Below are 71,470 nucleotides of genomic sequence, written 5' to 3' on the forward strand. Positions count from 1 at the left end.
AAGAAGCAAACGTCTTTCATCATCTCCGAGCACTTCAAGTCAAAGTCTCCTAGAAATACACTTCAGATAACAAAAATAACGAAACAGTGTTAATGAAAAACCTCTTACAGATTTATATGTAATACATTTACTAAACATGCATCTACAATGCACAATTCCTAGTGATAAAAGTATTATCGCAGTTCTTGCACGGACTGACTCACTGTAAGCGATTCCATGCAAGCCATTAAGACTTCATCATGTCCAGGATGTGACAGGCAGCCCTATTGACGCTGAACAGATTTCCCTCCCGAATCACTACACAAGCAAGCTCTTCTGTACTGCCCATTAATTGGCTATGACCCATAACCTTTATCCACCAATATGGAAAAGCCAGTTTCCGCTTTCCATGAAATTTTATGTAGTCATCCTTCAGCTTAAAACCAGAACATGGGAAAATGCCCTTCTCTTTGAGAAAAGCAGAACAACAGTAGATATTGTGGCGGCCTCAAAATGAATAAAATTTCCTTCCCTGGGGCAGACAGCTAGCCTGGTAATTAATTATACTTTCTCTAAGAGTCAGACAAAAGACTAAAATAAGGAGCAGCGCTTTCGTAACTGACAGGAAGGACAAGACACACTGTGGTTCATGGTATTTCTGTCCTCCTATATAGCCTCATCACATCAAAAAACCACAAAGCTCAGCAATATTCAGGCTGCTACAGCCAACTCCACAGTTACATGCCACACTTTCTTCTCTTGTACTCTCCCACTAGTTTGTCGGTATTAGTCTGTTTATTGTACAGAAACTACAAAATGGTTTGGGGCAAAAGAAGTGTTTTTTTCCTAGGGCTCCTAGAATACCCTTCCAAACAACACCTCTTTTATTCTGGACATTCCTTTACTTGAACAATCATCATAATCACAACTTCCTAGATAAATAACTTTCAACTTTGCTTAAAGCTACATCAAGAAGCATCAATCACCTCTGTCTCCCAGGGGGCCTAGATTCTTGCATAATTACCAGTGTCTCAGTATTTGTAAGAACAAGGATATTGATAGTTAGTAGCATACCCGGGAGGACTCCAAGGAGTTATTGGCAGAACATATTCTACTAATACTTAAAGGAAAAATAACTTAATGGAATCATTTTTAACCTTGAGCCATATAATATGTTTATAAAATACTTGTTCATAGATTAATCTAGCAGCATTTATTTGCACTTTCTTTTACCCCAGAGCAATGGGAAAAGGCTCAGGGTCTGAAATGTCACAGGTATTTTCAAATGTAGTCAAAGTAATTAAAGTTGTGGATTTTATAAGTCTTCTTGACATGCTCCTCTTGGAAACACAAGAGTTTTCCTGTTTTCCAGGGCATGAATATTCTTGGTGATAATACTGAGAAACAAACCTCAGACTTCAAGAGGTTTGGAAAGCCATACTATCATTTTAAAACACTGATAAACTTCCTTAATGCCTACAAAAAACTCTGAGTAAGGGGTATTGTAGTGAGAGCACTGCAGGGATCCAAATTACTTCAGCCTGCAGTGAATTAAAGTGGAGAAACACTGTGCTCTTGTCAGTGTTTCTGAGGCATTCAGCACACTGATGAAATACAGCATTTATGGATTAAAAATGGATTAAAAAATCCTCAAGCTGAACTGGAAGCACTGGGAATGTAACCCAGATGCCACATAGTGTGAGCAGTAACCTGAAAATCCAGAATGCCAATATCCAGCTCTTCTTGAGAGAGTTCAGCTATAAAAGGGTTTTCTTCTACCCTTGTATTCATGTAAGGCACCTACTTCCTCTGCACAAGTCTGAAGCCGCTAGAAGAAACAATGACAAAATAGGTGATATCACATAATAACCAAGATGAAATGGGAATGACTCTGAGATGACAGTGGCTGGGTAGTGGATGTGCCTAGAATGGTGACAGTGCTGCTCATAAAAAGCTCACTTGCAGTGATGGTAGGGTAAAGACCACCTATATTCATGTTTAGAAATCAGTTTACAGCTGAACACACAGAGTCCTGTACCCCAAAGTTCTGCAGACATAAGCGTTCAGGGAGCTTAATGGTAGACTACTATTGACTTCTGAGTTGCTGAGAGCAGATGAATGCTTTACATACCCATTTGCAGGACATGCAGTTAACCTTTATAAACAGTGTTAACACTTCTTAAGTAGCGGTAACACCTTTAGATGGTAATGCTACTAGAGAAAGCTAAAAATCTTGGCAGAGAAAGAGTCAAAAATAATTCCATTAATGCACTTTAGTCTGTTGTTCTTGAGTCACACTTCTAAAAATCTAAATGAACTGAAGAATTGTCATTATGGAGTCCTTACAGAACAATGCCCAGAATAAGATCTAGTTGCTTGTACAAAATTTAATATTAAGTACTTAAGTATTTACAAGCTTACTGCAAAGCCTTATACAACGTACATGCCAAAAAAATACAGCCATTAATTACTAGTTAGTAGTTCTGTTTCACCTCCCTGACACAGTAGCAAGACAGTTGTTTCTTCTGTTGACTCCTGCTGAAACCCAGAAATCTTATCTGTGTTTACAGTAGATCCAGTTTTTGGTACTCGTAATAGTATCTGGGGAAAAAGTGGTAAGTTAAATACCATCAGTAAAGTGGCACATTCTCAAGTGTAAGAGAAAGCTCATTGATCTGACAAGCTGTTTAGATACCTATAGCTCAATAGATACCTATGCTATCATTCATTTGGAGGAATCTGAATCTTGTAGGTCAATTGCCAGTGAGAAGAGAACAACGTTTTGAGTGTATGTACACTTCTAATGAAAAAGAGCATCATCTGAAAGATGTCTTGGGCATAAAAAAACCCACCATCACCTTTAGGCAGTCTAATTCCGCAATTCCCAGGCTCCTCTAGAAAAGCAGTAACAAACCCAAACTTTTGTTCTGACAACACCACGTGCTGATTCCTGAGATCTACTTGCCTACCAAGTACAACCTATGTGCTGTATTACCACAATTCTCTTGGGCACATGACTTAACATCCTTGTCCTTTGGTCTGTACAGAAACACCACATGACTGTCATTAATACATACATACACACACTTAAAAGCACTTCCCCATATTCTAGATGCTGTATGTAACTCAATCTGTAATAAAGTAGGAGAGTATTTGGACCTAAGAGACTGCAATTCCATTGAGAATTTGTGTATATTCAGTATTTTTGAAAGCTATTATGCTCATGCAGTACCTCTGTATTAAAACAGCATAAATGACAAATATCATTTGCAGAAAACTTGCAGACATTGTCTGTAAAGAACTACTTTAAACTTAGGAAGACATATGCCATCCAGTGGCACACTGAGAAACTCCATGAGAGATCAGAAAGTGAAGGGATTTTACCTCTATGGTAGTGATGAGACAGTTCTGTACACAGTTCTCATTTCTGTTTAACAAAAACCTAGGAAGTGAAGCAAGCTGCTTCCCCTATGGTAAGGGTCTTGGGAGAAATGAACAGAAACCTTTAGAGAGAAACTGATAATCTTTAAAGAAAAACATACCCTATTACTTGAACTACTTTAAGGGGGGAAAAATACTGGATGCTAAAGAACTCAGTTTAGCTGAACAAGATACAAAATACACCAATGGCTGAAAGCTGAAGTCAAACATATTCTCCCTAGAAATAAGGCACAGGATAATAATTTACTAAAGAAGCTAGTATCTTTCCTACGGAGTCTCCATACCAGCAGCGAAGCTCCAAGTTGTGTTTAGCAGTAACTTGAAGAGGTGCAGATATTCCCAGAGGTACCTAGTAGCACCTTCTGGCCTTAATGATCTAGCCTATGAGATGGATAGATTGTATTAATTCCTATGTTAAAGGTCCTTGGAGGAGAAAACGTTAACGTAGTTTGTTAGTGAAGTACTGTTGCGCAAGAACACTACGAAGTCAGAAATTCGAAGTTTTCAGCATCTCTTACTTTTTAGCCTTGTGATTTTTCCAAATATTCAGACTTCAAAAAAAGCCCTTCAAACACTCAAATAGCCAGTTACATCTGCACAGTAAGCCAATTCTATATTCTATTACCTTCAGGCACTCCTTCGGGAAGGCGGAACGCTTTTGGGTTAACTGGGATTTGGTGAAGCCTGGAAGGCCTCTGGCATGGCGAAGTTCGAACAATGGAGCAGATTTCTTGTCTGCCACACAGAGGCTGAAAAGATTAATGACATTTCATTCACACAACTATTTCCACTGAAGAAATATTCTAGCTTTCTTCCAGGGAAATCAGAGATGACATGCAGGTTTCAAGGGATGTCATTAGAAAACATTTAACACTACTTGTTTACACTTAACATGGTATTGGAAAGGGTGATAGAAAGCTTCAAAGCTTAAATATTCTCTTCAGCTGTTTGTAATTCTGTAAGCCTTTAATAAATAGTACATTATATGCTAGCATGCCAAAACTGAATTTAAAGAGTGCAATAAAATTAGAACCTGAAAAATATTCTTTTCTTCTGGACTTTGAGGAATAATTTCTTTTTCTGAGCTCAGAGATGCAGGAACAATTTCTTCTGAATTTACATATGGACCTGTGGTATTCAGGAAGAGGTCTTCCCCAGGTGAGGCTTTGCACACTGGTGACAAGCTAAGCTACAGCTCCGTCAAAATACAAAACACACAGTAGTAACTGCCCAATTAAGTAACAGACAACAGTTCAAATTGGCCAACACTGGTTGGCTTATGCAAAAGATGCTCTATTGCTTAAAAAAAAAATTATTTAGGACTCCAGTGATTCCCATCTTCAGCCTCCAACAAGACCCTGATGTTCTCTATTTTTCAATCTAGCATCTCTAAACTCAAGTATGCTTGCAACAACACTAGGAAAGCCCAGTATGTTTTCCTGCCAAATAATCTGGTGCAAAATTAAGCAGTCTTTCTATTGTAACGGTTTCCCTTTTTCTAAAGTAATTTTACAGTTTGCTGATTTGGTTGGGAGCTGTGGCATGAATGTGACAAGAGACGTTACTTCTGTTCCTGCAGAGAGAAGTGGCAGTACTCTGCTACCTTCACTGACAAAGAATTCAAACTGGCATTTAAATATCGTTCATTTGTATCGAAGGGGTAATGCAAGTAAGGCTACTAGGCGCTCTTTTTACACTAGACGACGTTGTAAAAATACAACACAGATACCTAGGGCTTCTGTTGTAGTTTTTTTAACTGTCCAGCTAATAGAATTTAACATGCAGCTTGCTGTACAACTTGTATTGTAGCGTAACTATAGCCAGAATTGGACTGTGCCATAAGAACGATTTGTTTGGTTTTAATCACTAAAAAAAGTATCAGGATAGACACTTACATCTAGTTCCAAAGGCTGAGCATAACCAAGATTTTTTAGGGATTTATTTTCCTCCGTTATCAGTATGGTGGAACTCATCTGCTAAACAAAAACAGAGAAGAATTCAGTATCGGTTTCAAATTCTTTGCTGTTTCTTATTAGTCCTACAGTACTCCCCTAGCAGACAATACTATTTATAACAACTCCGTTTAGAATTACTAATGGTTCTCAGCAAGTACTGAATTCCTGTCATTCACTGTTTTCTTTGGTCTTACACCCTCCAAAATTAAGACAAAGACTCAGTTTACCGCAGCACAGAACACACACATTTCAGGTCCCCTTCACAACTGGGGGATAAAGCACTTCCTACTACTTCTCATATTTAATTGTAACTCTTGTCATGATTCAAAACTCTCACTTCAATTTTATGCCTTTGCTCATCAGCGGGGCACAATGAGAATACTTACCACCACAGCCTCTGTCCGTTTGGCTGGCAGCACTTCTGCTGTCGACCCCACTGATTTGGCTGAAGCGTCTCCCGCGGCATCAAGCTGACTGCATGATGATGTACCTTCTTCTAACGTATTAGAATTTTCTTCTTTTTTCTTGCACTTCAGCCTTTTGGGTTTAGCAGTTTGACTGTCAGGCTAAAGGGTGAAACAATTACATTTTGTGTTAATAAAGTGAATCTCTATGGTCTGGTAAGCACTAACAAAGAGAGTCCCACAGTCATACTGGACCTCTACACAACTGATTCAGTATCACTGACACAGTCAGGCTGAAAAACACTGCACTTAGTGGGCACCCATGACTATTACTGCTATACAGAGGTAGAGGCAAGCTACATCTTCACTCTCTGCCACCATCTGCAGGCATCCCTTTCAAGGGAACTACTACACTTCTAGGTGGAGTCTTCCACCTATACAAGGAAGGAGCAAGTCATCTATATTACAACCTGGCTGATTTATTAAGGATCTTTCACCTTGCTTTCCGGTCCTACTGGTGAAGAACAGCGCATACCAGTTTTTAGGTTTGGAGTTCTCTCTCTTGCAGCTGTAATTTTACAGACTTTTTTCCCTGTGATAAATTTCCAACAGATTAATTAACTTTGAGACAAAGACCACAGCTATTCTCCAACCCATGTCTTACAGGATGCTTTTCAAAGAGGGACCATTCCAAAGCCACCCACGTAAACAAACTTTCTCCCTCCAGTATAACCCTCATCTCCCTCTCCCCACCAACAGGGCTGCCTTAGTCCTCTCCCTTTCCTTGAGGAAACAAGGTTGCTTATTAATCCCACGTTCACCTGGCTATTTACTGCTCGACACACATACTGTGGGAGCAGAGGAACTGCATAATCACAGCAGTCTTTGCCAGTGGCAACTCCTGTTGCTATTCCAGTCCAAATTAAGCAGGGGAAAATTATGTGGTAGCTGGGCCATAGCCAGAATTGCATCAGTCACAGCTCAGAACTGTAGTTACATGAGTGACTCCTAATAGTATTTGTGAAGCTGATACAATTTCAAGTAAGAAGCATGACACAAAACAGTTCTGTTCCTGGATAAGTTAAATAAGACCTGCTAATTTTCACTGAGTATCACAGGTGATTAAATGGAAAAATGCAGGGTTTGGGGTTTTGAGGTTTTTTGTTCTTCTCATAACACATTAATTAGAACCAAGTCTTATTTACAGGGAAGATTTTCAATTCACATTTTCCCTTCTAGACACAACTGAGCTTAGCCTGTGCCTGGGGAACAAATGACCCAGTGGAAGCCTGGTTCTGAAATTTTGCCATCATTTAAGTTTGGGTAGAATATTCTGTTGTCTCACAGCTAGTATGACTACTTCAGGTCATATTTTACCTGCCAGAGTAGTTGAAACACCTAATGCTGAAGAACTGTAACTGCAATTTGATGTTTTCTTTCTAGGAGAGGAGGGGGGGGAAAAAAAAGTGAACAACTATTCTGAATGAATGTTAACATTCAAAAAAACAATGTATAAGGCAATCAGAGGAAAATACAGACTTAGTGAAAAGGGATAAAGCTAATTTTTAAAAACATTGTTACTGAGTTACTTCAGCTATTTCATAGTTTACCATCAAGTCACACAGCTTATTCTGAAGATACTTGCAATTTAAGACCCACAGAAGACATTCACTAAAGTACTCAGCACTGAAGCATACTAGGACAGAACATAGGATGCAGGGGAAAATTAGGTTCCAAAGAAAATTCAGATTGAATTGTGTAGAGATCTGTAACACTGTAAGATTGGTATAAATTAATTATGAATGGAAATGTCTGCATGTAAGACTGGAAACAACAGCACAAGGGTTAAAAGAAAGGATACTGTTCCTAGAAAAGCACTCATGTTACTCAGATTTTCATGTCAGGACCTGAAGGTGGCACTGTGACAAGGCCAAGTATAGAAGACCCTTCACTGTGATAAAACCACACCACAGACGACTTGGCAACAGAAAACCTGGCACCCTAACAACAGGAGGGTGGCAAGAGGGTTGCAGCCTATCACATCCACCCTTCTGCTTCCTGGTAGACAAGCTATTTCCAATAAGAAAAAACTGACAATGAGCAGCAGCAACTTGTCCAAGATTTATGAAGGCTGAAATCGGCAAGATTCCAAAGCAAAGGAGTGCCCCATGAGCTGATGATTCCTAAAGAACACAGAAGTTCTGCCCAAAACCTAATTTTGTCCTTGGCAAGCACAGAACACCAGAGACTTAATAACAGGTACCCTTCAAACTCTGTACTGCACAGGCAGTCCCGGCCAGGCCACACATATCTTGCTGCTTGTGACTGAAGGAAATCTGTCAGAATAAGTGAAATTGGATAAAAGCAACTTATTTAGGGATTTTGTAAATAAACGTCACCTTCCCCTTCCATAAACTCCTTCACTGAGGTTTTCTTACATTGATTTCCCTACATCCACAAGACTAAAACAAAAGTCTATAAGGCAAGCTCTTAACTGACTTAATGCACCAATTTCAAAGTTAGTGAGGACACAGGTAGCTGAAACTCAACAGAAGTGTTTGCAGGAATTAGAGGCTTATTCATGCTGGCCTTTCCTTTAAATACCACTCAAAAGAGTAAAACCTGAACATTCAGGTGCATCAAAGAGTCTGCTTTGCAGATTACCTTCTAGTGTATTGGTCTTGAAAATCCTCCAGTACAGGTTCTAAAAAACATAAAAGCTAAACGTTAAAAGTTAAGCAGACCAGACAATGTCTTAGTGCACACTAAGTTATAAAGCAAAATATTAGAAGCAAACACAGACCGCTAACAGGGAGCTATTCCCATCATGCAGACATGCCTTAAATGAAATTATGATTAGGTATTATATACAGGTTCTTTGCACTAGAGTGAATTTTTTTAATGGATATATTCTGAAGTATTGCAGAAAAGAATTACCTAATATTGCTGAAAGATTTGAGATCTGCGGTAGCTTATCTATGGTCACTGCTTTGCTGGAGTCCAGGAGAGTAGAGTTCTTGTACTTGCCAGAGTCCTCAGAGTAAAAATTACTTCTTTCTGGACATAAAAGATGTAAGTGCAACCTTTTTATGCTGAAATTCATTGAGTCATCACATTTTTGACCAAACTGAAAGCAATCACATTTGCAAGAGAGGAACTTTAAAGCAAAGTGAAAGCATTTGTCTTAGCTCAAAGAGCCGCAGAAAAGTTTGGGAGGAATTTGACTCAAAGCAGATTTGCTGGTCATCCCTAATAAACAGTTTGTGTCAACAGTGAATATTTTAAGTTTACAGTATGATTCAAATTACACCAGGACCTGATTCACACAATGGATTGGAGGACCAATTATACAGATCCCACATCAAGCACAGGCTGGCTTATAGCAAAGATGTGACCTGGTGAGTCACACCAGGAGAGGCCGCTAGTCCTTCTATTGTAGATAGTCCCCCCACATTTTCTGCATCAAATAAAGCTCAAAAAACCAGAAGTCTCACCTGAACCATCATCTCTGAATGTTTCAGGGGATGGGCAACTGTTCAGGCTGTCACTAGCACCTGTGTTATAATTTGCTGTTGAATCTACATCTAAACACTCGAGGAGAAATGTTGAAACACCTGTGGGAAGAGTCATTCCCGTACCTAGAGAGAGGCAAAAAAGACAGCTACCAAAAAGAAAAGTATCACCTTGTAGAAACCATCAGTTTCATTCCTGTGGTGAGCTAAATATTGTCAAGCCAGTATCTTACACCTATTCATAATACAGTTAAAGAAACAAATGAACAAAGGGCATCCTGAAGCCCAGTTTACCATAAGCTAACAGAAGACACCTTCTTTGCCCAAGGCTCACTAGAAATACCTGAAGAACTTAGCCTCTGATAAGATAATTCTTAGGCAGGTTTGTTTTCAGAAGGACAAACTATTTAGGCACAAGCTTTTAAAAATGCAGGTTTGAGTAAACTGAAGAACTCATGTCCACAACTTGTTCTGTCAATGATAAAACCAAGATCATGTGGTTTTCAACAGCCTGGGCTCAAGACTGGTCAGGTCTTGCAGGTCTCCTATCCTGTTTGTGCTGCCTACAATCAATTCATGTGAACAAAGCCACATGCTGCAGTAAAAGGCAGGACTCCAGCCAGTGGTCTCCAAACCTTCACTTTCTAATATTGTGCAGTCAGAACCAGTACAAGGACAGCACACCAGTTCTTTCACAGAAATATAATTAAAATTATATGATGCATTTTACTTTTAGTTTTATACAGATGTAAAAATACATTTAATAATGTAACGTATTGCCATTATACTCACTTGAAGTCACTTCAGCATTTTTCAAACTTTCTTTACTTTCAAAGTTGATTATGAGGGATTCCTAAAATTAAATGACCAATACAAACAACCTGAGAAAACTGGATGTAGACAAAGAAATGCAATTAAATGTATTCCTACATTAGCAGATGCTCAGAAATTTACTGTCTGGTACTTCACCCCTTAAACCTGCTACTTGCAGTGTAATTTGTACCAGGGTTTTCCACGCATCATCAATAAATCTGCAACCTGACTTATAGTTCTAAAATTCATAATGAATACCCAATCATTTGATCCTACAATCTTTGCTGGATGAGGCTTCCAGTGAAGGCATACTGACATCAACTGATGTTATGCGTAAAATAGCAGTGGAGTAATCAATCTTCCTGTCTTTCGATTTTTTTTTTTAATTTTTTTTTTAGAGGTCCAATTCATGCTGCTCAATTTCAGAATCCTAGACCATTTCTATAAATACAAACAACTGTGTTGTGTATATAGTATAGTCTAGGAAACTAAGCATTTGCAGGAAATATAAATAACTATAAATAACTGGTGGACTCTAAATTTTACATCAATATCACTTGAACCCTTTGCTGTAGCAGAATTCAGTTAAAACACGCCTGGTGAACTATTTTCTTGCCATAACACTCCTGCTCAGTTATCTCAAAGTACTTTGTTCCAGTTTTACTAACATGAGGAAGAGCTTAACAGTGACTTGCCAAAGGTCTGTGTCTCAACTAGAAGTGTGCAATTCTCTGGAATCACACTCTAATGAGGCATCTTTCACACAACACAATTGCTACGGCCTTTCCTCGTTAAGGATAATTAGTACCGATGTTTTCCCATGCTACCAATAGCTCCAACCGCTTTTACTCTGGCCAGAGAGACAGGAAAATGTCACCAAAATACAGGACCAAGTTCAGCGTGGAAAACGTGCATGCACACACACAGAGAACTCACAGGAAATTATACTCGATTAGAAAAAGGATTTAATATGTCACATTTCTTTGATTTATCCTCCATAAACTACTGTCAGATAAAGAGCAAGACAGCATTCCCACCTTCAGCGGTACAGTGCTTTCTTCTATTTTCTCTTCTTTTTCCAAGTCTGTTGTTTCTCCGACATTCACTTGACTGCTGCAGTTGAAGAACAGAGCTAAGCTCAATACACTGAGCTATACTATTCTAGAGGAAGGCAACGAAAACTACAAAATGTCTTTATGAGGTGCCAACAGTCTGACAAACATCAGTTTACAGAGAACTCAGACTGCACATCTCCAAGAGACATCTCATGCAGGCAAGACAATCTAAATGATTAGCTAGTGTTAATAACGGTGTATTTGAATGAGTTCTAACAGACCTTTGGTTGTATGAACGGCTCACTCTTGTGACTTCAAGATTTTCTCTAATTTTTGGTAGGGTTTTCACACGGGACTTTCCCTTCAGTCCTAGAGAAGGTTAAATATTTAGTTCAGTAATTTTAGTTTTAATATTAGAATTTAGATTATTATTTCTAATATGGCACCTTTAGGTGCTCCCCCTCCTCCATGCCCACAGCAATTTTTGACCCTATTATCACAAACACTGTAAAGTCTGAATTTGCTTGCCACAGCAGTGACCTTTACGTTGGTTCAAAGTAGTTTGTGCCTAAATCAGTTTTAAATGGACTTTATAGGAGTATCATAAGAATTTCTATATGAACTGGTCCTCACCATACATAATCCGAAAAACCACGATGACACAATTACTTAGGAACCAGAAAATATCAGAGATGTATTTTCTTATCCTACAACCAGTTATGTAAGTTGTTTAGCTTTGTGGCTTATTTTCGGTGGCCAAAAGCTAGAAACAGCCTCTAGAGTTAGTGTTATGACAGCAAGTCAAAAGAGCGTCCATCCCCACACCAAAAAACAGATCTGAAGTACCGCATCCCCGAGCACTGCACAGAGTCCTTTAGCTGAATCTCCCTGTGAGCTCAGGACAGCACAATGTATGAACAGGACTCATCCCAGACTCATTCCTTCCCCTCTCTCTTCCAACCACACCTAAGCATGAAAAGCAAACAGACCTCAAGGCTCCTAGTTGCACCCAGTCAGATACAGAAGAGTGCTAGACACCTACGAGAGCATGAGCCAGCAGAGCAGGATCAAGACAGAAACTAATGTTCATCATATCCTGTAACAGTAAAGTCTTATCTATAATTTAGCCAGATTAGTGTGGGAACAAGACATCCCACACTGGTCTTCCTAATTTGATTTAGCAAGTTACACTCTTACTGTCAGCCTGTACTGGAATTCCATACCTTCCCCTCAGCGAGTGTTTTTTCTTTAAGGTCTCCAATTTTTAACTCGAGATCTGCTAAACTGCATTCAACGATGAGACTGTTCCTTTCGGGGAACAACTTTAAGCAATTTTTTAAAGCATCCTCTCAAAGGTGGGCAAGGGTTTTGTCTTTCCATTTCTAAAGGACATGATCAGGGGCGGGGGAGGAAATACCTTACAAAAAGAAAAAGCCTTTTTATTACTAACAGCTAAAGCAGAGAAAACGGTCCCGTTTCCAGATCAGCAGCCTGCTTCCTCAAGGCCGTAAGGGGCACGGGTAACAGCAAACCGCCCCCCAACCCCGCAGGGGACCAGCTCTGGACACAAAAGGGGAGATGCTCAGAGGAGCTACACGGCTGCGGGGAGACGCCGAAGCCACACACCACTTCGCACATCACTGCCGACCAGAACCGTCCCCGGAAGGCGACTCAACCTGACGGGCATCCCTACCCGTTCCTCCGGCTGCCGCGACACCACCAGCCCTGGAGCGAGCACGGCGCAGGACCCGCCCCCCCCGCCGCCCGCCCCGGCACCCCCTGGGCCCGGCCCGGCCTCCCCCCGCCGCTGCGGCCTCGGCCTCCCAGCACCGCCCGGCCCTGGCTCTCTCGCGGGGCCGGGGGAACGCCGGCGGCGACAGGAGAAGCGCTTACTGCCGGGCTCCGGCCCGCGGGGGCCCGCGCTCCCGAAGAGGCGCCGCCGGCACGGCTGCGAGACACCGGCCCCGCTGACGGCTTTGCCCGGGGGAGCGACCGCCCCCGGCAGCGGGGACGAGCGGCGCTTCTTCCGCGGTGCCTTTCCGCCGCGGGAAGCGCCCTGACGGCGAGACGGCTCCATGTCGGACCGCGTCCCCGGAGCAGCCCCTGAGAGACGAGCGCGGAGGGCGCGCTGAGGGAGCCACAACCGGCCCCGCCGCACGCGCCGACCACCCGCCCCGCGCCCTTGCGGCGGCGCAGAGGGCGCCCCCACTCCGCATGCGCGGCGCCGCGGCAGTCCCCGGCCGGCGGCAGGGGGCGCCAGCGGCGCGCGGCGCGCGGCGGGCGCGGCAGGCCTGAGGCGGGCGGCGGCGCGCGGGCTGCGGTAGGCCGCGGTAGGCCGCGGTAGGCCGCGGCAGCCAGAGCGCGGCATCTTCACAGGGCTTTGCAGCAATTTCTTCGTAGAAGGTTGCTAAAGTCGGGCTCAGGTTCCAGTACGCCTTTGGTCGTTATTTCGTTTAGTACAGGCACGCATTCTGAATGACTTCATAGCGGTTGTGAGGACAGAGAGCTGGAGTGACAACAGGTTTTATAAAAGAGCGTTTATTGGATGTCAGTCCACGAGAAAATCTTATGAGCAGTTTTGAGAAATATGGCAATTTAATTCTTTACAAAAGTTTCCATAGATGACTTTTTGATACACATGCTAATATACCAAAACTGAAAAATCTTTAATTACAGTTAAGATTTTTTTTTTAACACAAATGTATAGGTTATATTTTAACCCCTTCACTTTCAGTTGAAAATAGAATAGGCAACACTTACAAAAATGCCTCATTTGTTCGCTGCTTGTACTTTGCTAAAATATATAACAAAAAACTGAAGCGAAGGACTTAAAGGGGCTCTAGATGCCTCAGAAAACATTTTGGAACAATTCCAGGGATCTAAAACTGTTTCTACAAGCATCCAGATTTCTTCTCCAAAAAGAACAACCTCAGCTTCATCATTTAACAGGAGCAAAGGTGGCATAAAACCACTGAATGTGCAAAGTACTGAAGAATGTTAATTCCAAGAAAAAACAAAGATCTAAATCTGATAGCCTTTTTTTTTCCACAGACAAAAGCAAAGTGAGCTAAAGATACAAAAAGTACGCAGATAGAATTGCCTCGGAATAAAATGCTTCTCCAAACTTTCTGTAAGGCATCGAGAGGTCTTTAAGTAATCTGTTACCATGCAAAAATAGTATATTCTTTCCCAGTTTACATTCATCTTGTAGCAGTTTATTTACATATAGATCACCAGTTTGTGCTTTTAACACATGGAAAATAAAAAAAAAAATGGTGAATTTGTTTCATTCCAGAAGATTAAGTCAGATTATTTTCTGTTATATGCAAGAATTTCATATTCATGGCAAAAATGACACTGGACTTCACTGCTGCTGATACATACTAGTAACAGTGATGACAGATTGCAAAATAGTATTTTTATCAATAAACAACTCACCGTCTCTCTCGCCTGGTGTGTATCAACCATTTTAGCCTGCAGATGAGCCTTTTGGGACAGAGTAACACTGTGTATTTTCCTGCCAACAAGGGGTTAAGACTGTCTGGCATGGTTTCTGCTCACATTTGTGTTTGTGCCTTTGACCATTTCTGTGGCAGAACAGTATTTTCTCTGTGCAATATATTGAGCAAAGAACATACAAAATACATAAATAAGCAATATTCTCTTCCTGGAAAATGTGTTTTACTCTGGTTTTTATAGATGAGCAGTGGAGACAGCCTTCCAGTGATTTCTGAGGCACAGCACCAGGCCCAGGAAAACCTCCCAGACTGAAAATGTCTGAGAACACAGTACCCCAGCCCGCTGCAGCATAAGCCTCAGGGGGAGAGGGTGCAGAACTGCTTTGCCTCACCTGGCTGCCCAAGGCGAAGGTACTTTTGCGACAGAGAGTAACAGCCCCGTCGCAGGGGCCTGACTCCACCTGCAATGGCAGACCGGAGCTCTGCTTGTTTCAGTGGGGTTCCCGTATTTTTTCTCTAATTGATTGTGGAATGACCCCCCAGATGACAGTGATTAAAACCAGTCATCCTGAAGCCATCAAGAATAGGGCCCTTTATGGGGAAGGGTAACTTGCATTGCCACTTACGCAACGGCACTTGCTCAACTCTTAATAAGATGAACATTAGAAATTAATTTTGTGATTATTTACCTTCAGGAAAAAACCCCCACCTGGTTATTGGACAGCCCTGGGGATTTTTCCTTGGTGGTCACAAGAAGTATTTCAGTTTGAGAAAGCTCAATGTAAAACAAATATTCCTGGAATTTAAAGAGAATCATGTTTGTGCCTAGCACATGCGTTACATGTGTATTCTTTCCAAGTTTTAATCTCTTACAAGGTTGTTTTGATAATGGCCAAAAAGAGTCACCTGCAGAGGAAAATCTGATTACACAAAAAAGTCTTAAAGAGAGCTTTTAGTTTATATATGCAGCGTTTCACAAGTTCTGAAAGTATTCACACTTCTGGTGTGACAACATAATTTCTCCCAAATTTTCCATCACCCTAGTGTGGCCAAGTCCATATTTTTTCTTTCTTATTCTTTTGGTGTTCCTATCTTTGTCTCTAGTGCATCTGACATTTTGCATCAAATACCAAAAGAAGAATACAGATATATTATTCAGCATAATATACGTAAAAATAGCAGCCATCTAAGCCATAAATAAACTCATATTGGGATCTTCTATACTTCTACAAAGTCTGAGTTTAGTTGTCTAGGAAAGTCTGGTAAACTGAAATCATCATAGGAGAAAAGTAAATTAAATTCATGTGGTAGAACAAGGCCAGTTGAAAATAGCTTTTCTGTACTCACTTAGATGACTAGGTTTTTTTTTACTTTATTTTAAAAGTCTGTCACATTAAAACAGACAGGAAATTGTACTGAATCTAATTTTTCGTTGCTTTGAAGCATGCGTATGTAATGACTGTCTTTTGGCTGATACAAAAAGGAGATGAACTAGACTCCGCAGAGATGAAAATCCTTTATGACTTGATCTAAAGAGCCAGATTTTATACAGTAATTCCTATCCTCTGTAGACGTGGCAGACACAAATTCCCCAGGGATGCTGTTGCTGTGTACATTGGTGAAAAATGAATGTACAGTACCATCAGATCACAGCAGCGGTATTTCTTATTTGCTTCGGACTGATATGAGTCATTGCACTGGAATCGAATGAGGAATCATGTGAAATAAAGAACATCGCTATGCTCTTTATATGAGTGATTATGTTAGCTGATACAGTTTCCTTTGTATCATTTTGTTCTGAAGTTACTGCAATAAATCAGTCTTCGTGTAACACTAAGTCATTAATTCAATTTATTTCATTTTGAAGCATGCAATAGAATTTCAGAAGGAAAATAAGAGATCATTTAGATTAAAAATTTAAACTTTTAGCTTCAAAAGTTTACAGTGGATTCCAGTTTAAGAGAGAAAATAAGTGTGCTTTCACTGTCCTAGCAAAGAAGATTTAACAGGCACAGCTCCATGCTAGTATGCACTGGTGCAACAAACAGCAGATATTAAAATACAGAGATATATTTAGGACCCTGTTTAGCAGAAGGAAACTATCGACAAACCCAAGTATTCAAGCGACTTGCTGTTACGGTTTTCTCACTGTTTTGTATCATGCCTTGTATCAGGAGAGAGCTCTGGAGTCTGTTCCCGTTCCACATGGGACTTGGCCCCTTTCTAATGGCTGCAGCTGGTTGTGAACTCCAAGCTTTCATCCGGACGGCTCGCTCTTTACGCCAGAGAGGCCACTGGAAGCGATGCCAGCGGAAGCCAAGGCTTCCAGACATCTGAACGCAGCGATGTTTTCTTAGCAGGCCTTCCTGCCACCACATCTGATGTTTTGCCACACCATGACACCTCACAGCAGCGATGGCTAACACAGCCTTTCACTCGTCCCCATGGGCCTTTGGGAGCAGTATTTCCTCCTCTTCCACAGCCAGCCGAAGGATGCCCTGCGCTGCGCTGCTCCATCTCAGGCTGGCCTTTCTCCCCAACCAATTTGTTTTGCTAAGCCCCATTCAGAATCGCAGCTTATACCTTCTGCTCCATTTCTTTAGCACTGTTTCTGAAAGGGAGTTAGTCCCACTGGACTACGCAGTATTAGCAGCATGGAAAGTAATAACTTAGGGACCAGGAGCACAGGCGTTAACGTGAACTCCCGCAGAAAGCCGCCACAGAGCCAGAGATGCTTTTGCAACCTTCTCAGTTTGAGTAGTTCAGATGTCCTTGAGTGTACTGTGCTGAAGGAGGCCCTAATGCAAAACCAGCATGCCATGTATAAATGGAGTTCGGATGAAGAGGAAATAGAGGGAATTCTATCCTATCGCTTCCTAACCCATTCTTGTAATTTCAAGGTAATATTAACCTCTTAGATGTAATATACTACTAGGTCTATCAAGTCCACATAGCAGGAGAGTCATTCCTATTTCTATTCCGGTTGTTAGTTAGGTCATTCACGATTAAATCAAATCAATGTAAGTTATGTCCTGGAAAATAGAAAAACTATCACTTACTATATAAACCAATATCCAGCTTGAAGTTCCAGATCAGGGAAAACAGGCTTTCACCATCAACCACTGATTGTTTGAGGTAGACCACATTATTGAATTATCCACAATTTTAGTTTCTAATGTATTAGGTTATGTACAGTCAAATATCAACAGACATACCTGAAATTTTCCCTATTTTAATTAGAAATGTTTGTGGTTATTAATAAGGTAAGTTTCCGTAATTTACTTGGTCATAGATTGAAATTTCTGTATCTTTTGTGGCAATTTAGCATAATCCTTAGTAGTACCCTACTGTGTAGATAGAGCGAAAAATGAACTGTATAACACCTGATGGAAAAAAGAAGGAAAATTATGGTTAGTGGTGAAATCCTAGAATAATGCAAGGCTCAAGTGTAACATTCAGATGCTTATCCATTTCACAGCTGTGTCCTTCTGGCTCTGTACTTTTGAGTATTATCCTAATATTGCTACGAAGTCCATTATTCAGAACATTCTTCCCGTGGTTTCAGATGGAGATGCTTGAATATAGCTCTTCTATTTGTTTTTTGAAGTAATCTCTTAGTTCTGGTCTCTTAGCCTTTAACGTTGGTGTCAACAAACCGTTTTGTACTGAGAACATATCAGAGTGAATGTAAATGGCTTTGACCTAAAATAAAAAAGGGATATATTTACAGCCAAAATTATGGGCATCACACTGAATAAACAAATCTTCTCACACCAGCCTTGCTGTGGTTACCTCTGGCTGTGCCTGGAGCTGAGGGGACCCTTCCACCGGGTCCCCGGGATTATCCTCACGTGCCCAAGTTTTCCAAGGTGACACCAAATCCCTCCACCACCCCTCACCTCTCCCTGCTCTCCTGCTTCTTTTCCCGTGTCCGCGCTGACCCGCCAGCCTGCCAGCACAGAAGGGAGCTCTCTGGGAGAACGAGCACGTACACCTCTTTTCCCTGCAAAACCAAGGCTGAAGCAGAGCGAGGCAGCGTGCAAGGGACAGTGTCGCCATGTGTGATACTGGAACCGCGGTGTCACACGGTTGAAAGGCTGTGGGGGAGAGGGGAAGGGAGGGAGGGCAGGGTGTCATGCTAGGAAACATCATCTTAACCGAACTGCAAAGAAAGTAAGCAGCATGAATTCGGTCTTGCAAAATTATCCTGAAGTTTGCAGGCACAAAGAATGCACATGATGATCATCTTTAAAGAAGAATTGATGGTGTTTTACTAGCTAATTAAAATGATATAAAATCATCCATCCTAGGCAAACAGGATTTTACAAGGCTGCCCTTGTTAGCGGCGGTGTCTCTGAGCACAGCAGGGAGCCTGGCAGCGCAGATGGGAGCGAGCTTTTCCTTCCAGTGCATTCACGGGAGTGCTGGTGCGGGGGAAAGCAGAAAACTGCCGTGTGACTGGTCATAGTCCGCTGATTTAAGGCAAAATTCCCCGGCCATCTGCTGCTTTCGTGATTCCCCAAACCAGATTGGTTTGTATTTTGTTAGACTGGCAGTTGCAGGAATATAGACTGAGAATCATTTTTTAAATTCACATTAGGTATGTGATTCATTTTTCCCCTGTAAGCACTGCGGTCCAGTTCCTCCCCCAGTGACGTCCTTCACAAAATCAGCGTTGGTGCTGTTAATGCTTCCCTGGCTTGCTGCGCTGGCTTTCAGAGCCTGCGCCCTGGAAGCCGTTGGTTATAGAAGCCAGAGCTCCCGTTTTCAAGCCCGAGGTCCAAGCTCAGGCCCCTGGCACTGCAGACAAGGACGGGGGTGACAAAAAGTGGCTCTTCTGTATGAAGGGGATCCCATCCCATAAGAGCACCAGCCCTAATACCTGGCTCAGAGTTCGCTTTTAAGATTACGTATTGCAACAGAAGTGTTAATTTTGAAGCCCTTTGGTTTTGAAATGTGAAACACTTCTTAACTTTTAGAAAGAGGGCGAGGCTTTCCTCACTACTTTATAGTTTATTAATTGCAAACTGCTGGTAGACTGGATTACTCAAGGATATATCATACTGTGAAGACTATGGCAAGAGCAAACTAGACTTATTAGCACAGACAATTACGTGCATTACAAACAAACTTTATACTGAATTTCATTTTTAAATTCATTTCTTTTCACTGTCATTTCATTTGCATATGTAAGTGAGAAACGAAGAATAACAAGTTTATGTTTAATGGTGCTTCTGCTGCACTCAGATATGGTGAATTACTCATTAGAATTACCACGCAGAAACAGTCTAAACAAAAGCAAAAAGGCCCTTGATAATTATATGTCATGATTAAGATGTTCATTATTTTAACAGAAATAAGTATTTGACATCTTAAAATGTGGTGGATTTTTTTTTACGGTGTTTTTAATGCTGTGTAATCCATGGTTGATTTCAGATCTCCTTCTGAAGTGTTTGTAGCTCTGTTGCAGAAATATTTACACAAGCATCAGCAAAGAATTAGTGCACAGGCTGAAAATAAATAAACCAGCAGCATTTCCTAGGTCAGTTATAAGAATGGTAATTAGTGACCCAGTTTCTTAGCAGTGCTTTCAGTGGCAGAAGCATCAGAGTCCTACAGTATCTTGACCCCTGGTTGTCAGACTAGAGGTTATCCATGTCCCTGGATTAGATTTTTGCCTCTGCACCCAAAACTTTCACTGAATTTAATTCAGATTTCAAGCATGAGTGGAAGGCAGAATCACAGCATGTATATTTTTCAAAGGAACAAATACAACTTGCGAGCAATAAAGCGCGCTCTCAGAAAACATGGTGTGCAGCTGCAACCAGGAGAGGTAGTAACGTAATAAATGCTGACAAATCCCCATTCAATACAAATGGACAAATTGCCTGTCTGACCACACTGAATAATGTATTAATTGTTTCATTTTACCTGCTCGAAGGAATGAAGTCCACTCTCCTTACCTAACCGTACCATGTCTTCCATTATCGCTTGCTGCAGGCCCTGCGTTAAAACACATAAATTGCTCATGAAATACCAGAGTCAACCTTACATGCAATTTATGTCATTGCTCATCAAGAAAACATGTTTCTGAGTAAAGTTCAAGTGCCTTATTGATAGTTAATACATAATTAGCAAATACTCCATTACAGAAACGTACAAAAATTAAACTTCAGTGCGGTGATGTTAACTCTTTCCTCAGTATGGAAAGTAAGATTCTATTTTCAAAGGTCTATGACATAGATACTTAAATTTGCAATCCTTCAACCATTTACCAGACTTAGATGCGGAATTATTTCCCACAGACACCAGCGGGATGACTCACTGGCATCAGTGTTCATTGATGTGATGCAACTCAGTTACTCAGTATTAGAGACCGTGTATAAGTAGGGCTAGAATCCTTAAATTTAAGACATCTCAACAAACACAACCTGTCCTAGTGCCGTACTGTCGTCCTCTGCAAGACAGACCCTTGGTCCCCGCATGCAAGAGCGTGCAGAGGTCTGGACCCTCAGTCAGCACACATCACTGTATCCAGGGCAGCCCTGCTTAATTTTCAGTGAGGAAGTAATTCTTGTCACTGAGATCATTCATAATAGACGCCTGCTCTAACTAGATTATGCTACAGTGAAAACATATCTGCAGATAGGTACGAAGACAAACCTTATTTTTGCAGAGTTCGGCATATGTTCCATCAAACCCTCTTTTCTTTGCCCAACTTGGCATGACTTCGGAATCAGGCACCACGATTCCCACCAGAAAGGCCTGTAGGTGAAGGAGGAGGAGAGTTGCAGGCAAAGGCCGAACGACATTTAGGGCTTACACTGAAGTGAATCCACCAGCTGGCTGAATTTGCTATCTGTTTGTCGCTTCTTGCTTAATTATGTCAGTAATTTGCTAACATGTCATAGTGAAGTATATTTTCATGCCTCTGCCTTTTCCTCAGATAAAATGGTTCTCTCTGGCTGTTCCTGCATTTGCCAACAACTCGAACACCTTCAGTTGGGTTTGTGTTCCGTTTGGACGTTAATTAAACCACTTAAATTTTTCATAGGCATAAGTCAGAGCCGAACATAGCTTATGTCACACAAACTCCAATGCCAAGGGAAGCCTCATCCTTGTGACCAACGAATGTAGAGGGATGAATTGCAATGGTTTCAGAAGCTGTACACGGTCATATAAATATGCGAATAAACGGGACAAGATTGGTCAAAATGGCTCGGCAGTGGTTGTGGAGCAGCGTGGCTATGCCTTCATCTGGTTTACTGCAGGTAACATGGCAGAGGAGAGTGTTAGAGACCCAAAGGGCGATGCTAAAGCAAATTTAAAGGCTTGATCTTTGGCCACAACGTCCTCCAAGCTGCTTTGGGTCTCAGCAGCAGCTCAGCTCCCGCGTTGCTGCTGGCCAGCCCCAGAACAGGAGGGAGACATCAGGGCAAAAACGTGGCGTGATCCACTCACGCCTTCCCCCCGTTCATGCCCAGCTCTCTGTCCTCTATTTACAAGAATAAAGTAATGTTTTCTGAAAACTTAGTTTTTACCTGCAGACTGTCTCCATGGACATAGATCTGGGCAACAGGGTCACTGCGGATATAGATATTCTCTATCTTCTCTGGTGCAATATATTCTCCCTGAGCAAGTTTAAATATATGCTTTTTCCGATCAATAATTTTAAGAGTCCCGTTCTGTTAAGAGAAAGAAATGAGAGTTCCCAGAGAAGTTATTGAACCACAGAGACTCAGTAAGCAGGCTGCTTTTACCAGAGCTCTTTAAATTGCCAGAAAATGCTTTACTGACATAGCGAGCTTAATCTGCAAAATATAAACTCAGGCCTTTGTAAAGATAGATCTGCTTGGAAATTTAAGTTCAGGACTTGAAAATCTACATGGGATACTACAACTGACACAAGAACTAAGCATCTGATCAGCACGCACAGGTAGCCATTTCCCAATGTCTCCAGTGTGAAGCCAGCCCTCCTGGTCCAGCGCTTCAGTTGTCTTCTCTTCATCTTTCAGATAACCTTTGAAAACATTTGGGCCTTTCACACATATCTGCAAAACAGACAGAGTTGCTGATAAATTATTTTATTATTCTGCTGTAAATACTAACAAGCTAAACAGTAATTCACTAAAATCAAGATATATTAAAGGTTGTCTTAACGACTGTGCTCCGTGAAACTAAAATATATTGTCTTATAAAATTAACTATGGGCTTTTTTTTTTATGAAATAGGGAATGCAAAACTGATTTGTTTGAAGTTGGCTTGCATTCAGCTTGCAGTTAAAAAAGGTTATTTCAGTAAGTTTAACTTCTGTGCAATATAGAAATATCAGCAATGTAGAAATCACAGCAGTTCAGCTCTTCTTAGCTGAACTAATTATTTCAGTCTCAGCTTTTAAAGTAATCGGGCATGGCGTTGGCTGGAAGTACTGCCACAGCCCCTTTTTAATTAATGCTTTGCTGCTCTCTTGCTGAACTGCGTTTTCCTTTCCTGATTGTAATACGTAACGCAGCAGCGACCATGCACCTTACAAAGGTAAAATGCTTCTAGAACTACATAACTACTTAATACAGTGTCAGCTAGTGAGAATTTGATATAAAAATGTGATTTGCTACCTCTCCTTCTCCTTTGGAAGCAAAATAATTCAGCTCTTCCACATCCTTCAATCTGATTAAGTTACAGGGCAAAGGGGCTCCTACATGACCTGGAAATCAAAGTTAAGTCACTTGTCATCTTTCCTACAAAGAACAATTAGCATTTTATTACTAGTTGCTTGCGTTGTTGTAGGTGCACTGGACGTTCTTGCAGGGGCCGTGTCTGTGTGCAGAAATAATTTCCTCATTCCAGGTTTTGCACTAGGAAGACTAAATACACAAACCTCCTATTTGGAGATATATAAACCCTGTTTTCAAATACGTTGGAATACAGACCATGTCTCCCTTCCCTGCGAGAGGCTAAACCCTTTTCTTAGCTTAACTCACTGGAAAAGCACACAAAGCTCTGGACTCCAGCTGTTTTCATCACCCGGGAATACCAACTGATGCCGAGCACCTTTCCCCCCACCCCTCCAGTTTCTCCAAAGGTGAAGCGAGGGCAGCGACTGCTGTCGCCGACAAGCCCTGCTGGAGCTACCGTGTTCCGAACAGGCCTGTTTTCCCCGCAAACAGCCACTGGGAAAAACGGGCCGGAAAGAGGAGTCACAACTCTGCGTCGCAGCGTGGCGCGCGCTGCAGCTCTCGCGGGCCGAGGTCTCGTTTTGCACAGGAGCCAGATCAAAGCGCGCCGAGGGTGAGGGTGCGGCGAGGGCACGCGAGCCGCGCTCCGGCCAGCGCTGGCCACGGCACGGGCAGGGGGCCGGCACGCAGCGAGCCCCAGGACGCACCGGTATCTGCAAGGCGATGGTTGGGGGCTGAAGAAAACCAAAAGGACGGCCAGTTGTGCTGGGAGAAGAAAGCACGCGCTCTTCTCCAGCCACGGAAAAGCTGGGTTGGAAAGAAGGAAATGTTTAACTGGCCAGACCCATTAATATCCAATGTCCAGGTTTCCTGCTAGCGTTCATCTGAATGAGTATGGTACCCATTTCAAAACGTTTTTATAAATACTGATGAATTTTATTGAGAAGAAATTGCGCCACGGTACTTGTATTTATTATCAGAATCTTGCGCAGTGCTAATTTTTATCTGATTTTGTCAAGATTCAAAAGTTTTGAAAGCCTGAAATACGTGAAGTATTGAGTAGTCGTGGATATGTGTTCAAAGCCTGAGTTTACTCACTAATACATGCATGTATTAATCTTTTCTTTGTTCCAGCATTTCATTATAACAAACATTCTTCTAAATTCACCTCCAGTGCTCTGGAGAGGACACACAGGGCCGGGAGTGCACACGTGAGAGTATCACAAATAACAGCTCAAGGAACAATTCCGAATCTCCCCAGGTGAGCGTGCCCATCATCTGATCCCTGTGTAATTTATTCTGGACTAGTGATACTTTCAAGAACATTATATTTGCTGAAGAGTATTCACACGGTGGTGAATGTTGCGTAACACCCTGTGATATTCCAGTCCAGAATTTTCTAAAGAAATGTGCATTTCATTTCTTTCTGGAAATGGCAGAAGAAAATCGTTACCTGACGTCCAGTCACCTGGGGTGGTAAAGGTGCATCCAGCTGTGCATTCTGTTTGGCCATAACCTTCATAAACCTGACAAAGAAACAAGTCTCTTTAAAGCAGTATATATTGCACTATTACAGAATAAAATTGTAAGAATTGCCTTCTGTTGCACTGTCCTGTGAGCTAATCCTGCCAGCTGCCATGCCCGGGCACGCATTTAACACAGGGACACGTTCCCTGGCTCCTACTGTACACAAAATTTAATTTAGATGACTATGAATTACCACGGCACTCTACCGTCGAGCTGAAAACAGAGAGAAGACAAGTTCAGCAAGTAGCTTTTGGGTCAAGAAGCGTGCTACTTCACAAGAGGAATTTATTAGCGGGGGGGAATGTATTTTTGTGGGACATTTTGAAAATACACCTTTTCATTTTTTTTCACCGAATTTTAGGCTCTTGCATGAGGCTTTTGGTTGCCCTGGGCTTCCTAGTCAAAGAGATATAACGCAGTGGACATCTTAAGTGGGTTAAATTGCCACCTGAAGGTTATCTTTCTCCATTAATACGCAGAATAAACCTCGTATAACTAAGTTCCTAGCACGCGCACAAGCACATTTAATCGCACACACTCAGTTAAGTGCGGAGAGGCGGGTGGGATGAGTCTACGCTTTTTTTTTTGGCAGCTGCCCGCAGCGCCTGGACCTTCGCTTCCCAGGACCACCGGTCGCTCCCGTTCCAGCCCCGTGGCTGCGGGAGCAGAGCTCCAGGGACACCAGGACGCTGTGTCTGCCCCAAGCCCTGCAGCCCCTGCTAAGGTTGTCCTAAACGCAGCTCTGAGGCCCTAAGCCACCCCCTTTCTTAAATGCAGCGCGTTTCCTGGCTATCAGTAAAGGAACGCCTCCGAAGAGCCGCGCGAGCCCACCTGGCATCCGAGGGCCGCACGGAGGAAGCCCAGGACGGTCGGAGACGCGGGGGCAGCGCCTGTTACTATCATGCGAACGCACCCGCCGAGACTCGCCTGTTCGATACCAGGAGAAAACAAAAGAAAGCATCGCAGATCGTTACAGATGGCAAAACCAGCAGCGTCCGCGAGTCTGGCGTACACAGAACTCACGCAAAACGCGCTCTCTGGAATAGACGCAGCCGTGCTGTGGAAATACGAACTGGCTCAGAATCTTTCCTTAGGGATAAAAAGCCAGCTAGATCGTAACAGCAATAGCTCTATCCCTCGCGGGCAGAAACAGTGCCCCAAGAAAAAGCCACGCGCCGTACGGGGGCCGGAGCCCCACGTCTCTCGGAGGAGGAGCCGCTCAGCGCCGGGCGCCCGGGCAGGCTGCAGACCTGCGGGGAGGCAGCCCTGGCCCGCGGGAGCACATCTGGCTCCCGGCAGCTGTTGGGTAAAAACCAGACTCTTCCCTCCTCTGGTTTTCTTTGCTTATTTGCACCTCGTCGTTTTTAATGAATTGGCTCCCAAGCCACCTAAGATAAGGCAGTCCCTTTTTTAAGGCAGATGACCTTCACGTATTTCTGGAGGGTATTACAGCAATCCCTGGGTCACGCTTTACTTCTTTTTGGCCCTTCTTCATTTCCTTTTTCTTATTCCAAAAGTAAAAAGAAATCCCAGGACAAAAGAAAACAACTCCTGATTGAGTCTGCCAGTCTCGCCAGATCCTGAATCAATATGCAGCCCGTCTTGCCTCATGTCTGCGCTCCCGTCGGCATCGTGTGAACTCTGCTAGCTTTGCACACTGAGGACAACTAATCCGCAGATGAGAAGTACAGTCAGTTTCTTTAGTTAAAAATAAAGAGTGGCATGTCTCCAGATAAGTTATCCAATTAAAAAAATTAAGAAATCCGAGCCTCCTGGAGTAGTACAGCGCCTGGAAAACCTGGTTTAAAGCCAATTTAATCTTTTTTTTTCCTGAGGAGATGTGTGGCACACAGCAGGGCATTCTGATTTCTTTCCCCTGCTGTTAAGTCGTGATTTACTTGTGCATTTTTCTTTACATACTTATTCTTGTTTTCCTAGGAAAAAAGCCAGTTTTGAATACGCCCAATTGAAACCCGACCCTAAATCCAATCATGTCTGTGGAGAACTTGCAGAAGACTTGGGAGCAACATCTCTTTGATCATACTCCTCTTTTCATGACCACCTTCCTGAGTTTCACCCCTGCTGGGAGGACACAGGAGTGGATTTAATGCAATCCTCTCCCCCGCCTGCTGCTGGGCTTGAGCGAGGAGAAACCATTTATCCGCGGAGCACAGGCAGAGCCCGCGGCGGGTGCCCGGTCCCCGCAAGGCAGAGCACCCAAATAACGAAGCAGCCACAAGCAGCAGGCACAAGCTGCCCCGACAGCAGCCCGGGTGCCGGGCAGGAGGCCTCCTGCATTTCTCCCTTCCCCTCTGGAAAACTATCCCTAATGGAAGTAAAATTATGGGATCTTATGCATGGTGTTTAAAAATAAATACATAAATAAAAATAAATGTAGAAAAAGTTAACGCAAAAGTTAACAACAAACAACAAACTGTGCTCCCTTTCCTTTGTCTATTCAAGTTTTCAGTCTGCTGCTGACCAGTGAGTAGCAATTGCCCGCAGTTCATCATCAGGCAAGCGGATCACGCTGACTTTAAGGAAAACCAGCCATTGCTGGAAGAAATGACACTTCTTTGACTTTAGACTCACCTCTTAAATTCCTTACCTGTATTTTGTTAAAGAAAAGTTTATCCCACAAGCTGTCATTCCTAATGATCCCGTTTCGAACTTCAGCCTTTTTCCGTTTCGCAGCAAATTCCAGAATCCAGCGCTTGAGAGACGTGTCTGCCTGGCTGAAGATCTGCAGGAGTGCGGGGTGGCAGGCAGCACGGCACCCGAGAGAGGGAAAACATCAACAGCTGTTCTTACGATTACAGGTAGGGTATCGTTACATTAGCAGTACAGTTAAATAAGACTACACTATGGCTTTTTTGTTGGGGGAAAAAAAGAAGAAAAAGAGGAGTGGTTTGCGTCACTCCATTTGCTACTGTACATGTTGTTCCTTTGGGAGAAAAAAGAGAGAGGATGACAGTGTAGACTTTGACTAGATTTACTTGACTGCTATTTCTATAAGATTTCTACGATAGGATTCAGTGGAATCATGAAATCTGAGCAACTAGGAATGAGCAACTTGACTACGTGGCAGCTAGAGCAGGTAACAGCGCTGGCTGGTGACGTGATGGGGGCTGCGTTTACCTAAGCTTAATCAGACACCGGGATGAACTACATCCCTACAAATGAGAACCCCCCAGTGCCCATCCCTCTAATGAGGCACCAGAACCCCTGATCCAGCAGTCCTGACCTTGGGGAAAAATGAAATCAGTAGCTTGTGCTTAAACTCATCTTTAGAGGATAAGTCTTCTGAGGAATAAGTATTCCCAGCTGGTCAAACAGATTTAACATGATGACCAGACATGTCTGTCTGAAATACCTTCAAGACCATCTCTTAGTTTTACAGATTTCTAGATCCAAAAGCCAACCTCACATTTACACTGCCTAAACCCTCGTAGTCTTTTTGCAGTTCCTGATTTTGAGCTGTCATTGCCACCAGAAAAAGAGATTCAAGTTCCAAAACTGGTTGAAGGGCACAAAAAGTCCTACTGCATCCAGGTTTGACTGGTGTTTCTCTGATGAAAAAAAGCCCTCGTCTCTGGAAATGTCACTAGTAACCTCGGTGAGAACAGAGCAAGAGGCTAATGCAGAGGGATTTCATATTAACACGCAATAACCATGTCTGCAGTCTGTAAATCGACCTACTAGAGACATACAGATCGGAGCAGCTGTATCAGTTACACAGGATAAGAACGCGTTTGTAGTAAGGCAGAAACCATATAATCTGCTCAGGAAATCACCATGACTAAGGGATGCTTTCACGTATGTACTAAGGGGACATAAACTTTATTATTACAAAAAAAGTAAAATTAAACTCACCTTGTCATACATCCTGTTTAACAGCCGCGGCACGACGGGGAAGATGGTTGGACGCAACGCTTTCATATCTTCAGATAAGAGACGAATATCTCCTTGAAAGAACCCAATTCGCCCTCCGTGGCAGTATACGACAGACTGACGGGAAGGAACAGGAACACGTGTAAGCTCTTTGCTTTGCGGTCCTGCGGCACAGCATCCCTCCCGAGCGCAGAGGTGCCTGTCCTGAAATGCTACTCCCAGTAAGGCGAAAGTGGGGCTTTAGAGATATATGTAAATGTAACCATAAATTTTGCACTGAATAGAAAGATACAGATAGTTCTGGGCACTTATCAGAACTGGCAATTAGGCGTCCACCGAATTTGCCACTGTTTTTGGAAGAAGAAGGAACCAAAGCTTTTAGAAGGGATTTCCCTTAATCCCCTGCGTACGGGGATGGAGAAGCCTGAGTCATGGTCAGGTTCTGGATCTGAACTTCTCCTCCAGAGCCCAGACCTACCATAGCAGCTTACAGCATGAGGACCCATCGTCGATAAAGAAATTATGCATATTAAGAAATATTGTAAAACATACTGAGCGGCAGCCGATTTTTAGATGTTAATACTTTAGTTTCGTTTAAAAACGACGATATAGACTAAGTTAGCAATACAGTGCCTGATCCTGTATCCCAGAAACAGAAGCCCACTTCATAAAAGGTGCTTTACTTGTCTGGCAACTACAGATCCAGAAGTTTCGTGCATGGAAAGAACACAGGCCAGTTGAATCCGATCCGAATAGCGCTGGGTGTGCGGGCAGGGCAGGGCAGGCTGCCTGCGGCGAGCCAACGGGCAGCTGAAGCAGCAGCCCTGGTAGGCAGTTCCACCGCAGAGGACTGGTAAAACTTGGTAAAGGCTTGGTAAAACTGGCATTTATCGCTCATGCTCCTGCTGGAGAGCGTTCGGAGACCAGCATCCCTACCCCGCTTTTAGAGCGCGGGAGGAGGCATCCTCAGCAAAGCACCCGCCACGCCGGCGGCTGAGCCCAGCCTTCCTGAGCCCGGAGCAGTGCACCCATTTTTCTGAGCTCTCCGAGGGGTAAACTGAGCATATCGTCTCCCTTCAGTGTACTAAAAATTTCTTAAGAGACGCCGAAGTCTTTTTGTGCTACTCCTAAAACTCTGTAACGCTAACCAGAGCGCTCTCCCTGCGTTGTCAGCCAGTCTCAGGCTGTCTCCATCGACCGAAACCACCGGGATTTTAAACCTGTGATGATGTGGGTTTAACAAATACCACACTGCCAAATCTGTGCCTGACGCTGCACGTGCACGTGAATTAAAAACCAAGGCAAATATAATCAATGTGCTCATTGGGAATTACAAATACCTACTAGAAATTTTTAGCTTTAAAGAATGCATCTGTATAATTTTAACTGTAAGTTCCAGCAGCTGATAATGTTGGCTAAAACTAGGGAAGCTGAGACAGCACTTGCTGTTCAGAATAATTTTTAAAATTATTTTTTAGCCATTTTAAAAAAATCTTTCTATTAATGAGCTTTTTTAGCAGAGAGGATAAACCTGACCATTCTTTGGAGGCCTGCCCCTTTCAATACGGCAGCATCCTGTGAAATGAGCTTATTACAAATGTTTTGCATTTTTTTCCCCCCCATCAGATGACTTTTTAATAATTATATTCTTGTTTGCTGGCAAAGCAGATTGCCTGAATAGTGGTGCCATACGGAACAACTTGCCTTTTAAAACTAGAGTTACAAGTAAATAGGCTGGGCCGTAATTCCCCAAATCTTTCACGGACTTTCACTTCCAGTTTGTAGGTTTTTGCCTTCTATTTGCCATTATTTCCAGGGGACGCTGGCGTCCAGTCGAGCCCACCGTTTGCTGCCCTGCCAGGAGGATCACGTGCGTCACACCGTGATCTTAGTTGTCTCTTTTTAAGTGTCTGCAAGTTTTTTTGCAGATCTGGTTATTAAGGCATTAAAAGGATTTTAGCTGACGTAGAAAATGGCACGGAATTATTTTTACTCCTGTGATAACTGACCCTAGAGTGCTTTGAAAAGCCATGCCCAAAATTGTGCGGTTTCTGCTTGTTGGCGAAGAGCCTTTTTCCAATCTCGGAGCCACCGGTGCAAGCTGGAGAGCTTGGGAAACTCTCCTGGAATCGCTCTGGACTCCTGGCCGTGTCACTGAGACCAGAGGCCGGGCCCTGGGGTTATGCATCTGGCACTTCTGGAGTACAAGCTTTTTTAGTGCTACAAGATATTGCCGGTTATTTAGCATTTTATTCATTTTATATTTTTTTTGGCGTGGAAAAAGATGGTTTCCACTGACACTAGGACCTTACCTGTACCATTCTCTCAAACATGTGTGCTAAAGGCAAATAGGAAATGTGTACATCCTCACAAGTAGGAGACCACTGACTCTGGAAGAAAACACAAGGAGCCCCACGAGGCCTCGTCAGTTCAGGCAGGTTTCTTACCTGTATAACTCTTTCAAACATGTGAGCCAGAGGCAGGAAGGAGATGAGCACATCGTCCTGTCTCGGAAAGATCACTTTCTGCAAGTGAAGGGCATGGGAGACAGAAAGGAAAGAAACACTGACAGGAAGACAACAAGAAAGTCATAAAACAATAAAAAGAAAAATGGCACCAGAGGAGCAAAAGGGTAAAGATTATCGAGAGAGGAAAGGAGCAGCGTACGAAGTGAAGCGGTAAGCCACAGCGCCGGTGAAGCTCAGTTAGCAGGAGGAGTAAAGAGCTGTAGTTAGCTGTACGGAGATGTACACAGAGGGCAACAGAGAGGTCTCTCCACAGCAGAAGGCGTATCGTATCCACACAGCTCGCGCTGGAAACGGCGGCTCACCCTGACAGAGAACCCGATTTTTATTCACTACTTTCTACCAAGAGGTGCCGAGGCCCCGACTCGCACCCTCCGCTGTGTGCGGACCCGCAGGGTCCTGCTGCAAACGCACAGGAGCCTCCTGGGGATCGGCGCGGCTCCACAGGCGCATCATTTTCCGCGTTGCGCAGAGCCCGTCAGAGAGCCACGGTGTTACTAGAGTCAAAGCTATAGATTTTTTCTTTTCCTTAGGTTCGTTATTGATTTGAATCAGAACATGTTGGGAAAATCAGTGATTTTTTTTTTTTTTTCAGCTTCAAAAATTAATGATTTCTGTTAGTGTTTCTCATAATTTTAAGTGATTAAAATGTGGTTTTTAAGGGCATTACCACTGCCCCACTGATAGGTGCAGTGGGGAAAAAGAAGGCTGGACAAATTATGTGAAAAAGTAAAATCAACCAAAGTCTTCATTCTGCCAAGGTTTTAATTCTGTCTCGCAGGCTGGAATAAACAAAGGCCCCGAGAGCCTTACCTGATCCATGCCCCAGAAGAAAAGTAGTCTTTCTACCTGCATTTCCAAGGGTAAGGCTTGCCACAACATTATGGGTTAGAAAAACTGAAAGCTCGATTCCCCAATAACTTGCGCCAAGGCCAGTGGCTAGTGGAAAATGGGTATAAAATCTATTAGCTCACAGTATTAGCAGTTTATACCCACTTTGCGTCTCTGCGGCTGTGACAGAATCGATAGTCCGTGACCTGGGACACGGCGGTGGATGGAGGCAGAGGAGTTTCTTCCTCGGGGAAGTTAAATCTGGGCAAGTCAGATTTGGGTATGCCCTCCCAACCATTAGCTAGTGAAGTCAAACATGATTGACCACGTGGCTGTTTTCAGCATCCCGTTTCATATTATTTTATGTGTCAGTCTGAATTAAGCCATTAGGGCCTGCAGTTCTATTTATACATTATTTCAAATTGGCCTTATTTTCTGCAAGCACAGTAATGTAGAACCATTAGCATCACTAGCTAGGCTGCTTTTTTTTTTTTCCAATCTGCTTTAAGTGCCCAGACAATAAATGATATGGTTTTAAATAAGACCAAAATGATGACATTGAATAATATTCCACAGTTGGCACAGTTGTCCAGCTAAACGCAAAAATAAAAACAGCTTCTTGGCATTTGAGGACAACCTTATAATAAAGCTCTAGGTTCACTTCAAAAAATGTTCCATTTATAAAAATCACCGAACTAAGCAAAACTGGCACAAGAGTATGTAAACAGCAAACCTACGGTACTTCTCAGCGTCGGGTGTTTTTATTTTCTTAATTGATACTACTATCAAGTATTTGGTGCTTTGCTCCGTTTCATCACTGCGGTTAGACATTGCCCTAATCGTGTGGATTGGCTACGGGCACTTCTACGCTCGCCAACAATACTCTGGTGGCTGAAGCTATTGAATTTACGTCCACTTACACCAGACTTATGCCTCAGTCAGATACCTTTGGGATTAAGCAAAAGGTCCCATTGCCACCAGTGAAAGCTAAATCCTTTTCTGTAGGCCAGTCCTGGAAGATACCATGTTCCCTCAGCTTCCTCTAAATCAGTTCCCTTCCAAAATAAACGTTCCTGCCCTTTGAAGCTCAGACGTACCTACGCATCAGCTTGCGTTTGTGCATCCCGCCGCCTCTGCAGCCAGCGGAAGTTCCGAGGGCTCATCAATACAAACTGCTGTATTGACGTCTCGTACTGCAAATTACTGGAGTTTCAGCCCTGCAAATACTTGAACGTGTGAGTTCAGTGGGATTTCTCACTGTCCAAGTTTCTTTACAACAGTGCTGTGGAAATCTCAGAAAGGGCAAGGATTAAAGTAATAAGACTGCAGTATTTTCAGCACCAACGATAAGACCAGCAAGGGGTATAAGGTAACAAATTGTCCATCCCATGCGTACATCGCTGCTTTATAGAATTCCCTGTTTATTACCAAAAAAATGGATTCTTTATATTGGTTAGGTACAAGCTGCATAAAATCCTTATTATGTTGTGCTAAAGCAATTCTGCTTCCTATACTGTTTCTAAACACAAGTTTACACATTACATGAAACATGTTATACGTGTACTTGGCCAGTGCTATGCTTTTTAAAAAATATGTATAATGGAAACCGAGATATACTTTAATATCAATTAAATTAGCCGTTCTTGCAAAAATGTACATGTTCTCATATACACTTCATATGCAGAAAGCTTTCAAATAATTGAGGACATTGTGTGGGCATCCTTAGAAGTGGACACCTGCACTCTTTTTCAAGCACCAGCTGCAACTGTACAGGGCTTGTTTGCTTTCCTAATTCTTTGAAAGGAGTTAATTGATTTACAGGAGCCAACATTGCTCTTCAGAAGCACTTTGAGCCCTACAGAGCCACGGAGCCAGTGCTGGAAACGGGATTTAATGCCCTCCAGTGCTGTAAGCTCAGACTTGCTCCCATTTCCATAGATTTGGCCCTCTGAGTAAGAGAAATTTCACCTCTTATCTGCAGGAACACATTTCCAGCCTGCGCAGGGCCACAGCTTAACCCACACGCTCTGCACATGGCAACATTTTCTAAATCAGGGTATTCACCTCCGTCACTTTCAAAAAGCCTGAAAAATCAGCAACCACGTTCCCATGAGTCAGCATAGCACCTTTGGGGTTTCCTGAAAAGAAACAAAGAGTGACTTTAAAAGATGAGCCAGTAGGTAATTTCCAAAAGCTTAAAAAAAAAAAAAAAAAATCTAACCAGGAAAGGTTAAAATAGTCAGTTCCCTTTTTAGATTTTAAAACTTAGTAATTTTCACAGTCATTCCTGTGCAGTAACATGCACCAAAACCACTTATTACAATCCTGAAGATTTAAAAAAATGATACTGTTTAAACACGGTATAACATGAATATTTCTATTGGAGACTCTGAACAACAGTTTCCACCAGAAATCGCCCAACTGCCATTTATAAGAGCCCTCAGATGGAGCCACTTGATGAGCATGGCTGGCTGTTCCCAGCCTCTCCAGGTAGGATTTATTTCATACAGATTTTGACTAAGAATGATCTTGAACACCAACAAACCCCATTTAAAAGGCTGTTAAGCTCTTACTTAGCCAGTGCACTGGGTAACCTGAACAATGCAGAAAACAGGTAACACACGGTAAAAATTAGGCTACAAAAAGACCCTGCGAGACTGCAATTAAGGGAAGTCATTAACAGTGTCAGCAGCAGAGCAGAGGTGTCCTGGATGTAGGGACAGGCGGCTGGCAAAGCCTCAACATGCCACCCCAGAGCCAGGCGCTGCGCCTGCGGCGTTCCGCTGCCCGCCCGGGCAGCCCTGCGCTGCCAGTATTTGCTTTTTCACCCTCTTTTCTCTTCTGAGCTGAGAATCCCCCTTCGCACCACGATACATCTTTTGGATTTCATATCTGTTCGTACACTGAAGTGCGGGGTTCTCTGAACAGCAGGCTGAAACCTCCGGGCACAGCACCCAGAGCCCAGGGTCCCATCCAAAACACCCTGCCTGCAGCACCGGCACGCAGGGCTCTGCGTGTCCTCCTGCCAAGGCACTGTCCCTTTTCATCACCCTCAAGGGGTTTATTTCCGTAAAGAAGGTGTAGCTCAGCTTGAATAAAGATTACAGAGCCAGCCTCTCTCTTCAGCGTGTTTTTAAGCAGATTGTTTTAATTCGATCACACCACTGCCGCACCACGCCTGCCACGCCGGGCAGACGCAAATCAGAGGAGCTTCACCTGCAGGTACCCTGCGTGGCCCCGGCACGGCGGGCACCGGGATGCCCCCGGCAGCTTTGCAGTGCTGTTACGGTCAAAGACGGATGCAACAGGCTCATAAAATTGTAAATCAGCCAGAATTTCATTCTGGCTTCCTCCGATTAGGAAGGGGCGATGGTGTTTTGTGAATCAAGTTTCAGCACAGGAAAATATGCTTAATCCTCTTAGTTTCAGAGCAGTTTGCAGGCTGCGCCGCTGGCAGCCCTTCGGTGCGGGCACAGCCCGGCTGAGGCCGCGCTCCAGGAGCCACAGTGCCGAGCCCTGTGCCCCGCCGGCTTCGCCGACGTCGCTTCTACCCAGCCTCTCAAATAATGAAATAAAGGCCCAAACGAAAGTAGTCGTTATTGCACGCATTTATTGCGCTAAAGCAGGACATTTTGAACACAATGTATTTTACTGAAAATCCGTATTTGGTGTCCCAGGTGCCTCTGAGTAATTCAGTCCCAAATACTTGCAGATGAACACAGTGCACAGGAGCTACTTTGGTCTCAAGTTTGTCCTGCTCCGAAGCTCAGAGGTGAAGCTAGGACTGACATCTTTGCCAACAACAACTGCTCCTCGCCTAACATGGTGTACACACTGGCTTGTGGGCACCAGCTCAGCCAGGCAGGTTTTGTTTGGAGCCACTTACTTTCACAGCTGGCTGCACACGTGGATCCAGACCTCAAGAAAACGCCACGAACCAACGTCAGGTGTAAAAGCATGCCAACGACCCAGAACTTGCTCGTGTTATTTCGGTTGTGTCTAGCCAAATCCTCAGCTCCTGCAATTCTACAAGTAGCTGTACGCCCACAGCGTTGCACAAGTTTCTCCGCGTCGGCAGCCTGCAGGTCACACGCCGGTGGAGAGGACGTGCTCAGGACTGGTTTGGAAATTCAAAACAGCACCCTGTGGCTATACCAGCGGCTGATCTGGCTCCTGCACCTTGACACAGCTCTTCAGGTTTTTTGGGGAGATTTCTCAGGTGCTTTGAGACCTCAGGCTCATTTACTTACTCCACCTCTGACTTCTTTTTTTTTTAATGCAGTCTGCATTTCAGTACCTCTGCTCAAATCACCATGGCCTGCCTGGAAGCAGTGGGAAGGTCTTGGCTCCTTCCCCCAGGTCCTGCCCGCAGCAGGTTCAGCATCCCGGACAGGCTGCGCTGTTAACGGTGTCAAAGCAGAGCGGCAGTGTTAGAGCCAGGATAGCTTTCGTCAGGAGGAATCCAGAACAAACCATGCTGCCAAGGGGGACCTAGAGCTTTTAGGGCTGGGGGAGTCCTGTAAATTTTGACCGTCTTCATTTCTTCTGTTTTAAGAGTTAACCAGGCAGTGATACTGCTTTTCTTTTGAAAAAAAAAACCAAAACAAAATGCCAGATCTATAACACTGCTCTCAAGTTTGAATTTCCTTGTAAAGACACATCTTGTGAGTGTCCCATTACGGAAACGGGTACACTGTGATCCGGCCAGTTAATAGCCCAGGTATGGCAGTTTCTCCTTATCTCAGTGCCAAGCTGGTTTGACAGTTCCCATAAGCAACAGAAAAACTTTTTCCATGTCTCTAAACGGGTCTTTCAAGTAGCAGCTCCAGCACTAACTCGGTGGTGTGATCCGTCAGCATTGTGGGGTATATGTGCTTTCCTTCGCCCAGGAGCCTCCAGGAGTCAGGGATGTGCGCTGGCAGGCTGTGAGAAACCGCTGGGAAGCAATTTTTATCCAATTGGTTACAGGAGGATCCTTGAGGAAATGACAGTTTGCTTCTCTGGAGTAGCCAGCAAGAAAAATTGTATCCTGATGGCTTGGGGACATCTGTGTGCCTTGGCCCATTTATAAGTGTTGATAATTTCTTGGTACAACAAGGAAAGTTGGTCTTGTCATCTGAGCTCAGCAACCTCAGTCTCTGCCTGCAGCCTGTGGAGGCATTTGGACATCTGATCCTATCAAAGAAAAGCACACACTGAAGTCTGCTTCTGAGATTTTTTTTATAAACGGTTAAAATTGTTTCCAATTCTACAATTTCCAGGTTACAAACCCTATAAGAAAGGTTTGATGTCACACCCTAAAAAAATATTTAGGGCCTTCAGAATGGAAAAAGCACTTGCGAACATACCCGTCAGAAGAAAATTCTAAATCTGGTCATTAAAAATATCCTAACATGGGCTATACAAAAAGCCAAGCCTTTTACATCAAAACACAACATGGAAAACAGACCAGAGTGTCAATGCAACCCCTGGAAAAGCCAGAAGGTGATGTGCAAAGCCCTCCAGCAGCAGAGGATGGGCTGGTGGTTCACAAAGCATTGCCCTCTGAGAGTTTAGTTTGCAGATGATTTGCAGAATTTGAAATCTCTGCTTTGGAGGGGAGAAAGCAAGTGAGCGCTCTGGTTGTCCAATTTCTGTAACTTCAGGCATGTTCCTAAGAAAAGCATGAAGTGAGAAACTGACCCATCATTGCATTTGCAAATAAAAAAAGAAAATCAAAAAACACTTCTCTATTCAAAATTTCTTATTTAGAAATAAAAATATCAACAAAAATGTGACTTGAAAAAACAACTGCTCTGCACTTTAAAATCCACACAAATAAACTCTGCTCCACGATATCCATAGGCACGGCTCCTTTGGTTTCCTACAATTCCCATTTGTGCCCAGCCACTTTGCACTGGCACAGCCAGAGCTTACAGCGTACCCGGCTGTGATGTCCATATCCTGCACTGGGCTCAATCTTTTCCTTTTAGGAATTCCCACTGCTGAGACAGAGCAAAGTCACAGGCTCCTTTCCCGCAGTGCGCTGCCTTGGGTACTCTGAAGTGCACAGATCTCAAAACTAAGAATGATGCATGAAGGTGAAAAACCCAAAGCCTTTTAATACCTTTTGAGTTTGTATTTGGAGTTGATAAAGCAGCTGCCTACCTGATCTGCAGTACAAGTCTTCTCCAGGAGGTGGAAGATGAAGATGTCCCCTCTTGCTCAGCCTAATCTGCAGGCTTTGCCCTCTGCCTGCTGAGCAGCACAAGCAGCTCCCTTCTTGGAAGGCAACTTGGTGTCAAACGGCACCTTCTGCTTGCCTAAAAGAGTGGAGGCCAAATCGAGGATGCTTTGGGGTAGGACCAAGCGTTAAGCAATCCTAAGAGCACAGGTGAACCTGGAAGAGCTGCTCCAGTGGTCCCTGGAGCATGGTCCTTCCCTGCAGGTAAGTATAAAAGCGGTTTCCCAAGCAGTCATGCCTTGTGCCTCTGCGCTGTCTCTGCCTCTGTAGCTTTTTGGTAGACATTACGGAGGTCAAGTTCTCAAGAGCAGGGGATTCCTGCAAGCCGTATGAAAACCAGGCTCTGGAGAGAGGAGAAAGCACTGCATCTACTAAGAACAGGCAGGAAGATGCTGCTGCTTATCCTCGCCAAGAGAAAGTGGCATGCAAGTGCTGGCAGCGGGGGCTGCCCGGGCTCGTCCCCCAGCCTGCCCCAGCACGTGGTGCCCCAGGGCCAACCCCAGGAGATGGGCAACACGTGAGCAAGCTGGGGCACGCTGCAGAGCAGACGGAGATGCTGAGGGCGCTGGTGGGGCTGGGATGTTGGTGTGCTTAGGATACAGAGAATGGAAAGCCGTGGACCTGCATTTCTTTTTTTTTTTTTTTTTTTAAAAGACCTGCAGAAGAGAGATACCAATCAAGCGAGCACATCACAACTACACTGCAAAATGGGAAGCAGAAACATGCGCAGGTTTCCAGACAACTGCAAAATCGTACTGCCAAAGCATTATGTCAGGGAATTCCAGTGAAAAATAAATATATTATTACATTAGATTTGCAATCTACAGAAACGTATGTACTTATATATTCTTAAATATTAAAAATGCATAGAAATTGCCATATCAGTATAACAGCATGTTTTCACATATTGAGGTGGTGCTAATAATTGATAATCTAGTCTAACATTTTGAGATTAAAATGCCTCTTCTTTTACCTGTTGTGCCACTAGTGAAACAGACAATTGATAGATCTTCTGGTCGAGGAGGCTAGAAATACACAAGGAGAACAAGAAAATCACATCAAGCAAATGCAGAAGGGTCAATGGTAGGCTGTTGTCATTGTATAAACTTAAAGATCAAACCAATTATATTTCAGGTCTGCCATAAAAAATTTTCACTCCCCTTGGCAAATATAAAAAACCACAATAAAACTCTTTTATCAGGCTTCTTCAGTTGATGCAGACTATTCTTCCCTTATGTTTTGCTCCAGTTGCATTAAGGGCATACTTTAGTGTAAGAAGACTTTGATGGAATATTTGTGTCTTGCAGTTAGTATTTTCAAAGACACCACCTATACCTGTAGGTGTGCGGGAAAACTTGACATAATTTACTGATTTCCAGATAAATTCTGGAAACACATGCTTATCCACAACCGGGGACGACTTTCTGAAGCTGCTGATTGCTCTCATTTCCAGTGCTGTCTCTGTATTCTCAGCACCACTGCATGTGCACGCTATTTTGGGCCACCAATGAATAAATAAGCTGCATGAAAATCAGAAGCTGCTTTTGAAAGTTTTGCACGAGTATGAGCAGCCAGTGAAAAACATCAATGCAGTTTTCCAAAAATATCCCAGAGAAATACTGCCAAGTAGTGTTTCTGAGCTATAGAAACCCCACCAGAAAGCCAAGAGTGCAAACACATCCCCCCTCTCCCCCCGCCCGGTGCCGCGTGGGTAAGGTAGTGGAATTAGCGTGGCTTAACAGTGGCATTTAATTACTGTCCCATTAACGCATTCAGCAAGGATGAACTATCTCAGTTAAGTGTCCCAGACGGAGGGTATGAAGCAAACACTGCACATCTCCAGTGGATGGTATCGACAGTCCCTGGTCCCGTCCCACCGCCTCCCACGCGCAGAGGGTCATGGGGCATGTACGCTTCCTTCTGCCCCGAGCAAACCCTTCCCTCTTTTGTCACTGAAATAAAAGTAACACAGTCATCTGCAATTGTAGGTGGGAAAAGCAGCATGCCACACTCACCACGGGCACATGTCGACTCTCACGGCCACAGTCCTGAAAGAGATTAAAGCAAGAAAAATGATTTCCACTTTAATACCCATGGTGTAACACACTTGCTAGTGATCCGCAAACCACTAAGGGAGAGTGTGAGCTGGAGCAGAAAAAATCGTGGCTAACACTTAGGTCATCTCTTCTACCCAAAGTTTCTTGCGTTAACTGCAGTGCCATCCTTGGATTTCAAGTAGTGCTTGGGTTGGTTGAGCTGGATCCAGGCTGTTTCTTAGAAGTGTAAGGCTGTAGGCTTACATGTAGGAGGACAGTGTCTCAAACAGCAACCCCCCTTTCCAGGCTTAGTTAGCAGTTGATATCTTGTTTGAGCAGGAAGGATTGAAATGTTGGCTCCTATCAACAAGGAATAACACGTAAGAGGCAACTGCGCTGAGCCGTGCATCACTATGAACAGCCACGAGCTGCTCTCTTGTGCTCTCCAGACACCGAACCTGCCACGCAGTTCAGAGACCCTGTATATTTTACTGTCTTTTTACAGGAACTACAAAATACAGTAAAAAAAGAGGGAGAACAAACTTACCTCCACCTCCTGCATGGTCTGGATGCGAACCCCACAGCGACTCCCTCTCTCCCTCAGCTCCTTCTCGAACGGGTCCATCAGGATGATGTTGATCAGACCTGGTGTTTCTCTCTTCTCCACATGGTCAAGGAGTATTCTGGCTTTTTCAGGTTTGTCACAAATGACTGTGGAAATGTCAGCTGGAAGGAAAACAGCCAAATGAGTTGTTTACAGTAAATCTTTTTTAATGCAAGACTGGCTGCTGGTTCATAGCCAACATTGCATCAGTTCTGATATTCACTTCAGGCTAACATCAGAAATTCTAGAATATAGCATAGATTTCTCTTAGAAAATTACTGCAATCTTAGCTGACTTAAACCAATACCAAAGCTGTAGCTGACATCTACAATTATTCTGGGAATCAGTTCAAAATACTAAAATTGCTCACTACGTGGGCTAAAAAATCTAAGAGGCAAAATACGAAGCAGCACAGGAGTGGGTGGCCCGGGAGTAATTCCCGCAGCCAGAGCAACCCCCTCCATGGCTATGCACGACTGGGCATATGGGAAATGCAGCAGAGGCAGCCCTGACCCAACATGGGGACAAACCGCTCCAAAGAAACATCTCTAAGGTGACTTCAAGACACTCAATGACATTTCAAGACACTCCACATGTCTTTTGGAAAGCAGAAGAAAATGAACCATTCTGAGCAACAAAACTGGTTTCTGAGATTACATCAATTCAAAATCAAAATCAAAAGACTACATCAATTTTGTTTATACCTGTGTTGATGATGTAACGAATGGCTCCAGGACCTAAGGTGTCATAGAGGGGAACCACCACCATGGAGTAGGTGTAGCAAGCAAGCTCAGAAATGATCCACTGCAGGAGGACATCAAAGCATGAAGGTGAGACGGGGGTGGTGGAAGCAGATTTAACACACTTGAGAACAAGTTTCAAGTACAAAGCAAGCTCACAAGTTAGGAACATTATCAATAAAGCATCAAGTCGAACTTAAAATCTCACCTCTGGACGGTTTTGAGCAAAGACCCCAATGAACTGCTTTGTGGATGGCTTGCAGCCCTGCTGAAGAAGCCCTGAACCCAGAGCTTCTGCTCTTTCAGCCACCTGGAATTGGGAGAAAAAAAAAAAAAACAAAACATAAAAAAGGAAATACAAGCAATACCAAACTAACTGAAGGCATAGCTTATACAGGGAGGTTCTCAAATTATTTTATTTGCTATCTAAAAGCCCAATTTTTTATGTTATCATGAACCATTAGTAGTTGACCAGCAGCTGACCTCTGGTTGGCAACGGCTCACGGCTTTGGATCGTGTCAGTGCCACTGTCAAGAGCAGGCTAACGGCATTGAGCCCATCCCCGGAAGCCGACATGCCTGTACAACGCCAGGATGTGCCCGGCCACGCAAACCGAGAGCCCTCGCACAGCACGTTAGCAACCTCCCAGTCTAGCGTGTGCGTGTTACCGACGGGCGCCTTAAGGCCCCCTTTTCCTGCCGGGCAGGGAGGGAGCACGGGGGGAGAGGACTCTGCGGGGGTGTCGTTTCCAGCTCACCTCCTTGTAGGACAGCCACTGGTACGGCTGCTTGGGCTTCCTGAACCCCAGGCAGGGGCCATTTTCTGGAAGACACAAGCAGAGATGACGGAGTTACGGGGGCAGTGCCAGGAGTTAACGTCCTGCCCGGTACCACGCTGGGGGGATGCAGCAGAGCTCTCAAAGAGTAAACTCTTGTTATCGGGGTCGGCTCTTGCTCCTGGGGCAGAGCTCAAAGCAAGGCCTATCAAATCAAACACACGAGTGCAGCTAAGGGAGACCTGCTGCTGGGATCTCCCAAACAGTCGCTTCAGTTCTCCCTGAGCTGCAGAGGGGACAGCCCCCAAAAAGCCCCATTAAAAGACACTTCTCTGAAGGCAGTGTGAGCATTGGTGGCTGGTGAGGGTTTTCATCCCAAACACCAGCTCCCACCGCTTTTGCTGCCTTTTGATTTAAACACTTCAGAGTGAAACTGCTATTTTTAGCACAGCCTACTCTGGAGGAGGGTAAGACAATACACAGCACCACATGACAGGAGGAATATTTGAGAAGTTTAATCAATTTGCTAAGTGTGCTTATCTGCACAAGATCCATCCCTCCATACACCTACAGACTTATTTATTTACCTCTGTCCTGCAGGGTGGAATATTTGCAATTCCACTGAGGCTTTTGGTGGTACCAAAAATAATAAGCAGACAATGAAATTGGTGTGTTCAACGAGGTGGGACGTCATAAGCAGTGGACACAGAAATAGTTATCATATAGCAGGGAAGAGTCATCATGGCTTTTTAGAATCATAAAATAGAATCATTAAAGTTGGAGAAGACCTCTAAGATCATCAAGTCCAATCGTCAACCCAACACCACCATGCCCACTAAACCGTGTCCCCAACTGCCACGTCTACATGTTTTCTGAACGTTTCCAGTGATGGTGACCCCACCACCTCCCTGGGCAGCCTGTTCCAATGTCTGACCACTCTCTCAGTAAAGAAATTTTTCCTAATATCCCACCTAAACCTCCCCTGGCGGAAGCCTTTGCTTCCTTTGGAGCGGGAAATGGTGTCTCACAAGTGTGAGGGAGCTCGCTGACGGTGCCATCAATCACAGGGCAAGGGTGATCAACTGATACACCACACTCAGCTTTCCTAAGAGCTCTTGGCAGAGTGCCTCACCCTGCCCTGTTGTGGAATAAAAGGTAAGCTGGATGAGTTACTGATGAAAAGGCAGCAACAAGCAGAAATAAGTATCAGCATCTGCAGTGGAGGAAGAGCTCTGCTGGGTTCCACAGTTCTATGTTTGGATCAGCCCTGTTTAATGTATTCATAAATGTTCTGGAAATGAATAATGTATGGTGAGCTCTGCTGATGCTGCAGAATTCAGGATGTTAAGCTGTCTGCCAGTGGTGGCAAAAAGATCATGCACAGTAAAACTCGATGGCATTAAGGGCAAAATAATGCATGTTGCAAATAATAACCCTAATTATAACCCCCACGCTCCAAATGTGGCACCTGCACCAACACAGGCAGCACAGGCTGCAGCACCCACTCTGCGCCTCACTGGGCCTCCTCCTTCCTTGGCCTCCACTCCTTGGACCTCCCGCTCTTTGGATCTCCCACTCTCCTGGCCTCTGCCCCTCAGGCCTCCCACTCTCTGGGCCTCCCACTCTGTTTGGGCCTCCATGTCTGGGTCTCCCTTCACTTTTTTCCACTCTGTTGGCCTCCACTCTTTGGACCCCCTTCTCTGAGATGTCCACTTGCTGGGCCTCCTACTCTGTGGTCCTCTCAATCACTTTCTCCCTCCCACACCTTTTTGGCACCCCCACTCTTTGGGCCGCTAAACTCATTTGACCTTCCACACTTTTGTGGATTCCCATACCTTTTGGGCCTTTTCACTTCTTTGGCCACCCACACGTTTTCACCCTTCCACACCCTCAATGGGCCTCCCACCCCTTTTCATCCTCCCACAATATATTGGCCTCATACACTCTTTTGACCTCTCATACTTTTTCAGCCTCATACTCTCTGGGCCTCTACAGTCCTTGATCCTCCTGCAAGTTTGGAGACTCTACACTCCCTGGGCCTTTAAACTCTCAATGGGCCTCCCACACCTTTTTGGCCTCCCACAATTGTTTGGCCTCCACAGCTCTTTGACCTCTACACCTCTTCAGCTTCTACACCTTGTTGGGCTTCCACACCTTTTTGTTCTCCTACACACTTTTGGCCTCCCAGACATTTTTCAGCCTCTATGCCTTTTTAGCCTTCCCACACCTTTTTCGTCCACTACAACTCGCCAGCTTCCACACCACATTGGCCTCCCACACCTTTATAAGCCTCTAGAACTCATCAGCCTCCCACACCTTTTTGGCCTCCCGATGCCTTTTTTAGCCTCTATGCTTCGTCAACCTCCCACCCTTTTTTGTCAGCCTCCTGCACCTTTTATTTGCCTCTACAACACATCATCCTCCCACTCCTTTTATTAGCCTCCCACTCCTTTTATTTGCCTCTATACCTCATTGGCCTCTCAACACTGTTTTCATCCTCTACACCTCGTTGGCCTCCCACACCTTTTCAGCCTCCCACTTGTTGGACCTCAACACTCATTTGGACTCCTACACCTTTTCAACCTCTACACTTGTCAGGCCTTCCATACCTTCCGGGCCCCAACACTCAGGCCTCCCAGTCCTTGGCCTCAACACTGGTGGGTCCTCCCACTCTTCTTGGTCCTCCCACACCTTTTTGGCCTCCCACACCTAGTAGTCCTCTATTGTCTTTGGGCCTCCCACACTCTCTTAGGCTCTACGTTCTCTGGGCCTCTGCAATTTTTTGGCCTCCCTTATCTGCCTTCCCTGTCCTCAGCAATCATATCACCCTCAGCTTCCCCCACTCTTTTTGCTTCTACACTTTGTGCCTCCTGCACCCTTGGAGCCTCCTCTGCTTTTTCACCCTCTCCACTGTTAGTGCCTCTCCCATTCTTTCAGCCTCTCACTCTCCTGACTTCTACAGTTTTATGGCTTCCCACACTCCGGTGGCTTACCAACTCCTTCTTCTTGGGCCTCCCATACTCCTTTGGCCTTTGAGTCCGAATAGGCCTCTACCCACTTTGGGCTCCCACACTTTTATGGGCTCCCACACTCTTTCCACCTCTACATTCGCTGAGCTTCCCTAAGCCTTTGAGCCTCCCACGCCATTTGGTCCTCCACCTCTCCTGACCTCTGCTCCCAGGCCTCCTCGTCACCGTGCTCTCACCGGAGATGCTGAATCCCCTCCTGAAGACCTCGTACATGGTCCTGGCGTCATCGTAGTAGTGCGTCAGCAGCTGCGGGCTGTCCCCGATCACCGACCGGCGCGCCCCGGCCAGGCCCTGTGCGACATGACGTGACATGATGTGACACAGCCGTCAGCATCGCCTGACAGGTGGGAGATGGGGAAACCCCAAACCATAAAGCAGCAAGTTCCCCATGGCCTCTCTGCTGTCACCACCATGCTCCTGCCCCAACACCCAAAGGGCTGGGAGAGGTGGGATGTCCACCTCAGCGCCCCAGCAGAACCACCTGCCCAGAGAGGAGCACTTGAGCCGGCTTGTCACCACGGGAGGTGGTCGATATTTCCCAAGGAGATTTGGGGAGGAATTATAAATCTGCAAGTATCGGCATGGGGACGTGCTGGGGGGAGTGACTGCTCTGGGCTCCACAGGTCCCCAGGACCAGCACCACGGGCACCTTCTCAAGGATGTCTAGACCAACATGAAGCACAGACTAAAGCAGAGGCCAGACTCCAGACTCCAGGGCGGGGGTTCAGCAGGGGTATTTTAGGAGTGGGCAAGGGGAGGCAGGCAGGGCGAGAGTGACCGAACCAGGTCTGCGCTGTGAGCCAGAAGAAGGTCTCACTACAGCCCTGACCACAGGGGAAAACTGTCCTGGAAAATGTAAATGCCTGCCACCCTTTTAAAAAGTTGTTGGAATTAAAGTCAATAAGGTTTTAGAGGAGACATCACAAAAGGCTTTAAATTCTCATCGCACCTTCAGATATTAATTTAAGTGGAAACAATTTTTTTAAATATTTCCACTCTTTAAAATGGACCAGCTTCGTTAAACTTTAAAACCTTTCGCAAGCATGAAAATTAATAACTCCTCAGCCTCTAGGCATGGATTCAGATCTACTTTTTCTTATTATTACAAAGTTTGCAGCAGCAGCCTCGGCAATGGGCGCACACAAGAAGTGCCAGCTGATTTGATCTTATCGGCTGTTGCCTTCCGGTGGTTTCTCCCATGCAATGGCAGCTCCTGCAATTTTCGGTCAAGGATGGTTAAGCAAAGCTAAGACCAAAATGCGACTGAAAATCTAAAAGAGTAAATCAATGGGCTGTATTCTAGTTTTCCATTTGACAGAAAAAGGTGAACTGAGGAGCAAAGCGATCCGTGGCAGAGCGCGTTACACGACTGATTTCAGGACGAGGTTGGGCAGCCCTCAAAACAAACAAAAGCACCTCCTGGCACCCCCCCGTGCCCATTTCCACGCGTGCAAATCTGGTGTGAAACCCACTCCCTCGCCGGGGTGCCCCTGGCCTCACCTCCACTTCCTGCGACTGCATCCGCAGGTCGCAGGGCGGCTTCACGGGCCTGGGCCGGCTGGCAAACCAGTAAGCGACGACGGCCGCGAAGGCACCGATGCCCACCAGCGCCGTGGCCGGCAGGTTGCGGAAAAACTGGCTGAGGTCGTCGAACTCAGGGAGCCGCAGGCTCCGCAGGATTTCCTGAGCCTGCATCTTCTCCGCGAGCGACACGGCAAACTCTGCAAGAGCCAGAAGGATGCGGTCAGGTCACATCGCAGGACGGGCACGGGCGGCGCGGGTCTCTGTGTGGCTTGGGAAGGGGAGAACATGCTTTCCCTCGTCAGCCATTGCGAACACACTGCTCTGCTGGCCCGCGCGGCTGCCTACCAGCAACAACCTTCACTTGAGAAGAACGGCACCGACGGAAGAGATACGAGAAAGGAGGAAACATCCCCAGAAGGGTGAGCCGGAGCAGAGAGCTCGCTCCTAAAGGACGACTGCGTACAAACATACATCAGGCGACGCGGCTGCAGTTATCTGTAGCAGACAGAGCTGTGACAAGCTCTGGGATCCAGCAACGACTGTACCCTCAGGGCTGCCAGGAACTTGCTCTGCCTTCCCTGAGCAGGATGGGGGCTGCGTGGTGGCCGCAGCCCCTGGCTGGGACAGGCAGCATGGCGGCAGGGACAGGCAGCACGGCGCCAGCTCCAGCCACAAGCCCTCGGCTCACAGGGAGCAGGGCAAAGCCAGCGTGCCTCTGTGTGCAAAACGCTGTGCAGACACGCTCTGAAACACCACTTTCTGCCTTTATGCCAGCTTCACACTCTCAATTTCGAGTTCCTTATGATTTACATCAGGGCAAATGATAGGTGATTCAAGCCAAGGAAAGTTTCGTTTCATTGCTTAAATGTTTCCTGGAAGAAACAACAGGCGACTGCGGAGCGGGGATAAGGGAGCGCCGGGATATCAGGCAGAGAGCATGCCACCGCAGGGTCCCCACCCTGCAGCCCCGCCGGACGCGACGCCTGCGGGTGCGCCGCGGGCGAGACGGGTGGCTCCCGGGAGGGAGAATGGCCAGGGCATTCCTCAGCGGGCAGTCCCGCAGGGTGCAGCTCTGGCACGGGAAGAGAAGGGCTGGAGCCTTGGCTCCTCGGACCCAGTGGGGCTGCTGGGGACCCCCCTGCCCCGAGCTGCCAGCTCTGACAGTGCTGAAGCTAAAAGCAAAGAGAAAAACCTTTCCTCCTTTTCTTTAAAGAGTGCTGCGCACGGAGGAGACGGGCAAGGGGACGAGTTTTATGACACGGGGTGGTAGCACTCCGCCATCCCCAGCTCATTCCCTTTATACCTGCCGGCACGGCTTTGCTGCGGGCGCAGGGGGGGCGGCTCTCTGCCGCACGGTCTGGCTTGTGCCGGCCTCACGGAGCGAGAGCAGCTCGCTGGGAAAGCGCTGAGCAGGCATCTTTCCAAACTCAGCCGCTGCAGGGTGCCTTAACTTTTCTCTTTTGCAGAAACAGCCGCTGGAGAGCGGAGCCGGGCAGCCGGCTGGCTGCTGCCGGGGTGCAAGGTGAGGCTGTCCTCAGGGACTTGTGTTTGGGTGTTGGGTGCAGAAGAGGCGTTTGAAATACCTTCTATTTACAGGAACGGCCCAATATCAACTCCCAGCCAGGGAATCTTCCAAAAGCTGCCAGCCCTGCGAGGGACAGGGAGGGCATCCAAACAGTTAAGGTTTCCTGTTAAGCCCCACCGTGCTATTTATGACTTTACCAGCAGTCAAGATCTTAAAGAAAAAGCTTTTCTGCCGCAGGAGCCCAGGCAGCCCCTTTCCGCCCGCCCTCTGGCCCCGCTCCAGCCTGCAGAACTACAGAGTGATTAATGGAGGGGCTTCGCTCCCATGGGGGGCCAGGACTTCCCGCACAATGGCACCACTGACATTAACACTAACCAGCCTTCCTCCTCCTGAACACAGCGTCTGGGTTACTCTGAAGGTCAGGACTACCCTCTCGTAGCCTTTTCCCATGTTTGTGCCGAGCGAGCCGGGGGCCCGGCGCAGGCCGGCCTGCAGACAGGGGCTCAGCCCTCGCACAAGGCTCTGGAGGAGGTTTTTAAGTTTGCACGAGCGAAAAAGCCCAGCAAACAATTAACCTCACCCGTTGTCGGGTTACAACGTGGTGGGGGGCAGCGGGGAGCGGTGGCAGCGACCCAGAGCCCACGCTTGGGGCCACCTCCCTCCTGTGGGCTCTGGCGCAGGCACCCCTTGGGCCGGGAGCTGCACCCCGCGGCCAGCCCAGCGTCCCGCGGCCACCCCTGCTCCCCCAAGGGTTCCCGACTGTGCAAACCCCCGGGGACCACAACCAGCCCCTCCGAGAATGGCTGCAATGATCCCAGCAAATGAAACAGCATCCAGATGATGTTTCGGGGCAATACCGACCCAGGGGGTAATTTTCTCCCGAGCTTTGAGCATCCTTCCACAAATCTCCACGTCTGATAAAATATTGACTACCCGGCTGTAACGATGTTAGGGTGAACTGAGACAGAGTGCTGATTTCCCCCCTCAATATTTCTCCACATCAGGCTCTCTAAAGCAGCTTGCCAAGCACACTTTTACTAGCAAACTACAAAAAGGGGGAGAGCTCAGTGAGGGAGCTATTCATTTACTGATGAATTAGCTATTTGTGCAAAAGCGTTTCAGCAAGTCCCACTTAAAACTGTCTGCTCCCAGAAACACAGCCTGTCCCACCAAAGGCAGCTGCCCAATTTGCCACGGTTGCTGGTTTTACACTGATATCTTGAGAATGAGTCCCTCGACGTCAGCCTGTGAGCGGTGTTTTGTACCCACCTGTGCAGCCAAGCTGAAAGCGGAAAGCTGGGAAGGTGCTCGTGGGGACAGCGAAGCAGCGGCAGCGCTGCCATGGGGGGATGCTTGGCTGGAGCCCTGTGCTTCTGCCCTGCTCGGCTGCGGGTATCGCCTGGGGAGCACCAGGGCCGGGCCTTTCCGCACCTCCATCCGGGTGCAGGGCACCCACGGACATCTGGAGCTCGTAGCATCGTCAAAAGGATCGTGAGAGTCGGGATTGCAATAAAAAGAACAAGCGTTGGAAGACAGACCCTGAACAACGTGGGAATAAAAGTACTTCTGTTATAACATGGATAATGAAGAACGCGTGCTCACGCCTTTGCTGACTTTGCGTCCCTTTGACAGGTATCGGGCGTGATTTACGTCACTACTCGGATTTTGAAAAATTTGCTCTATAGACATGAAAAGTGCACTTCTTAGCTGTCGAAAAGATATAGTGCTTTAATACAGAATTAAGAACCACTTGTAATTGCTGGGAGGTGGTTGGTTTGAGCAAAGTGGTGGGCACGGTGCTTCTTGGGTTTGCATGGAACATAGTCCCCTTACTGGGGTGGTGGCAGGGACACCGTGGACCATCGAGTGCCATGAGCATCTGCCTCTGCAGTGAGGTAAAACGTGCTGCAGCAGCCAAAGTTACACAAGACCTACAGGGAAACGAATTAAATTGCACTCATTCCATCTGCTCCCAGGGGAAAAATCAGAAGATTTATCTCAACCAAATGCTTGTGGCACATTTATTATTTCTGACCACTTGTACCACATTCTGCTGCTTTCTGCTAAATTCCTACTTAGGACCTCATTTCCCACCGACCTGAAGTTTTGTTGTGCAGCAGATCAAATCCCTGGAACAGGTGCCCAAATCCCTCATTCATAACCACATCAGCTGGATTAAATAAATGACTGGAAGACAGAAATTCACTTTTCCCTGCTCAAGGGAAGCTGCTGGCCCATTTCCACAGTGAACTTAAAATCCTTGCAGACTTCATGGTCGCAGGAATCTCTTAGATCCTTTGTGATTAAATAAAAATACTAAGTACTTGTTAGCGGCTCATTTTAAGTACACTGCAGAGCTTCTCAGAGTGCCACAGCGATGGAGGTGTCAGTAATGGCAAATAATATCAGAAAACACACTTGGAAGCTGAAATTCATTTAGTTTTCTGCGCAAATGCAGTGGACAAGTGTGCTGGGATCCCTGGGAGAGCCAAGTAGAAATGGTAAGGAGAAGGTTCACAAACTCATCTGCTTATGTTTTCCCACTTTCACTTAATAATCTAAGTTCAATGAAGACTAAACGTATATATTAAGAATAAGATCCAGTTCTGAAGAGTGAGCTTACCCGGTCACTGGAAGTTCCCAGCACCTTTGAATCTTATTAAACCTGAGACCTCTAACTTCAGTCACTGACACCCATTTCTGACCACATTTGATTTTTGCGCTACAAAGCTCATCCAGCTCGGCTTTCGCAACAGTTAATCTTGATTTTTGCATCCCGAAGTGATTCGCGATGAGCCCGTACTTGATCTGCTCGGCGCAGCAAACCTGCCTCGGGAAGGTGGCCAGGAAAGGGGCCCAGGTGTGTTTGGGAGGAGCAGCACGTCCAGACAGGGGAGAAACACCCCGCACCCTCCTACCCCAGGGGAGGCTCGTTCTCCTTCACCCGCAGAAACGCGTCTCGGGGCTGCCCGGATCACAGCCCGCTCCTATGAGTCGGGCTGAGTGGGCGAGCGCCTCGCGGTCACACGCTCTCTGTGCGTATATTTCTCATGCGATCAGGAAAATAAACAAACAGTAATAATTTTTAACAGCCAGCACGGTTAGGCTGGGTTTCCCATCAACAAGACGGCGTCGCACCCCAGAGCGCGTCGCGAGCAGCCGCTGCCGTCACCTCGGTCTCAGGAGCAGCGGCAGGACGCCCTCCGCACCCTTTCTCCACCGGTTTTGCCCCATTTCTGTTACCCGCGGCGAATCCACCATCCTGCCGCGCTGCGCGCTCCCCGCGAGCAAGCGGCACCGGGCGCAAGCGAGCGAGCGGAGCGCCGCAGCCGTGCGCGTGGAAACACTGACATTTCCATTTATTCCAAACAGGACTTCACATTACCACTGGATTTCTAAAGTATTCCCATGGCAGAGAAAAGAGACGCAAATATGCGAGGGGGGACAGAAGCACGCGGTTCTGAGCGAGGAAGAAGTGCTGATTAGTCGCTGGGTGGGAACGGCCATGGGCGAGAGCCTGGGGCTGCCCCGGCTGGGTGGCACGCCCGAACCCCCCAGGGTCTGGGGTGAAGGGGGCTTCTGCAGCCCGGCAGCGACGCTGGGCTCTGCATCACCGGCCAGCCTTTGTTAACAGGCCGTCATCACAGGGACAATGCTCATTTATTTACTTTTTTAGATACGAATGGCACTATTGTGCCATGTCATTTTGATCTTTTCAAATGATTCTGTAACTCCAGTGCAGTCCGTGGAGTTTTAGTGACACAAATCGGTTTGGGAACAGCCTCAAACTGCTGGTGTACACATAATGCAATTAAAATTCTACCCGTCCCGTGCAGCCCTGCAAGCACACCCTTCCTGGCATTACATCATCGCTCAGGCGCCTGCTTGGGAAGGAGAACCCCTTTCGAGATGCCTTTATCTTCCAGCCCACCACGCATTCACAGCAGGGTAGGGAAGAGGCGGGCGATTCATTTTATGTTGGAACCTGGGCAAAACATCTAATTGCTATCCCTATGTCAAGTACAGAAAAAGACTATTTATGTTTGACTTTACAGCACTAAACCAAAATCAAATGAGCAGCTTTTCGGTCTGTCTGAGCGTCTATCTGCAGCTGGGAACTACAAAACGCAGCCAGCGGACACGCGCCGGCTCAGAGCCTGCAGACCCACAGCTTCTCTCCGTGCGAGCTGCAGCGAGAGGAATGTCCCCATCCGCCGGCACTCGCCGCGGATCCGTGTCCCCGGCTACGGCACCGGCTGCTCACTCATTTCACTGAGCAAACAGAATTTACAGGGTCTAAAACATCTCAATCCAGAGAGGCAGATTTAGAGGATTGCACTCAAGTGAAACAGCGTGAGCTTTCTGAACTCTTAAAGCTGTGTTTTCTCACATTCAGCGCCGCAGACCCCAGACTCTGAGATTTGTAGCTGCTTTCCCGAAACGGGGTTGGTGACAGCAGATTTGCACAAGGAAGCACCCAGCAAAGTTTGGACCACTCTCCTTTACCTTCCCCTGCGGAACAAAAACGTGCTCCCGGTACTCTGTACACAAAGTTCGGGTGACTTTGAGATGAGGATTCAAATTGTCTTGTGACTATGTCAGTACGTGAGTCTCCATTTACAGGGGGTAAGGGAGCATCAGATTTCACAAGGGCACGTAAAACTGGCAGGTATTAGTTGGGCTGCATCGCTGGAAACCATTTGCTAATTTAAACGAAAGCTCCTGCAATGATTAGCGTGTTTCGGAAAACACGTGCGCGGAGGCTGCTGTCACCGTGCAGGCAGAGGGCACTTGGGGATTTTGTGTAGTGCCTGCAGAGTGCAATTCTTTTCTTTTTTTTCCTTTTTTCCAAGCTTCACGCAAGCACACGGGGGGACAGCAAGCCTGGGAGAAGCCACCGTCATTAAACACAGCTGAGGTACCACTGACTAACTTGGCCAGGGCAGCAGCTCTGGGGAGACCACAGGCTATGAATTCCTAACCACTGCTGTAATTAAATCCAGAGATGATGCCAAGCCAGCCTCTGCCATGCACCTCCGCAAATTGTGCTTGCATGGGCACAGAAGATGAGGAGTTGGATGAACCTTCAGCTCCCAGCCGAAGGCCTGTCTGGGTTGCGGTCAGGCTCGGCCAAGGGGGAAGGACACCGGCCGTTCGGCGGCAGACTGGTCTCGCACTTGCATAGACAGAGATGCAGAGAATTTTATGAGAACAAACGATCTAATGAGATGTCCAACCACAAAAGACGAAGTCCAGCCTTTGTTGTGCCACAAATGCAATACCCAGTTTATTCAGAACCTGCAGATTTTTTCTTGTCTATTTTAATTAAAGACAAGAAAATTTGGGAAGCTCAGGGCACTTGGCCACCTTTCTGTTTTCAGCTAGTTTGAGATTAGGTCAATTTTATTCTCAGTTTTAACAGTTTTACACTATAGTGTTATGAAAATAGTAATGCCACACTTAGCAGGCACAAAGCCAGTTTGAAGAGTGTTAATCACAGAGAGGAAATACCATTATATACTCCTTGATCACTATAGATAGCTACTGAAAACCTTACAGCAGAGTGGCACTGCCATGGGACAGGAGGCCAGACAACCTGCAAGTCCTAGAAACTGCTTGGGAGAGAGCAAAGGGGTGATAAACATAAAGGGAAAAATACGTGCACTAAAAGTATCTACAACTATGAAAGAATCAATGTGCAGAAATCCAGTAAAGAGCCCCGAAATGAAGCAGAAGACAAGCGATACTTGGCTCACATTCTTTTGCAGGACTCCCGTCCGCTGCCTGCCCTACAGCTGTAACGCGGCAGAAACGCTGCGCCGCAACAGTGCGCCGGCGTACACCACCCCTCGGCCCGCGGCCCGCCGCGAGCGGCGCGGGCACCGGCCACCCCGCAGCCCCGACCCGTCTGGCGCTCGCTTAGAGGCAGATACAGGGACCCTCTGTACTCTGCGAGGCTGAACCGGCTGTAACTACTTGGGATTCAGCAATTATTGGGATTATTGGCCAAGCCAAGGCTAATGCTATTTAAAACTTTCTTATACTTTAACTGCTTTTGCTCCTCTAAAGGGATGTTTCACTATAGCCCTGTTCCCCATTTAATGTCTCTCGCCTTCAGCCAGATCACACCGAAGCGAATTCCCACGGCTTCTGCATGACATATTGCGGCCTTCCAGGACTTAAAGGCAGCTTAGAAAAAAGATGGGGACAGACTTTTTATCAGGGCCTGCAGTGACAGGACAAGGGGTAATGGTTTTAAACTAAAAGAAGGCAGATTTACACTAGATATGAGGAAGAAATTTTTCACACTGAGGGTGGTGAACCCCTGGCTCAGGCTGCCCAGAGAGGTGGGAGATGCCCCATCCCTGGGAACATCCCAGGCCAGGCTGGACGGGGCTCTGAGCACCCTGGTCGAGTTGAATTTGTCCCTGCTCGTGGCAGGGGGTTGGACTAGATGGCCTTGAAAGGTCCCTTCCAATCCAAAGATTCTGTGATTCTACAGTTCTATAAATGCAATAATACATAAACCACAATCACCATGTTTTACTTGGATGACACAATTCTTTTCAGGGTCAAACCATAATTTTATATTTAATTTAAGAATCAAAGCAAAGGCACTAGTCCTCATTGACTATGGTTCCACTATAACTCAGTGAGTCATAACTGGGAAGGGGAAAAAAAGTTGAGAGAGAAAATTGGGATTTTTTTTATAATTATACTGGACTCAGCATAAGAAGGCGTGAGAGGTGATGGATGCAGAACACAGGTTTGCTCTTGGACATCTATTTGCATGTACAGTGAACAAGGGAGGAAACGCACACAACGCCTGTGAGGCTGTGGCATCTCTACCAGGAGTGGACACTGGAGAAGCACCCAGTGAGCAAGAAATGCAATAAAAGCCATTTATAATTTTTAATTTTATTTTTACTAATGAAAAATGTCCTTCTCCCTTTCCTTTGGGAATCAGACCCATCCGACCTGTTAAAGTGGCCTTTTGCCAACAAGGCTATTAAAGAATGAGGTTTCAATGGTACATAAGCCTCTTTAGCTCAAATTGCTTTCGTGCCGGCGAAGCCATCCAGGGGCTCAGTGCACCCCGATCTGGGTGTCGGGGACGTGGGAAGCCGACACGGGGCTGCGACGAGGCCGCCGGGGACGGTCCCCATGGCACTGCCTCCCACTCACCCGCCCAGTGCTGTCCCTCCCCAGTCAGCACGACAGAGTTATCTGCCGTGGAAAAAGGCTTTACAGCCGGGTCAAGCCTCTTTGATCTGCCGGAGAGGAATAAGACAAATAAAGTTCACGGCGAGGAAGCCGGCAATGCTTTCGCGTGACCTCTGGTTACTGCGTGGAGCGGGGAGAGGACAGGAGCGAATGAAAGGGACCAGTTCAGCACGCGGTTGGGGCTGTGGTATAAGCTTGGCCCAGTGATGTGAGCCGGATTTTTTTTAAGAGGCAGGCAGTTTCGCTCTGGGTGCAGAAAAATTGTCTCAGAGGAAAGGCTGGCAAAGGATTGGGTACCCTTATGTATACACATACAATTACTTATCTGCATCTGTGGATGTATAAGCCTGTGTGTGCGTGTGCATATATATTAAAAATATATATATTAAAAAAAAAAAAAATCAAAATTTCCCCCTGCTCTGGGTGACTGATGGTTAACACTCGTGCCACTAGCTTTATTGCAGAGATATCTCGCGCTCCTGAAAACACTCCTTCTCACCCAGTACCTGGCGCGTGAACAGCACGGGCTCCTCCTCAGCGCGACCGCGATGGCACCGCGCTCCGCTGTGGCTCCCGGGGACCGAGCTGGTGGCAGAGCCCAGCGGCCCCGCGCGCCCACCAGCCCCCTCGCCACCCCAACACCAAGGGCAAGGCACAGACAAAGGATGGGAATCTCCAAGCAACCCGGAGGAGCGGCACTGGCCTCCGCTCCCTCCTGCCCGGCACTGCCGAGAAATGCATTTGCAAGGAAACGCATTTGCAAGACACAAGGTCTTTGCAAGCAGCTACGAAAAAAGGGAAAAATGCTAACAAGGAGCTCAATGTCCTGAAAGTCCGATTTTACAGAAAGAGCACAGTAATCGCACATAAACAGAGGTATTTAAAGTATCTAAAATATCTACAGCGTAACAGTCCCTCGCCAAGAGAAATTATTCAATAAATAATTCAGTGGCTGGGCAGAGATTTTACTTTATACACTTGTAATGTCTCAGAGAGCACAATCCACCACCCGGCTGGCTGGAAATGCCCCGTGCTCGGAGCCACGCAGCAGCCACGCTGCCGCTCAGCCTCATCCCTCTGTGTCGGGTCCACTTATTCAGCCGCTGATGCCAACCCCCCGCAAAAAGCTTCATCCTCCAGTCCCACACCTCCTTGCCACGCTCAGGCACAGCTCACAGATGTGAGCCAAACTAAAAACCTTTCGCAGCCCCGCGCAGATCGGCACAGCAGTACTCTGAAGGCACCGCGACTCATGCATACAGGAAAGCTGAGACTGGGATCCTGGTCCAAATCTGCCACTCGTCTGGATAACGAAGCGTTAGGAAGCCTGTGCGAGTATTTTAAGTTTCCTACCAGAAAGGAAAAACTCAACAGCTCAGAGCCGCGTTGCCTCTGAAGTCTATCAATTGCCTAAGGCACGGTGACAAAAAAGCTCCTCCAGCTGCTGAAATGTCCTTAAAAAGTTATCCAGCGCCAGCATGTGATGAACCAGTCACAAGGTTTCACTGACCAGGCTAGACCTTTCTTTTTTTAAACCTCAGCCTGTGGTTGCAAAGGATGAAGTTCAGATGGCAAAACCCACCTGGGATATTTCTGCACCCGCTGTCACACTCATCACGTCTCCCTCGTGCCAGCGTGGCTGCGCTTGCCCCGAGCGGGCTCAGGCGATTCCTCCAAGCTAAAGCATAACCCAGCCAGCAGAAAAAGCAAACCCCCAAAGCTGTGTGGTTTTCTGGCTCTTTGGTCGTTTCCCTGCAGCTCTGTCGGGACTGCTCACACAGCTCAGGGGCTGCAAAGTTTCATCTGGGGAAACCACAGCCTGACCCTTCCCTGCCTGCATCCTGCCCGCTTCCTCCCACTCGCAGGCAGCGTGGCCCGTGAGAGCAACCCATGGAGGTGACTAAAGCAGGAGAGAATTTGCCCCTCAGCCTTATGGCAGAGTTTACAGGTCCCAGTGGATCCCATGCATGTTTGCTGGGGCTCGTGTTTAAGCGCTGTGTCCTGTAGGCATCGGTAAAGTGGGGCACTGCACCAAGGTGCTGCTCTTGCCAGGGCTGGGCTTCAGCTCTGGAAGCTGCTTCCAGAGCATCTTCAAAGTTCCCCCCTTCCCAGAGGTACCCACGAGCATTTGGAAGTCTCAGTTCCTGTGACAAAGGAGTTTTGTTAGGTTGGTGGGGGTTTTTTGTGGGCTGGTTTTGGGGTTTTTTTGAGTGACGCTGATGGTTGATTGTCCCAGAACTATATGGTTTTTGAACGCTGTGTGACAGGCAGCGAACAAACAGCTTAAATAATTGCATAAAAATAGTTATCTGGGGCAGAGTACAGGGAGAAGCACTGAGTGGAGAGGGAAAAGGCAGCTGCACCCATGGCAGCCGGTTTTGACGAAGGAAAGACGAAGGTGCTCTGCAAAGAGCTTGATGGCTTGTTGCTGGGCAAAGTTTTGGCATTTGCCTCCAAATATTTATTGGATCTAAACAAACCTTAGAACCGTCTGTAGAGGCCGTGGTCCAGCTAAGAGCCCCAGGAACCTGCAGTTTTTGCAGCAGTGCCGGCGCTGGTCAGGGCGGCGGCGCAGGGACCGCCAGCCAGGCGTGGCAAGGGAAGGGAAGGGGTGTCCGGCCACAGCACCCAGCAGGCTGGGGACGTTCAGCTCCAGACCTTCCCAATTCCCATTTCATCGTTCCAGTTTCTTCTTTTTTGCCCCTTACTTTCTTTTACGAAAAGCACACCTTTCGTCGCTCAGCGGAGGCCGCGGTTTGCAATACTGCAAATACCGCACCGACGCTCCCAGCCCCAACCCACAGGCTACCCAGAGCCCCCGGGGGTCACTTTTTGCACCCCTGCAGACTACACGCTGCCCTTCAACGCACCCAGCGGGATGCAGTCCCCTCCACAGCTCGCTGCAGGGCTCATTTTCAGTCTCCCTGCCTTGACGTGCCAGGGCCAGGTCCTCCGTGGTCATCTCAGCCTGCAAAGCCTTCGCTCAAGGCTGGGTGGAGGAAAGGAGATTTTGGGGAAGATTTTCCACCCTCACACCCACAGGCAGGGCGGAAGCAGGCACATAAGCACGCGTTGCCCTGGCTGTTGTGGGCTGGCCCCGCTCTGTCCCCACAGGGGGTCACTGCCAGGCAAGGACGGGCACGCAGGCAGGTCCCTACCCTGCCAGGCGCCGGGCTGGCCCAGCCCTCCATGACCGTTCACACCCAGCCCTTGGCCGCGTCCGCATGGCCGGTATGTGCGAGGCCGGTCGCAGTGACACGGGGGTCGAAGGGACACCAGGAGGCAGGCGCTGGCCCTGCCCCTGCTCTCCGCTGTGCGCACGCACCGCGCCGTGTTTGACTGCTGCTTGCCGTTCTAAGAGAATTTAAGATCATCGAGTCCAACCGCAAACCCAGCGCTGCCAAGTCTGCCACTAAACGGTGTCCCCAAGTGCCACGTCTACACGTCTTTTGAATACCTCCAGGGATGGTGACTCCACCACTTCCCTGGGCAGCCTCTTCCAATGCTGGACAACCCTTTCAGTGAAGAAATATTTCCTGATATCCAACCTAAACCTCCCCTGGTGCAACTTGAGGCTGTTTCCTCTCGTCCTTTCACTTGGTGACCCAAACCCACACCACCGCTGGATGGAGCCATGGGCATCCCTCCCGCCGGCCGGTGCTCCCCTCTGCCTTACACCCACTCTGGGGTGCACGGCTGTTGGCTGGAGCAGGCAGCTGAGCTGGCCCAAAACTAACTGTCCTGCAGAAATAACGAAAAAAAGGTTAGTTTCCATGCAGCATCGCACCGCAGATTTTCATCTGCTGCTGCAGAAGACATAGACTGAGGCCGAGACCCTCTGGCTTGTATAATAGCTAAGCGCTGTCTTTATTATAAGGAGCAATTCTCTTTAAGCCAGTATTACAGCCTGAAGAGCTCCAAAACTTGCTGACCTGCCACCGTGGTAAAAGCAGAGCCGTATGAACAACGAGCAGACCAAAAAGCCCTCTGCCAGTTGGGTACCAAACGTGTGCCCGTGAAGATGGTGTTACGACTGTCCCTCTGGCATCTGAAACTAGAAAATGACACCGAAAATGGGAGCTTAAAAAAAGTAACAATCGTGTCATGATCTAACTCGAATAAATGTAGCTGTATCCCTCACTTACAGTAAGCTGTCTATAATTAGATCACGTTAATTACCAAGCAAGTGCTCTGCAAGTTGCAGTGCTTTTCTGAAGGACCCTGTCCACACAGATGGGAAGGAGCGAGGGGACCCAGAAGGTATAAGCACACCTGGAGAGAGCAGGGTTTTATCCAGCCCCTGCGCACACATGACATGACTGCCCGAACCAGGCCCAGGCTTTACCCCAAAACAAGGACTATGCCAAAACTAGCAGCCAAAGAAGGCTTTCAAAGTTGCCCAAGGCTTATTTCGCAACCTCGCAGTGCAATAAGGGACAAGAAAATAAGGGTTAAGAAAGAGGCAGGTCATGTGCCAAAGGACCTGAAGGAAGGCAACTCCTGCTGCAGGTCGACCGAAGGCAGCGGGGCAGGCAGCGGGGCAGGCAGCGGGGCAGGCAGCGGGGCAGGCAGCGGGGCAGGCAGCGGGGCAGGCAGCGGGGCAGGCAGCGGGGCAGGCAGCGGGGCAGGCAGCGGGGCAGGCAGCGGGGCAGGCAGCGGGGCAGGCAGCGGGGCAGGCAGCGGGGCAGGCAGCGGGGCAGGCAGCGGGGCAGGCAGCGGGGCAGGCAGCGGGGCAGGCAGCGGGGCAGGCAGCCGGGCAGGCAGCCTCGCCCGCTGTGCAGACCTGCCAGCTCCTGCCGTGCCCTCTGCCCGCCTGGGCCCCGCGCCAGCAGCCTCCGGTCATCACCGAAACACGATGCCCGCAAACAGCCAGAGCTTCTCAAAATAATCTCTGCATATTTGCCGTGCACGAGAATGTCACCGTGCTCTTAGAGGAACGTAACTTTGAGTTTGCCTCTTGCACGTGAAGCCAGTAAAAACAGACTGATCGCTGCAGAAATGGTCGCCACCTTAGGGGCTGCTCTCACTGCCGCGGAAAACAGCAAATAACCACGTCTGGTTTCTGCGGGTTTTCCGAGGAGGCCCCGCAGCTGCACACAGCAGCTGTACTGAGCCTGACCCACAACACCGCGACCACCAGGAATGAGCGGGGACCCTCTACGAGCCTCTCGGAACCCCCCGAAAGCATCCTCTGCACGTCCATAACCCAGCCTAGCCCCGTCGTGCCAAAGGGTGGGACACACACCGGGGCAACGCGGCGAGAGAGAAACCACGCTCGACGTCCAGAGCGGGTATTTCCTGCCTACAGAGAAGGTTTCCGTGTCCTGTGCTTTGCACCGAGGTACATCCCGCGCGGCGTCCGCACCCCACGTGCCGGCAGGCCCTTCCCAGGCAGACGGAGCGTGCATGCGGCCGTGTGCTTGACGCGGTGTGAAATCCGCGGCGCTCGCTTCGGGACCGCACCGCATCATACGTTTAACACTGGCAACCTGCCGCCGCTGCGCAGCTTTGGCAAAGGCACGTGCGAATCACCAGCATTCGGAGATCCCGGCCGGCTGGGACGCACGCACAGACAGCGGCATTCATCACGAAGAGCTGACCTTGAAGCCCGGCTGGTTACAACACTATTCACAGCCAGCCGAGAAACCCACGGGGTGTCAAGCACAGTTAAACGAGTTTGCCGGTCTCTGCAGAGCTCCTATTATCGGAAACAAGCCCTGATGTTTTGAGGAATGAAGCCCAAACCGGCAGAGCCCTCCCAGGACAGCCCCAGAAACCAGCCTCCATCTCTGCATCCCAGTGACCTCGTCCCCGGTGCGCGGCCGGGGTGCGGCAGAGCTGCCGTCACCGGTGAGCCGGGCAGAGCCGCGGCGGCCCCGGGCCCCTGGAGCCCCGAGCTGGAAGCAGCAGCCCCCGCGGGACCGGCCGCCTTCAGCGCTGTGATCTCCAGCCAGAGCCGGGCTGGAGCTCTCCCCCCTCTATGGCTGTTAGAAACATCTGAAACAACAGGAAACCGCCAAAGCCACAAACTCTTTCTGGTGCTGGTGTTTCATCGCCGTCCTGCCAGCCACGCCGGCGGGCTCTCCCCGCATCGCGCCGCCGAGGAACACGGCAGCGCCCGTGGGGTCCCTCCCTGCACGGAGGGCTCTCCCGCACCACTACCCCCCCCCCTTTTTTTTTTTTTTTTTTTTTTTTTCTTTTTTTTTCCCCTCCGTTTTGTTTCACTCGGCATCCCGGAGCCCCCCGGGCTCCTCACCCAGATTTCAAGAACAAAAACCGAACAGCCGCAGACTTACCGGCGGCGGGGGAAGCCGGTTTCCCCCCTCTCCCCTCGCAGGCAGTCAGCTCATGGCTGGGTCTCACGCCGCCGGAGCTGGCGTTCGTGTACTTGTTGAAGAACTGCTGACTCCAGGACGTCCCACCCCCTTCCCATCTGCAAACCGCTGAAAGAAGTTAAGCTTGGCTAATATCAGCTTAGGCTGTATTAGTGCAGCAGCAGCAGAGCCCCGGGTAACCCTTGAGGCACTGGGGACTCCGCATCCCGGTGGTGGGAACCTCGTCCCAGCTTCTCGCAGATGGGCCAAACTCACCCCTTCTGCCACCGAAAGTCGCACGGGTTTGACACGTCTGTTTGTCGTGCTGGAAGCTTTAGAGTTCCTCACAGCGTCGAGGCAAGGCTTTTGGATGTAAAACTGCAAAGCCGTCCTGCGAATGCTCAATTTAAAATGAAAGACAGCATTGTTTTGAGTTTTGGTTTTTTTTTCCCTTTGGGAAAAGTTGTCGTAAAAGGAAGTTTCTGACAAGGAGAAAGTCTACATTGCCTGTTCTAGTCTGCCAAATTAGAAACTCCATAGCTTGAGTAGAATAAATGTAAATCATCTGATTCAATACAATAGGAAGAGAATAACTATTGCCGACATAATCCTTACATTCTAACATACGTTAAAAGCAAAGAAAAAAACCTGGCATCTGAGCCAATTGTTAATTTACACTGATAACAACAAAACAAAAACTTTGCAATTAATTTGTGATGGTAAAATTATTACCATTTAAGATTTGAGAGGTCTGGCTAAGACGTTATCCTAGCTAAAAGCACATTCCTTTCAACTGAAAGCTAACAGTCTCCTATTGCTTCCAACTCCCCACTTCCGAGCTAAGATAACACTGGGTGGGCCGCTCCGGTGGGCCCCACCGGGAGCCCCGTTATTTACTGTTCCATTCCTTCTTAGAACTATGGCAGTTAGCAAGGCGCTTGAGGAGTCCACCCCTCCAGGGATGGATATCTGGCTTTGTTAACATTGAAATTACTGGTTTTCTCACCTCTTTTTTTTTTTCCTGAAACCATATATAGGCTGCGATCTCCCTCTGCAGCCCTCTCTTCTCCCTCCTTCTCCCCTCTCACTGGGCGGCGAAGAGGGGAGCAGAGGGGGAGACGCTGTCTGAGCGCTCCTTCACTATTACCCTAGTTAATAAAGTTTCTGTCTGACCTGTCCTAAATTGCACTTGCAATATTGTGCACTTGGAGTGCGTAACGGAGAATTCTCAAAGAACACTTCACACTCATGAAAGAAGAGAGTATTTAATGAGATTTCAGGCAAGCTTGTCAAACGTCACTCGTTTGGCTCACGTGTGGGTGTTCTGCAATCAGGCTTAATTCATAAAACTGCCAGGGTAGGGCAGGGAGTTCCAGTCTAAATGGCCTGCAGGTGTAAATCAGCATCACGGTGCTGGCCTAAGGGGACCTCAACAACATTCACCAGCTCAGCTGCTTGCCCCTTCGCTCCTCCTGAGCCACAGCTTGACAGAAACTTTGCAGTCTGGGAAATATTTCAGCCCCGGGCTGGCTGGGCACTTGGGTGCCTGGAGCCCATGGGTACAACACAGTTGTGTTCCTGAGGGAGTGCTCCAGAGGGGATGTGGGAATACTGATTTTAAATAAATATTGGATTAAAAACAAATTACTGTGCTGCATTTATTTAGCACAGGTCTTCTTTCAAGCACCTGTCAGTAAGGGATGCTCTTGCCTACCTCCGTGGAGATGGCAGTGGGTGATACACCCTCGGCATAGGTGCGGGGCTTCAGCAAAACAAGTGTTTCAGGACACCTTCAGACCCTTCCACCTCCCCGGTAAATACCCTGAGCAGTCATTCCCTTTCTCGTGTCTTGCTTTCGTTGCACATATGTACAGCACAAGGACTCACTTGCTGGAACAACCGTAGGAGAGGAGAGCGAACAAAGGGAGGAAACTGGCTTTAGGCTTCCTGCCTTAAGGGAAGATGGACGTAGGCAGACTCTAAGTGATACACAGAATAAAAGCTTCCCCAGTGCCCCCGCATTTTCTGCCAGGTGATCTGCAGAGCAATCGGGAGGGCATTTTGTGGGAAGACAACCTCCTTTTCTGGACACGCAGCCGAGGGAAAGGATGCAGTTCACCCTCAACGGGGGTTTGCTGTAAGAGCCCTTGGCACTGGAACTCGGCGGCCAGTTCAAGTGCCTGTGAGACCCTCCTGCGGATGTGTTAGCTGTGCTCTGCAGAACGTCAGGCTGAGGGCTGGCGGGGCCCAGGACCCGGCCAAGGCAAGAGGAGCTACAAAGCCCTCCGAACCAGGACTGAAGTGGCTTCTGCTTCTGTAGGAGCTGCCCAAAACTGCCCCTCACCTTAGGGTGTTAAGTAGCAGGGGTGTTTATACTCTACAAGTACAAAGGAAATAAGGCTTCATCTTCTATGCTGATTACCACTCAGTCTAAAGCCCAGCGAGATCCAGCTACCAGTAAAATCAATGGAAAGCCTTCAAAGGACTTTTATGGGATTTGGCCGAGACCTCTCCTGTCCAGGAAAAAAACAGTTGTATCAGTAAATCACAGTGCTTTTAATGCTCACAGTCAAACTCTACGTGAACAGAGAGTACTGTAAGAGAGTGACGTATTGAATTTCTCTATGCTTTCATGCTTTACCAAAATTAATGAGAAACATGGATTAAGGCTGAATTTCAAACAGTGATGCTTATGGCCAGGAGGAGGCAGAGCCATCAGAGCAGCTAACCGAGGCTGTACCAGCAGGAAACCGCACCAGGCTCGGAGCCGGCCCGTGGGCTTTCATCACTCCACAGCCCAGAGTCCCACACGGCGCTTCAAAATTCTGAGGATAACTCAATAAAAACCGCTGCTTCATCTTCCAGGACGTTCCCATAACCCAGTGCAATAGCTTCAGATACTGAACAGAAATCTGCCAACAGTATCTCTATGTTCCTTAAGGCCCACCCACAGAAAATCCTGCCGCGACCAGAAATAAAGAAGAGCCACTAATTAAAATAATGAAAGTCATGTAAAAGATGAGGGAACCTTACTCTCTTGTTTTTCTTTCTGGCAGTCAGTTTTCCCTTTCTGTGACTTTGGGTGAGCTATTATTCTTGTATTGATTATACAGTACATATTTTATATTATATCTTATATATACTGTATACAGTATATATTTTTGACCATTTACTGAGAGCAGCAGGAAGGAAACATACTGCATGAAGAGAGGATTAATTCAATAATTAGGAACACTACTGTGAAGCTACCAGGTAAGTGTTTCTGCCTCCTCTCCCTCCAGTCCTCCATTTCCTTACACCGTAAGGATGCCAACGGATGGCAAAGGAACAAAAATAAACCCACGATGATGATTTTATAGCTTATGCAGCTCTTCCCAGCTGTCATCCTCAAAACAGGCATCCAGCAGCACAGCCTCCGTTTCGCAGCGGAGCGCGGCGCGTGCGACACGCAGCGAGGTGCAGGGGCTGTATCCTGCCCCGGTCCAAGGGGCTGCCTTGCGTATCCCGGCACGTCAACGGGGCTGGTACCCACCAGCCCCAGACCCCAACCACAGCCCGCACCCAGCTCCAGCACCCCCGGCCGCCAGGGCCTGGCACCCGCGGGAAAATGAGGGAAAAGGGGGGATTGGCATCATCTCGCAGGAGGTTTTTGAGAAATCTGCGGTTGGGCTGTGGTTTGAGATGTCCTTATATCTTCAAAGTTAAACACTTCACTGGAACTTTGCTTTTCCTCTGACAGCAATAAGAAGTGACGACAGTGTTTGAATGTTTTTAAACACTCGGTTTAGGTTTCAGGATCTTTGCTGTTGCTTTAGGGGTTGGGTTTTTTTTATTTTGTTAACTAAAGCAGCCATCAGGTTATTTGTATTTTTGTTTCTAGTCGTTCCTCTTTCCGATTCCACGCCCCGCGGCACGCTGTACGGCTCCGTGCCCGACGCTGCCCTAACTTGCTTTCGCTCTCCTGTTTTCACTGGTATTTTCAAGTCCCCGTGAAGACGCTTCTGTCCACGTTAAATTTTGCAAACTCTCCCCAAGTCTGTCTACGGCTGCACACAAGCAAATTCTCGGTGCAGAGGTATATGGCACCTTTCTGCTGCCTCCTTGCTTTCCCCCACCTCCAGCCCCCTTCCCTGCGGGAAAAGCAGCCTTTAAATCCCCCTTTCTGGATAGTTTAAGACATGTCTCTCCAAGACACTGGGGCAAGGTTTGAAGGAGTTAAGGCGGGGGGAGGCCCTCAGACAGCCCGTTCTTCACTCCCAGTGACCCAGAGCTTTTGCCTTTTCAGCTGTATTTAACCAAATAACGGGAACGGAGGAAATGCAAATGCCTTTTCCGAAAGGAAGCGCAGCCCCGAGCGCTTGTTGGCAGCTCAGAGCATCACACCACCCTCGGCAGCCTCTCAGCTGCCGGCACAAAGGAAAAAAAACCCTCTTTCAGGCAAAATAAACCCGGGGCCGGGGCGTTGCGCGGGGGCGGCGGGAGGAGGTCACTCGGGGTTGCCCCCGCGGCGTCCCCAAAGCCCCGCCTGGGTCAGGAGGGAGGCTGGGCGCACCCCCACGCGTGGGGAGCCCCGCGGCGAACACGCGCTGTGGGAATGGGTCTCAGGGGCCCGGCGGACATCAGGGTGACCTTCCCGTGTGCAGGCGGCTCCCAGCTGGGGGCGAGGAGGAGTTACCGGAGCATTTTGTGGAAGGAAAAAAAAAAAAGACTGCTGAATTAGGTCATCTGGAGTTACGGAGAATGGCTCTACCCAAAACCGAACTGTGTTGGAGATACAAAGTAAGATAGATTTAACATTTCAAGGGGAATTCTAATATATTTGTCTTTTTTTCTCCACCATTGGAAACAATCTTGAAACAAGCTCTGAATAATGGTTTTTTCCCCCCAATTTTATACCTAAATACTGTTCCCTGCAGAAAAGACATTTAAATCTGCATCATTCACATCTGCTGTAATTTCAGTGCAAGTTTGGCTTCGATCACTTCCAATTCAGTTAAATCAACAGCAGAATTACTTACTCTCTTTCTAGATGCTTTTTCAGAGGGGAAAAAAAAAAGGTAAATTAAATCAGTCTAGCAGTCTTGGTGCTGGTTCCTGTGCCGACCAGCTCATACTCGCCCTTGGAGGAAAAAAAAAAGTATAAATTAATCCCAGCTTAGCAAATGTGCCGGTGCTTTCCCCGGCTGCGGCTCTCGGCTGGTGCCATCTATCAGCGACCGGGACTCCCCGGCAGTCACAGCAACGTCCGTGTTGCTCGCTGAGCTGATTTTAGGGATTTGGTAGCCCTGGGAAAGGAGCTGCCCGTGGCTCTGGAGGCGGAGGGGACGCGGCTCTGGCCCTCGCCGTGCAGGGACACTTGCACGCCCTTCCCCGAGGGGGCTGCTCTGAGCCTCCAGCCCCACGGCTGCTCTAGCTTGTGCACGGGCACAACGCAGCCTCAATTTCTCGACGGCTGGTGGGAGAAGAAAAGGTCATTTTAGCCCTTTCTCTTCGCGGCCATGAAGAGGCACAGTGGCCCGGCTTGCCTAGCCCCGGAAAAGGCAGGCTGTGCAGCTTTCCATCCAACGATGGTAGACCAAGCAGCGGCCCAGAGAGCCACGGTGCCCTCGGCACCCGGCCGTGTGCTGCCTGCGCTCCCCGCAGCAGCAGGAACCCATCCTTTCCAAAGGCAAGGGGTGCCGGGCTGAGGAGGGGACCCGGCAGGACGGGGGCAGCCACCTCAAGACAACCAGCCCAGCCGAGACACTGCACCGGCATCCAAACAAGCAGGATCTAGATTAGTCAGGAGCAAATCTGAGCTGAAACTTGGAAGATTTCAGAGCAAAAGATTCTAGAACAACTTTCCGAAATGAACATGTGGCTCACAGCAGCTTCTGCAGAAGGGCCACGCGAGGTCCCTGCCACGCCAGCACTTACACTGCTGGAGCCAAAGACACGACTCAAACCAAGGCTTTGCAGTGGCTGCCATCAGGCTGGTAGTCTTGAAGGTGACCGTCCTCCTCCTGCGCTCAGAGCACCGCCCCAAGGGCCGGGTGTCCGGACGGAGCACCCGGGTACCCGTTCTCAGGTGTGGGACCGGTGCTCCCTCCCCTCCTTCCCCTCGTCTCCGAAGCCCTCAGCAGCGGGCGTACGTGGGAAAGGCTGCAGCGGAGAAAAGACCCTTCTCCGGGGTTATTTTTCGCAATCACCCGGCATCTGACTGCGGGTGCAGGATTCCCACGGGCAGGAACCGCTGCTCCCTGGGCCAGTGGTCACCAGGTGACCTCAGTGAGCAAAAGCCACGTAACGGGCTCCAGCCATCTCGGGAGCCCCTTGGCCTGACCGAGGCCAACCCACCCGACACTGATTTTGCCATAACGAAGTGGAAACTGTTCACTGTAGTTTACATGTGGTGTTTCTGAGATTGTATCTACACCACAGCAGCCACATTGTTGAGCAAATGGAAATGTGAGCTACAGTCTTGCAACACCATAGCACACAGGTCTAAATATAAAGACTTTTCCTCCCTTAATTGGAGGTTTCCTAGTGAGATGGTGATTTCCACTGAATGATTTTTTTTTTTTTTGACAAGTGACACTTGCTTCCTGTGGCACAAAAGAAAATGACTTGGACAAGGTGGTTGCATTTACCTTCTTTCCACAATTTTGAGAGCAGTACACCAGGCAGCACGAGGACAGAAACGCACCTCGCGTGGCTAACGGGAGCTTCTGGGGCAGCAAGTGCAGCACTGGGGTTCTGTGAGAGAATCGCTGCAGGGTCTTGCCAAAACTCAGCCCCGGCCGAGCAGGGGCTGCATTTTTAGCCGTGCTTTTCCAAAGCATCTGCTACACCTTGTAGCTCCATCGCTGTTTGTAAAAGCCCAAGCAGCGAGCAAAGAGCGGGCGAAGCGTGGCTGCAGCGCGGAGCATGGGGACCAGCGCCGGGGCCCCAGGGGCTGAACCACCCCTGCGGCTTCAAAACTTTCCTGGCTAAAAATCCCTGCTCATCTCATTGCCTCACCCTTTCTCACCACCAGCCACCAAGTTTCCGTAGCACAGTCTCCAGTACAAGGGTAAAATATTTATAATTTTATCTATATACGGAGCACGAGGAAGCAGCAGAATCAGGCGAAGCCTCCGGCCCCTTCCATCCCGCCCCACCGGCCGCAGGTCACCGTGAAGGCTCCGTGACAATATCTACAGCAGAAGAAGGATATGGCACAGTAAAGGACTCGCTGTCCGTAAGCGCTGATAGCGCGCTATGGCAGTCAGCCTGAGCCCAGCCAAACACGTGCCCCTGCCACGCTGCACAGCGCCAGCGCCAAGTGCCTCGGAGTCTCCGAAAGAGGATGCGCAAAGATTCTGAATCAGCACCTCAGGGAAGAGAAGCCCCTGGAGAGCCGGGCATGGCTCACAGCAAACTACAGGAAAGCACAAGGAGGACTCTCATGGGGTTTCGTAGATCTATTTCAGGCACGTTTATCCATGTTTTAAAGGCACGTGCTCTCTGGTGCACCTTACTGCATTGCGTTTGACTAGTTTCCAGGGTAAGAGGATATCTGGGTTCACGAGTGCTGTAGTTCCTCCTCTTCAGAGGGAGAGGAGGAGAGTCCGAAGCAGGTTGGACACCAGTACCTTCTCCAGAGGGGACAAGGCTGGAGAGCAGCAGGAACACCTCTGCGGGTGGCCCTCGGAGCCGCCCGTGCTGCTGGGGGGACAGCAGCGGGGACAGATGGGACCCCGGTGCCAGGGACCAGCAAGGCTTTGGCTCCGCACGGCAGCACAAGAGACAGAAATAGCAGTGATGGAAGAAACTCATTACTTGTATTGATCCATCACCAACGAACACACGCAGAGCACTTAAAAATAAAACAATTCTATTAATAGAGGTTGTTCTTTCCTGTTCCTTTCTGATCAGAAAGAAGGTGATTAAGTCGATAATTTTGTTTGGGTCTGTATGAAGATGTAATCTAGCAAAGCGAAGAAAAAAGGCCACAGGAAAAGAGCTGCCCTGGGTGCCTGCACATCTATCGAGAGGTAAATGCCTGCGTCACGTTACCTACATCACTTCTTCAGTCTCATCCAGACTTGCCTCTAGTTAGCTACAAGTGATTCAGGTGCTGCTTGCAGCTCTGCAGTGATAAAGGAGGAAGATGGTGGTTTTTCCTCTCAAAGAGCTCTCAGAAACATAGTAACGGGGAACTTAAACCCTGTGATGCTCTGCAGTGTTTGTTGACATCAAAACAAAGCAACTATGCTCTCACTGATGCAATGTTGTATTTCTTTGTTTCCAGCTTGCTCGCGAGTCAGCTTTCCTATTTCTGTGGGTGTTCAGTTAATTCAGTTAATCTGTCTTCAGAGCTTTTCTCCTCTTTTCATTACTTGAGTATATTTGTAATATCCACAGTAGTGTGAAGACAAGAATCAAATAAATGTCCAGAGCAGCAGAGAAAAATTGCTATGTGCAGTCTTTCCCTGCAAGCAAGCAGGGAAATCCAAATACATTTACTCATTCCTTTTGATGGTATCTAGCAACTGTTCAAATGGAGCAGTAATAGAGGGATGGAGAATAAAAGCAACTAAATATACCTCATCAAATAACACAGGCTTTGCCTCTTGTGCAGCAGCCAGCACTCCATGGGCTGGGCAGCCTTGGGCATCTGCTGCGTTTCATACACAAAGCACAGCAGGAGATATTTCTTATCCAGAGACCTGAATTTCAGGGCATTGGCCAAGACTCCTGTGCCGCAGCGCGAGAACCGGCTTTACAAGCGGGACTGTAGAAATCTGTCGCAACACCAGACGAGCCTCTGCTTCCTTTGCAAGCACGCACTGAGGAACCTTTGGAAAGGTGTGGGCAGGGAGAACAGGGCCCGGCGATGGCAGAATTCCCTCCTTGTGCCTCCGCACATGGGCGCAGGCGCCTGCCGGGACCCCCAGCAGCTGCCAGGGACCAGGAGAGCAAACCCTCCTCTTCCTCGCTGTGAAACGGGGCTGACGAGTGGCTCAGGGTTGCAATCACAAGAAATGAGGAGAGGAGAAAAGAGCAGAGGAGTCTCTGGGATTTCCTACCTCTCCTCAAGGGGAGAGGAGCAAGGAGTAAACTGGAACCTTGTAGTGGTTCAACCAAACCAGCCCAATGTGAAAATCCCCGGGGGCATTTGTTGTTAGGTCAGTTTGTTTTATTTTTACTATATCACTCCGTGCACCCATCAGACCATCCAAGTCTGCCCATTAGGAAATAATTAGCTTTGTCTGACTTCTACTATTATTTCATTGAGGTGAGCATTACAGAGCCTTTCTCAACCAGTCAAAACCCTTGTAATGATGCCAGAAATTAATTTAAAATAACCCTGAGCGCTGCACCAGGCTGTAACGGCCAAGGAGCCCTTTGCTCAGTAAATCGGCACAGCCGCTGCGCCGCATCCTTCG

General features: G+C 47.3%; 2 protein-coding genes across 3 annotated transcripts; both read right to left on the minus strand.

Moving 5' to 3' along the window:
* Nucleotides 1-2,533: 2,533 nt before the first annotated feature.
* On the minus strand, nt 2,534-13,236 carry MEIKIN (meiotic kinetochore factor; the record flags this gene model as incomplete). Its single annotated transcript, XM_082006168.1, has 14 exons — nt 2,534-2,580; nt 4,046-4,169; nt 4,454-4,609; nt 5,316-5,396; nt 5,762-5,941; nt 6,277-6,371; nt 7,157-7,218; nt 8,444-8,483; nt 8,717-8,836; nt 9,274-9,417; nt 10,084-10,144; nt 11,142-11,217; nt 11,441-11,528; nt 13,053-13,236. 14 exons carry the CDS (start codon nt 13,234-13,236, stop codon nt 2,534-2,536), a joined length of 1,458 nt encoding a protein of 485 aa, XP_081862294.1.
* Nucleotides 13,237-18,178: 4,942 nt separating this feature from the next.
* ACSL6 (acyl-CoA synthetase long chain family member 6) lies at nt 18,179-47,183 on the minus strand (the record flags this gene model as incomplete). Of its 2 annotated transcripts, none has more annotated exons than XM_082006292.1 (20): nt 46,974-47,183; nt 45,650-45,764; nt 42,427-42,491; nt 41,878-41,979; nt 41,634-41,733; nt 40,873-41,051; nt 40,305-40,337; nt 39,263-39,314; nt 34,131-34,204; nt 31,023-31,100; nt 28,693-28,827; nt 27,428-27,562; nt 25,651-25,746; nt 24,746-24,818; nt 23,233-23,321; nt 22,552-22,668; nt 22,159-22,302; nt 21,281-21,382; nt 20,549-20,620; nt 18,179-18,319 (listed from the first exon to the last, which is right to left on the minus strand). In XM_082006292.1, the coding sequence occupies exons 1-20, from the start codon at nt 47,166-47,168 to the stop codon at nt 18,179-18,181; spliced, it is 2,097 nt and encodes a 698-aa protein (XP_081862418.1). In that variant the 5' UTR covers nt 47,169-47,183. The 2 variants fall into 2 exon arrangements, with proteins under 2 accessions (XP_081862418.1, XP_081862417.1); XM_082006291.1 differs by lacking the exon at nt 31,023-31,100 and adding an exon at nt 31,158-31,235.
* Between the last annotated feature and the right edge of the window lie 24,287 nt (nt 47,184-71,470).

Source organism: Phaethon aethereus (assembly GCF_964289735.1).
Source record: "Phaethon aethereus genome assembly, chromosome: 14".
Lineage (NCBI taxonomy): Eukaryota > Metazoa > Chordata > Aves > Phaethontiformes > Phaethontidae > Phaethon > Phaethon aethereus.